The following is a 71173-nucleotide window of genomic DNA, read 5'->3' as shown; positions in this document are numbered from 1 at the left end:
TGATAATTTTTTTAATTATTTTGCCTGAATTGGCAAAAATATATTAGAGTTCCACACCTGTAGTAGATCTGATACTCTCAGGATGTCCTGTACCTGTAAGAGTTTATAAGTATAAGCTTTATGCAATAAATCTAAATATCATCTTCAGTTACACCTATGATCAAACATTCTGATGATTGCTTTGAAAAAAAAATGCTTTCTTGATAACCATAGTAATATTGATTGATGAGTACTGTACATTATCCTGTACATATAATAAATAAATTAAAAAACTGCTAAATTCATTTGTAAATTATACTGAGCAAATTACTCAATGATAATGAGGAAATATACCTGCAATGGTGAAAATCTTATCACATGTAAGGGGAGGGTCCCAGGTACCATTCCAACAAGTCGTAAACCGCATACCGTCCACAAGCTCACATTTTTCAGTACAAAAATAAGCAAGTTCAGTCATGTGTTTAAAACTGCCCTGGTCAGATGGTATGATATTTTCACTGATAATATGAGTAGGGAGATCACATGGGTACAGTTTTTCTGAAAGAAAAAAAAATAATAATAATAATTAATTGAAAAAATAATAATTTTTCATGTCATTATATACAGATGTGACCATTTTTTTTCCGCAAGATGCCGCAATTTGGTGCAGTGTGCCGTGACTTCCCGCAAGCAACATTCGGGAATTTAAATAAATGTGTTGTGCTTCACTAAATATCCACCAGATGGCACATGGAAGGACTTTATCTAAAAGCCAGACCAAGTACAACAAAGAATTGTGTATAATTAGTTAGCCTAAAACGTCTCGGGTTACTTTGCTGCATGAAAACGCTATGGGAATATCTTTTCATGTTGCCAGTTGTGAAGCATGTGTGTACCGAACACACCAAATTTTGGCTTATATAACCTCGGTCAGGTGACTAGAATAGTGTCAATTACGCTGGCTGGGAGACCAGCTTGACTTAGTGAAGGTTCCAAAGCTCGGGTCAGGGATGAAATATTGTCCCCTGCGCCTGAGACAGAAGATCCCTCCTCACTGGAAATATTCAAGGTGAGCCATCGAGGAGAGATATTAAATCCGAGAACCATACTCTGGCCGGCCAACGGGGGCGCTATCAGTAAGAGGCGCAAACCGATGCCAGAACTCCCGGGAGCAGGGGTATTGGAGGAAATGCATAAAGGCGTAAATTGGGCCACGTATGGGCCACCAGACCCAGGGGAGCTGGATGAGTCAGAGAGTAGTGGAGGGGACATTGTGCTGTCTCTTGGGAGGCAAAGAGGTCCACCTCTGCTGTAAAGAATCTTTCCCAGATTTGGCTGACTACGCCGGGGTGGAGTTTCCATTCCCCGTGTGTCACTGCTTGTCTGGACAGTAAATCTGTTCCCACATTCATGCGCCCTGGAATGTAAATCGCCCTGAGGGACAGGAACTTGTCCTGTGCCCAGAGCAGAACCTGATGTGCTAGCTCGTTCAAGCAGCGCGAGTGCAGTCAGCCTTGGCAATTTATATGGGAGAATACCGATGTGTTGTCCACCCGCACTAGAACATGGTAGCTCTCAGCATTTTGCGATGACAAGACCTAGAGTGGGACCCAAGGTAAGAAACCGGGGTCTGAACCACATAGAAAGGGTACAACGTCCTTCGCGCGTAACCCTTATTTGCCTTTGGGGATTGGCCCTTGTATGAAATCCCCTGGCTCTTAGCCACAACTGAAAAGCTCTCATGTGCAGAAGGCCCAAAGGTATCAGCTTGGATGCAGCTGCCATGAGGCCTAAACATTTTTGAAAGTGATATACAGTCACTTCCAGGGTCTAGTCTGATTTCCTTGAGCGCGCTGAGGATGGATTCGACACGAGCGGGAGAAAATTGTGCCTGCATAGTGATCAAATCCCATCTGACACCCAAGTATGTTGTCCTCTGAGCCGGAACGAGACTGCTTTTGGTAGCTTTGAGTCTCAAACCCAGCGAATGGAGATGACTTAGGACGACATCGCGATGTCGGAGCGCTAGCTGCTGAGACTGGCCCAGGATTAGCCAGTCGTCTATGTAATTGAGAATACAGATGCCCTGGAGTTGCAAGGAAGTCAGGACTGCATCCATACCTTTTTGTATATGTGCGGGGTGACAGAGCTAGACCGAATGGAAGGACCCGATACTGGTAAGCTTCTCCTCCGAAAGCGAACCTCGGGAACTTCCTGTGTTGTGGAAAAACTTTTATGTTTTATGCGTCCTTTAAATCTATCGTCACAAACCAATCTTCTGGTTGGATTTGCGAGACAATCATTTTAATGGTTAACATTTTAAATCTGTACTTTTTGAGATAGCGGTTCAACCCGCGAAGATCCAAAATCGGACGCAGCCCCCCGCATTTCTTGGGAACCAGGACCAGTGTTAGTGGTTCGGCATCCTGGAATATAGCAGGATATAACTGAGGCACCAACAGGCGCCGGCCTGACCTGCTGCTTGAAACGCTTTTCCTACCAGGGTAGAAGAAGTTCTACACGGCCTGGAGGGAAGTGTTGGTTTCTTTAATAAGGATGATATCCCAGGAGCGCTAGCTCCTGGGACATCATTATATATATATATATATATATATAAACTCATGCTAGGGTACTTTTATGCTGAAGTACCATTTACAGCTATTTATTCATTTATCTTTTATTTGCTTACTTACTTACTAACTATCGAATGCTTTAGTATAGGGCTCTAAAACAACGGCAATATGAATAACAATGGATTATTACAGAACGTACGAGTTGACGCCCATGCACCAATCACTAACCATTCAAATGTAGCATTTGAATTAAAATGCCACTTATATATATTTTCATAAACTGCATCGTGTTCACCCATGGGTTTACTGCCAGAACAAAAGGTCTAGGGAGTTTTTTTGCATTAAGTTTAATCATGCAGCACTTTTAGTGTTCATAGAAAAGCAACCCAACAGTGTGATTTAAGTACCCGAAATAACACAGAATTCTGACTCCGAATAAACAACCCAACGATATGTTTACAGAAACCCAGCATTTTTTAGTGTACTACTAATGAAAGGAGAAAGCACAGTCAAAGCCTGGGGATTCTGCATGCTGTCGGTAATAGTTTTTCTCTCTCTTGCGCTGCGGAATTGTGGGTAATCGACTTCCCTTCTGAGTCTTAGTGCTTGTCTCTTACTGGTATAATCAACATCCGTGCACATGTGTACTGTTTACTATAACACTGTGACCACGTGTGTGTGTGTGTGTAAAAAACATATTTTGTTTTGTGTCTGTATGTGTGTGTGTGTGTGTACAGCGTGTGTAAAGCAAAAGCAAGTCTCATTAAAGAGGTTAAAGATCCATTTTCTCTTTCTGCTCAAGGCTTAAACTGCTCTTTGTGTGTGCGTGCGTCATTGGACACTGTGCCACGCACACACACACACACACAGAACCCTCCTACTTATACTTCACAGACACACACACACTCCTTCTCTCTGCTCTACACAGAAACACTGCTCTGTCGCGATTCTTTTTAAAGGTAAAGTGCAGATTAACTAGTTTTATTTTTATCTTTACAGCAGTGATTCCGTTAGTGTGTTTCTCAATCAAGTGTCATAAGAGAAAATTCAAATTCAGATTTTATTTGTCACGTACACAGTCATACACAGTACTATATGTAGTGAAATGCTTACACAACTGCCAGTGACCTTAAAAAATAAAAGCTTAAGCATAAGGGATAAATATGAATAAAAGAAATACGTTAGAAGGTATAATTAACTAATAAAATATACTTTACAAGTTAAATATACTGTAATAAAGAAATATGGTGGAAAATGAAATTAACTAGTAAAATATACTGTACAAAGTGTCGCCTTAAACTTGATGACGGTGGTGGAGTTGGTGGTGGCCACGCAGTCGTGGGTGTACAAAGAGTACAACAGGGGGCTCAGAGCACAACCCTGGGGGGCTCCAGTGCTGAGAGTAAGGGAGGCTGAGACATGTCCGCCCATCCTTACTGCCTGTGGTCTGCCGGTAAGGAAGTTGGAGATCCACTGACAAAGAGATGAGCTGATTCCCAGGTGCTCCAGCTTGGTGGTGATTGTGGAGGGAATTATGGTATTAAATGCAGAGCTGTAGTCAATGAAGAGCATTTTCACATAATTCCCCCTCCGAGTGTCCAGGTGTGTGAGAGATGTATGGAGGAGATCAGAGATAGCGTCATCCGTAGAGCGGTTTGGACGGTAAGCGATCTGTAGTACGTCCAGTGTGTCTGGTAGTGAAGAAATGATGAAGTCTCTGACCAGGCGTTCAAAGCACTTCATCACTACTGAGGTGAGGGCTACAGGGCAATAGTCATTGAGAAAAGCAGGATGTGGTTTCTTTGGGACAGGAACAATGATGGACTCTTGAAGCATGTGGGGATCACCGACTGAGATAAAGAGATGTTAAATATCTCAGTGAACACAGGTGCTAGCTGGTCTGCGCAGGCTCTGAGAATACGACCTGAGATGCCGCCTGGTCCTGCTGCTTTCCTGGTGTTCACTCTCTTGAAGGCTCTCCTCACATCATGCTCGGTGATAATGAACACGCTTCTGGTGCTGGCAGTGTCTTCCTGTCTGCAGCCGTTAGCGCCGCTAGCATTAGCATCGCTAGCGTCTTTAGCTGCTGCCTCGAAGGGAGCATAGAAAGTGTTCAGCTCGTCTGCCAGAGTCACGTCCATGTTCGTCATACCGGATGTTGGTGATTTATAGTCCGTAATTGTTCTTAATCCCTGCCACAGGCTCCCAGAGTCACTCTGTTGGAGTTGTGACTCTAGTTTCCTTCCGTAGCGCTGCTTCGCCTCTTTCACCGCCTTCCGGACTTTATATGATGCAGCCTTGTACGGTTCTATGTCCCCTGACGCAAGTCCCGTGTTGTAGGCAGCGGTGCGAGATCTCAGAGTGTCACGGATGGTTTTATCCACCCACGGCTTCTGGTTGGAAAACGTTCTGATAGTCTTTTTCTCCACGGTATTATCCGCTAGTTTCCTGATGAATCCCACAACTGCTTCCGTAAACATGCTGACGTCATCGGAGGTGTTTCTGAACGTGTCCCAGTCTGCGTCATCGAGTGCGTTCTGTAACGTGGCCACTGATTGGTCCATCCAGCTCGCGACCTCCCTCTGAACCGGAACTTCCTGTTTCAGCCTTTGTTTGTATTTAGGCATGAGGAAGATGGCGGCGAGGTCGGATTTACCAAACAGCGGGCGAGATTGTGCCTTGTAGCAGTCCTTGATCGTAGTGTAACAGTGGTCCAGTGTCCTTCCACCCCTGGTGGGGCAGGTGATGTGTTGAAAAAAGTTTGGCGCTGCATGTCTGAGGTTGGCACTGTTAAAGTCCCCTGCCACAATAAGCGTGCTGTGTGAGTGCCTCATGCAGCTCGCATAAGGCAGTGTCCGTGTCTGCTTGTGGTGGAATGTAAACGGCGCTGATTATGACAGATGTGAACTCTTGAGGTAGATAAAAAGGACGACACATGATGGACAGTAGTTCCAGGTTTGGTGTGCACCTGTTCACCATTAAACACACGCCGCCCCCCCCTTGACTTTCCCGAGTCCCGTGTCCTGTCCATGCGGTGAACCGAGAAGGACTCGGCCGGCTGAATGGCCTGGTCCAGCACCGCTGGGTTCAGCCATGTCTCGATGAAGCAGAGAAGATTGCAGTCCCGAATGTCTCTCTGGAACTTTATCCTGGCCCTGAGGTCATCGAGCTAGTTCTCCAGTGACTAGACGTTGGCGAGCAGGATGCTAGGCAGAGGTGTGCGGTGTGCACGGGCTCTCGGCCTGTTCCTGACACCGGCTCGTTTCCCTCGTGGCTACCGCTTTGCGTCGCGTCCTTTGTTCTCCCTAGGATCTCACTCGGCCAGCTTAGATCCGGAATTTAAAACGTCTAATTGTGAGTACATTGTATACCAATAGAAACAAGGGTGTCTCTATCATACCTAATATACTCAATAGTGATGAATTAGCCGTTTAAAGTTACTGAAAGATAACTTAAAAGACGAAAACAAAGTAAAATAGGTCGGAGCAGTCGTGACGGCAGCCGACCTCACCGGCGCCATCTTTAGAATAGAATAGGATTTCATGTGTAGTTTTCCAATAAAACAGTGTTTCCATTGTGTGTGTGTGTGTGTGTGCACGTGTAAAAAAAGTGGAGGAAGGGTAACTGTGTAAGACAAGAAGGGGGAGAGGGGAGCTCACTTTAGATTCACACACAGGCACACACACATACACACACACACATGCGCGCACAAACAGAAACACTTATCTGTCAGGAGTTATTTATCCTTTTTTTAAAGGTAAAGTGCAGGTTAGTTTGTTTTATTTTTTATATATTGTATTGATTATTTTTATGCTTGTATTTTTTGGGGGCTGTGTAACAAAAAAATTGTGTTTGCATTATTTCTTATGAGGAAATTTGATTTTATTTACGAGTTTTGTTTTGGAATACGAGCCGCTTCCTGAACAAATTATGCTCGTAATCCAAAATTCCACTGTATTTATATATTAATCGCAGGCAAGTCACATGAGATTTCACTGCAGAACTCATACACACCAGCACATATACATGGCAAACTCTGTACACTTTGGCTACGTTTACACTGTCAGGTAAATGTGACACATATTGGATATGTTCTATGTCCGTGTAAACAGGAAAAAAATGCATGCATTCCGATATTTCGAAATCGGTTTCAGCCCTCCTTCATATGTGGAAATAAATCAGATATAAATCAGATATGTGCTAATGTGATTGTCGTGTAAACGGACAGATCGGACTTCCTGAGGCATTGCGTTCTGTACCTCATTAAAACTACGACTACTTCGCGGTTTAATGACGTAATGTTATTCTCCGGTGGAAGCATGTGTGAAATTATAACATCGCAGGTGACATGGAAAAGGAAAAGCACCCAGCCCCCCACCCTTTTTTTAATACTTATTTGGGCTAAATAACATTAAGAAATCAGTATTTGGTGAATGAAGCATATGTGCAGGCTGCAATTATGCCATTTCTTTCTCCTCCTCTGTTTTAAAACTATGGTGACGTTTCGCAAACTTTGCATATAGAGCGTCAAGCATACTTCACCTTCATCTACCTTGGCTAGTGTGTAGCGCAAGAACCTTCCTTTAAGTATGCGCAATGTTTCAGATGGTATGGCAAGTGTAAACACATGTATTGGATATGAGTCATAGTTGAAAGAACGTGTAAACAGACAGTCAAAAAAATCAGATATAGGCCATAAATCAGAATTGGGCATCGAGACCTGCAGTGTAAACGTAACCTTTTAGAACTCACTGAGCTGCACAGTTTTCACTCCGCATGTCATTGGCTCAACTCAACACACACACACACTCACACACACTCTCACACGCATTCTCGTTGCTGCTAGGAATAATAATCGACCCAAACACCTGTGCAATCGTTGTCGGAGTGCAACAGAAATGTCCAGATGTCCAGTTGTGACAATGCCTTAAACTTATGTGGTGTGCCCGGGTGACAATGGCACAGGTGCTTGGGCCCGCTCATTGTTGCTTGCAACTATATTTTTTACTTTATGTTTTCTTATAATCATTTTTATATTAATATTTTTGGGTTGTGGAACGAATCCTTGAAGTTTTCATTATTTCTTATAGGGAAATTCATTCTGGGAAAAAATTGCATTTAAGATTACCCTCGTGATTTAAAGACGAGAGACAACATTTCACTGTGAGATTTCCTTAGGCATGGTTATGGTTTTTGGCCACATGATGGGAGTGTTGAGAAAGGGGACCAATTTAGTCAAGTGGTATGCTATACAGTACATTGTATACTGTATTTGTGTCAAAGGCATATAAGATCCACTTTGTCCCTGACAGATGAACAAATCCAGGTTATGAATGTTCTCCTGGAATGAAACTTGTTCGTAAGTAGGGGACAACCTGTAATAATAATAATAATAATAATAATAATAAACATAATAATAATAATAATGTAATTACCTGTAGCAGGAGGTCTGCCACTCCCAGAACATCCTGCAACTGAAAGAGTAGAACAATTTTTTTTAAATATTCAATAAGGACATCAATAAACAAACTTTCAAATCTTTATTTTGGAAAAGAAAAGCAGCTGTCACAATTACCATCATCATCTTCTTTATCTGCAAATTTATGTGAACCTGTAATACCGGTAGAGTTTTTTCTTTATTCCATACTGGACTCAAATGAACTGCTGCATTAATTTATAAAAACATGTTATTTTTTTAAAATTCAACAATTACACAAAAATATACCTGAGATGGTGAAAAATGTATCACATGCGAGTGAAGGTGTCCAGTTACCACACATACAACCTGCATATTCTATCGCAACCTGCTGCCATGGTTTTCCACAAAAATACCAAAGCAAGGTCCTGTGCTCAAAAATGTCCTGGGTAGGTTCCCTTGATAAAACGGTTCCCTTGATAAAACGAGCAGGAGACTCGCATGTGTAAGCTTTTTCTGTCAAAAACAAGAAAAGTAATTTTAAATCAAAATCATTGGTATTTTCTAGGCTAATAAGACAGTGTAAGTTAGAAATATCAGTCAGGTTTGCATTGAGGGCATTTACTTTTACACACTGGCAGCCTCCAAGTTGCATTTATACAAAATGCAGAGTCTGTTCCGTTGAACTTGTAGCCTTTGTCACATACAAACGTGAGAACGCTTGCATTAGGATAGACTGCTTCTGGGTCATGTGCAGGTTTGGCGTTTGGCACATATGGGGTAAGACAGGATGTTGCATCTAGAATAAGGAACAAAAAGAACATTTCACAATTTTGTCAATAAATTTGTCATTATGAATTATTGTCTGAAGACTGATGAGGAAAGAAATACTTTCAGAATGCATAAAAGTAGATTTTTTGTATAAAAACACAATAAAAATGATCTGGTTGTAGTGGGTCTTAGTATTAAACAAATAAAAGCTCAGATGATTTCTTTCATTTTGGCCTCATTCTTGTTAAATAAATAAAGGCACGGTGAGAAAAGTTCCATGTTATTTGATGTTATATAATCAGATTATTTATATTATGTTTTTACACAAAATGTAAAAGAGGGGAGACTAACTTTAGTGTGTTGATCTATAAGGATTAGAGTGACTGATTAACCCAAATTTTGGTGTTTTTTATTGCTAAAATATAATGAAATCGCTCATAGCAGGAACCCATATCAAAATGAATAATGCAGAGACTTGATTAGAGACTTTTTGTGTTTCTTTGATTGTTAGTTTTGTTCTTATGTGACAGACTCTGTGTGGTCTTCTGCTGTTCAGAAAAAAGGTTTAATTCTTGAAATGACTCATGGTATAGGAAATTTATTCTAAGCAGACATTAAATCTAGCATTTAATGCAGTGTTTGGCAAAAATCCAAGTCATGGACATCAACAGATTTTTACAGGTTTTTTTCCATACAATCATTTATATTTATTAATTTTTAATAGGGAACAATATGCAAAGCGTCTAGTGTGCAAAAAGTTTATCACCCACCAAAATCACTTCAGATCCTTTCATTCAGTTTGTAATTTTATGCATAAAGTAAAAAATCTATAAAATCACACTTTTTATATTTAAATATTAATGTAATCTTGAATAAGCTTATTATGATTAAATTTATTATGCTATCTTTATATTTTTCAGCCCTAGCTCAGGGTGTTTTATACTGAGAATGCATGTTAAGGAAAAAAACAACCAAAAAAAAAAAAAAACAATATTAATAATTAAGAAATTCATTCATTTAAATGGAATACTATCTGGTACTTGTACTGTAAGGGGTGCCCAAACTGCACTTTACATATAAAGTATATATAATCATAGCCATATGTATAAAACACTGCTTACATTTTGGTTAGGTTTTTTTTTGTTTTTTTCACCAGAACATTTCACTGTCTATAATCATGAGAATCTTTCTTATAATCATTACCCAACAGAAAAACAAACATGTTATAATATTCCCGTATTGCTGAACACTAATAGTTCTTACCCCTGACCGCATGACATGACCAAATAGACAAAGCCAGGATAATAATCTTCATCTTCTCTCCTAAACCTACAGATTAACCTCAGATGCGCGTTACTCAACAACAAGTTGTTTTGTTTATAAACGGAGTTAATGATTGACCTTTGTGCTTCTCTTAACCAGAAACCATGAATCTAGTATAAGATTTCATCATCCCAGGTTTCGTAACTCTGAATGCTGATGCGACATATTAAAGAAAAGTCAAGCATGTTAAAATGTCCTGCAAGTCTTTATAAATTTCTGTACAGTCTTTATGAGTTTTGATAGAAATCCAGCCTTACCCAGAGAGCATATTGTTCGGGTGACCTTTCAAATAGCAAATTTCCAAAATAAATATACAGAACATCATTCCTTGAAAAGGTTATTATGGAAAGAAACCTTTCTTTGCGTTAGGAAATAAAATCCACCATGTGTAGTCTGTCTGTCTTTCTATACTTCAGCAGCGTGACTATCAGTGCAGTAGCTATGCTGTGTTCAGTGGTAGTTCCCAAAGTGTAGGCCACTTAAGGGTACTGCAGGTTGGCCGTCTATAACAAATCAAAGAAATTATTATTTAAATCTTCATTTTCATGTTTCACATTGGCCCACAGCTTTGGAAATGACTGAGATAAATGATAGAGAGTAAAAACGGTGGTGATTTTATTAAAGAAGGAAATAAAGCAGAAATATCATTTAATCACAAATTGTATTGTTGCTGATTTTTTATTCTTTGTTTCTGTAACAATCCATCATCTTCTTTTTGGCAGTGCCATCGTTACTGCTAGCTAGTGACTGCACCTGTTTGGCAGGTTTAGGAGAAGTGTACTTTACACTAGTGTCCTGTTTTTTTATTGTCAAGCTGGTGCTTTGATGACCTGCACTGATAAGAAATCAGAGCGGATTTAATTATACAACAGGAGCTTTAAACGTCCAAAATCTGTCTGTTAATGTACAGAAATTTATACATCTTTTTACATTTATTGATTATATTTACAAATTCATTACAGAATTCTCTTTTCTTTTCCAGGCAGTCCTACAAATTGTTGTGATTTATTCAACAGATATTTATAATGTCTTTGATATTTCACTAAAGCCTATTTGTGTAAAACATGGTGATGAAAAGCACCTCTTTCTACTGAGTATCAAGAAAAAGTTGTTGTTTTGTAAAGTGGAGGAAGCAGTCATTCAGCCTGAAATATACAGCAGCTGATTAATTTGATGTGTACAATAATTATTTTTAACTTTACAACACAATGCTTTGGTGAGTTTTCATGCATGCACAAGTTTATTTGGTGCAAAATGATCTAATGGCCATCCACAGACATTTTGAGGTTGATTTTAGAAGAAGCAAGAGTAGAATTACTTAATTTCTTTTTTAAGTGATTTCCTATAAGGAGAAAATAGTCTACTGTTTTGGTCTTTGTTTGTATTTTTGCACTTTTTAAAAATAAATATCCAGTGGAATATTAAGGGTTTTATATTCATCCACCTACATGTAGGAACCTCTGTAGTCCAAGTAGGGACCGTGGAGGCCAATGGTGACCTACAGTAACCTCATCGAAAACTCTGTGGCCAAGTTTGCTAGCAAGTTAGATAATGTAATACCAAATATTATATTGGGCTGTCTAAAATAGTCTGTGCAAATGAACCTCTTGCAGATTATTTGCACTTTAATTTCCTAAATATTCATATTATAGTTTACATTGTATAAGTAAATCAATCAAGTCACTTGATTGTATGTACAATTGAAACCAGTATGCAGTTTATACTGAAAAGAAAATGCATTATTACACACATATACACTATAATAATATAATGTATAATAAATGCAGAGATAATGCAATTTCATAAAAAATAAAAAATTAGCAAACATTTAATATCAATCTTAGAAAAGTCAGAGTCACTTTTAATAATACAGAAGTGCATTCCTGCCATGGAAGAATAATTTTTAAAAAATGTAAAAACACCTGTTTTAAGTTTGCCAGTCGCATTTAAATGGGCACGTGCCAAAACTTTTTATGTACTTTTGTAGGAAATAAAGAAAGACAGAAAGAAAGAAAGAAAACAACTTTGCTAATCCACATGCTAAACCACCCACAGGTAGAATTTGAATTATTTTTTACAATTTAAGAACAAACGTAAGCTCTGTAATTTTCAGCTAAAATATACTCCATGTTTTTTGTCCACAGATTTTGTGGTTTTAACTTTAACATTTTTTAATTCTATCATTTTTTAACATTCTGACTCCTTGTTAATTATAACTACGTAAATTTTAAACTTTCTTTTGACATTTATACAGAATGTTGTTGTTGTTGTTGTTGGTGGTGGTGGTGGTGGTGGTCTTCCGGCTGCTTGCGGCAAGGAGGCAACTTGGGACCGACACTGCATCCAGAATGTAGAGTAAGTAAAGTAAAGTAAAATAAAGTAAGTTTTCCTTTTGCAATTTTAATTTCAACAAATTCTTTAAGGTTTACACATTTGTAAAAGGTTAGCCATGTTGATCACCTACAGTAGGGACACCTGGGTGTACTGTACAGTAATATAACTGGTGGTTGGATTTTTAAAAAATAAAGCTAGATTTCAAAATAAAATATTTATCTATTACAAAACAAGTTTGTAATGGAGTTTAGTCATTACCAACCTATATATATATACATATTGTCATTCAACACTTGGTTGATGAAAAGAGAAACTTCCTTGGGTAATTTATTTTTGCAATTTTAAAGCAGAAAGTTTAAATAATTTGCACAGATGTGAAATATACCTGTGGTGAGAGTCAGCGGAGCACAAAAGTGATCTACTATACACTACTAAGAACAAATATACATGACCTTTAACACAATATTTAGATTTATTTTATTTTCCATTAATTTCACATTTCAGAGATCTAATCTACTAACCCTCCCCTCCATCTACCTGTATGTGAAGAGTAAGTTAAAGTATATAAAAAAGTACTAAACCCTCTTTACTGTAGATGGCACTGTTTGTCAGAGAACCCTAGTCCTTAAACCCCAAAGCATTTTAGCCTTTCTTTGTGTTATTATGTTTTAACAAAATATAATATATAGGAGTCAAGTTTGTGCAATATACAGTAGAGTGACATTTTTTTCAGCACAACCTAGGCAATATAATGGCAAAATGTTTAATAACACATGCAAAATCAATTTTTGCAAGGCAAAGCTGAAAAAGGAGTTCACATTCTCAAGCAACTTCTAAATAAGGCTGCTGACAGGACACCTGATCCGTACCTTGCTTTGCTCAATTGTAGAACCTCTCTGTTAGAGTGTGGCCCCGGCTGAGATGTTGATGAATCTGAAACTTCGCACTACATTGCCGTGCTAAACGGAAGAGAAATGTGAAAATGAAGCAGAAACTCAAGCAACTGAAAGATTCTGAAACTTTTCTGAAAGTTCTACTATGACAGGGCTACAAAGCGTCTACAACCATTGATGAGGAATGATGTTGTCCGATATAAAGATGATGAGAACTGGAGCAAGAAAGCCACAGTCATGCAAGATGTAGCTCCAAGGTTATATACTGTAAAAACGGGAGATGGACAAATCTTCAGACGGAACAGACGTAATCTTTTAAGGGCAGAAGATCTACAAGATACATTAAAAAGCCTAATAGATTAAATCTGTAAGAAACCGCTGAAAGAGTAATGTTTGTAGTTAATTTGTATTGACTCTTCAACAGTTTATTAATGTCAAATAAAGACATTGAGTTGAAATGTTATTCTAGGGGCAAGTCAAGGTGTTTTATAAAATAATACTAAGTTACTTGTTTATGTTTATTTGAAGAAAAGGGGATGTGATTATATCAATTGATTGTAGCAAATTTACTTTGTTAATGTTTTTTAATCACTGGAATAAAAGAGATGGAAAGTTTCCTTATTATACCATGCCTTGTAATGTTTTTAATCACTCTATACACAATTCATGATTTTTTATGGTATTTTACCAACACAATTTACAATGAAAATAGAAATTAAAATACAAACGGAATAATTTTTTTTGGTTAATTTATTGTCATTTTTTTTTAAATATAAAATTTAAATATTCTATAAAAATACCAAAGAAAATTATTGTGTATAGAGTAATAAAAAAAAAAAAAACTCGTGTTATGATAAGGAAAATCTCCATTTCTTTCATTCCAGGAATTAAAAATGGTAACAATGTCAATTTTAGAATCTAGAATCCAGAAGATTTGATATTTACACAAATTTAAGTAGAGGCCTGAAGCACTTCAGGTCTTCAGAATGGCCTTAGATCCAAGAGGGTTTTAAAGTGGGGAGGGGTGCATTTAATTCCTCTGAATGTATAGGTGAGAACAGCTGATTCACAAATAGGGAGGGTGAATTATTTGCATTTGAATGTTGTCTAAAATTGTAAAGCACACACAGTAACACTGAAACAACAACTACTTAGAATAAATATGAATAAGAGGCCCTGATTATACTGCATAAATATTATTTAGTACAACAAAATTCCTCTGCACTCTGGAATACTTTATGCATGAGGTTGAGCGCTGATTAGCCTACGTAGGAACTTAAAGAGGGGGATCATGATGCCAGCTCAACATCCTGAGGCATGCCCATCATCTGATACAGTCTAGGTTACATTTGCAATTGCGTTTCCCATATGTGGACGCACAATAATGCGTCCACATATGGTAATAAGTGAGCCATAATTCAAATGCCGTTTGCTGTTTCGCCTTCGTGAACGCACACTGACCGCCAAATTTCAAATAAAACAGAAAAGTTCATTTGCATTTGTATTTCCCATGTCTTACAAGTCATGTGCCTGTCATATTTAAATAGCAAAATCAATGACCACGTTTGCTTTTTCACTTTCTCATGCCAGTGCCATGATCTATGGATATCACTCCATAGATCATGGCCCTGGCATACTGAGAAAAGTTTCTGCATTAGTGTAGCGAGGGATTATACAGAGGAATAAATAAAGTTTTCAGTCTCATAACAGTGTTATGTTATTTCCTATAATCAATAGTCCAGATTTAAATTGAACCCCCTCATAGAAAACATATAGCAAAGGGGAACAGATGGTTATAATAAAGAAGCAACCAACAGGAGAAATCTTCCCATGATCCTTTCACCTGTTCTGTGGCTGATGATGGGTCTCTTCAGCTCTTTAAAATATCCTATGGAAACTGGGATCCTTATTTCCCATGGATGGCTGACATAAACCTTCTTTATCCACTGTTTTATTGTGGATGGCTTCCTCTAAACCCTTAATTGTTTTCCGCTGCATACTTAAATTCCACCAAAGTAGAGGGGGGACCAGTTTGTAGTGATGTCACTGAGAGAGTAACGTAACTAATGACATACGAAGTCCCGCAATTGCCGGAATTGTATGTGGGAGGGGCGGTTAAAATGAACCTTATATTTACTTCTTACATAATATATAAAGAAGGAAAATGCACACTAAATATTTTGGTTTATATAAATGACCTCAATTTATCTAGTAAATTTTTGTGTTACTGTATCTATTTTTTTTCAGCAATCTTCTTTCATCAATTTTCTTTCCCTCTTCAATCAATTTACTTTATTGTGTGTTTGAATCATTGATTTGTGTATTGAATTCTTAACAATCCCCGATCCTGTGTATTAACGTTTGTGTTTAGAATTGAAGAATAAAAGAAGGGCTTCTTTATTTGTTCCTAACTATTCCTTTTCTTTCCTTTCTTAATTTTCAGAGATTCGAAGATGACTGTCTATGTTTTGTTTTTTTACCAGTGGATTTCTAAACACACACACACACACACACACACACACACATGACTTGTCAATGATAAATGCAACATTACTTGCAGCTGCAGGTCCATATTAATTGTGCTGCTTGCAATATTACGAGTGAGTTGCTACACAAAATTTGTTCACTAAATGTCAGTACAATGGGCCTTAAAATTAAGCTTCATGAATGGAACCTTTAGGTGAAACTATTGGCTGGGAATCCTACAGTAACACCTAAATAAGGCTTCATCTCATCATCACTACCAATTTGAATATGCTTCCTAAGTTTCTTCCTCGTGCCTTTTTTTTCCTTTTTACGGTTTATACAAAGCTGCATATACTTGATACACCACATTCAACTGTAATCAGAGAAAGACTCAAAACATATGACACATGATTTAACTTGTATACTCAATGAGCCCAGAGTTTATTCTCACTTATTTTAGTCTTAAACATGCAATTCAACTTTTTTTTTACTTCTGCAAATGACAGACAAATTTACAATTCAGCGAGACATTTTTTTCTCTTTAAGCTGGATCTATTCATTAATTATTGACAATTTATAGAAAATATATTTATTATCAGTCAGTTATCCTCAATTGCTTCCCACAAATAATTACAATATCTTTTAATGTGAATGTTAAACATTGATTTAAAAAAAACGCAAAAATTCTCAAAGAATTAAAAAGTGGATTAGGCCTTGAGAAGATCCTGAACATTCTTCTGAATCAGCTCTTCATAACTTCCTAATGCTCGTGACTCTTGCCGTTACGTTGTATTGTTGGAGGTATGAGACATACTACATAAAAAAGACAGACAAAGAGAGAGAGAAATGGAGTTAATACAGATGTTGCTTTTTCTACCTTTCTAATATTTTATTTCTGCAAATAAAGAGACATTTGTTTAGTCATTATACGTTAAGCTCCAGGCACTTATTTTGTACTTTAAGTTTGTAGTATTTTACCTAGAAACATGTGTGTAGTACAGTGGAACCTCGGATTACGAGTAACACGGTTTATGAGTGTTCCACAAGACGAGCAAAGATTTTTTTATAATATTTGACTTAAAAAACGAGCGTTGTCGTGGTTTACGAGCACCGAGTATCATGTGTAATGCATGCACTTCTTGTTTTGACACAGAGCGTTGCGTCATCACAACTGAGCCAACGGTTTTTTTCTCTCTTGCGCCGCGGGAAAATCATCTCCCCTGCTGGGTCTTAGTGCTCATCTCTTACTGGTATAATCAACATCCGTGTGTGTGTGTGTTTTTCTTTCTCTTGCGCTGCAGAGTGTGTGTGTTATGTGTGTGCGCAAATCATTTAACACTGTGCCACACACAAACACAAACACACACACGCTCTCTTTCTCTCTCGCCTTTACTATGTGTCAGTGTTTGAGTGTGTGTGTTATGTGTGTACGCGCGTACTTTGACACAGTGCCGGTTCTCTCTCTCTCTCGCCTTTAATGTGTTTGTGTGTGTGTATGTGAAACAGAGAGGGGGTGCTTCACGCACACACAACCAGCACGGTGTCAAATTACGCTCGCGCACACACATAACACACACTCAGCAGCGCAGGAGAGAGAAAAACACACACACACACAGCACCTGTGCGCATAAATGGAAACACTTATCTGTCGGGATTTAAATTTTTACTTTTTAAGGTAACGTGCAGACTAATTTGTTTTATTTTTATTATTTAATAAATGTGCTTTGATTTACGAGTGTTTTGGAATACGAGCCCGCTTCCAGAACGAGTTATGCTCGTAATCCGAGGTTCCACCGTAGTTTTAACTCTTAAAAAAAAACAGTTAACTCTAAAAACGAGTTATGGCCTATGCAATTTAAATCAGTTACAGTTTAGCACTGTTTAATTGAATAAAACCTAAAATTTACAATCCTTGTTTTAGTTATTTTTAAGTGTTTTAAGTATGTTTTAAAGTTATTTCTTACTTGATTTTCAATATTCAATATTGTCAATTTCTCATCTTTACTTGTAACAAGCAACATGTAATCTCAATCAAAGATCATGTGACACCAGTGAAGTCCAGCCAAAGGCCTTATACACAATAACAGTTCATTCTAGGGGTTATTCCTGACACGATCCTACAATATTTCTACTATTACTATTTAATATCTATTTCTATTACTACAATAAAGCCTTGTAGTCCAGACATATTTGGAAATTTTAGTGACTGAGCAATTCAAAATAACTTAAGGAGTTAAGGAACAATTTAAAAGTCACCTACCTGCTGTAAAATGCTGTTGGCTAGATTCATATTCAGCTCCACTGTAGTGACAACCCTAGCTCGCAGCCCGATGACTATCGGGGACTCTGCAACAACACAGTTCACCTCTAAATTCAAAGTTGCTTCAACTCTAACTTCAAATTAATGTGCTTTTTAAAAAAAAAAATTATACATTATATAGTTTTGAAATGTATTGTCACTACGACTTTTTAACAGAAAGAAAAGCTTATAATAATTGCAAGAATTAAATGGTTTGTGAACGTATTACTGTATGTAAGTGATTGGGTAGAAGTGATGCTTGTGTTACTGTGAGTAATTTAAACTATACAAGTAAAAAGTACACATGGACTAAACTAAAGGCCAGATGAATTAAAGGATTGAACATAAAACACACGTACATTGACATCCTCTGTATAGAAATATTTAAGCAGTTTTACATTAGTGTTACATTATCAATGCAATTCTACCAAAAAGTTTGAAAAACAGAGCTGTGTCAATGTAAATGCATCCTTTAACCTGAAAACCTGAAATGGTCATTACATTTGCAAATGTCTGATCTACTGTATACACCGGATATTCACATGTGTTTTTTGGTCATTGTGGTAAATCAGGGCTCAAGTGATTTTGATAATACTTTTGATATAGCCCACTAGCATTTTATGTACAGCACCAGTCAAAAGTTTGGACAGAACGTCTAATTCCATGGTTTTCCTGATATTTCTTTCTTTCTACATTGTAATTGTCTACATTGTCTATTATGTACGTTGTCACGGCATGCGCCTGTGATGGGCATGCGCCCAAATCTACTATTGCTCCTTGCTCACTCCATAGGCACCCTAGATAGACGGCACCCCCTTCTGCAGGTATGCAAAGAGACGGAGCCGCCTATTCGTTAATAGGATCTCCACATGATAAAAGCAAGGTGCAGAGTTTAGTCGGAGTCTGGGAAGAGACGTGTGTGGAGTGTAAGACAGTAGCATTTGAGCGGGGCGATGCGCCGAAGTGGAAAAGGCCGCGAGGAGGATTGCGATAAGGCCCCTGACCCCAGTCGTGAAAGCCGCCCAGTCGAAGGACGTCAGCGAGGACTCCCGCCTAAGGCCGCGTCCACAGAGAGAGCTGGGAGGGGCCAGGCCGGCCATCGACAGCGGAAGAAGCGCTGTCATGAGTGAGCTCCATCAGCGTCAGCGTGCTCCATCTGCCACTCCGCTCACCGCCACCTATCGCCAGCTGCCTGCACTTCATTCCTTCCCTTTTTTTTCCATCCTCCCTCCTTTAACCCTTACCTTCTCATTTTTTCCTTAAATAAATTACCCTTTTTCCCCATAAGACCTCAACCAAGTGTCCGTGCTTTATGGTGCTGCCTGTGCACATAGGGTCGAACCCATTACAACATAATATGTAAAACCTTTTGACTAATACTTTACTTTCACAAGATAAAATTTCACAACTTTTGTTGTGAAATTTTATCTTGTGATGTACAGTAAATAACATGCTTGTATGTGTTGTCACACTTGTAGGGCTTGTCATACTTGTAGATGTTGTGTTTGTTGTGGTTGTAGGTGATGCCATGGTTGTAGGTGTTGTGGTTGTAGGAGTTGTGCGTGTAGGTGTGGTCATGCTTGTAGGGCTTGTCGTTGTTGTTGTTGGGCTTGTTGTGGTTGTAGGCCTTGTTGTGGTTGTATGACTTGTTGTTGTGGTTGTATGGCTTGTTGTTGTGGTTGTAGGGCTTGTTGTTGTGGTTGTAGGGCTTGTTGTTGTGGTTGAAGGGCTTGTTGTTGTGGTTGAAGGGCTTGTTGTTGTGGTTGTAGGGCTTGTTGTTCTGGTTGTAGGGCTTGTTGTTGTGGTTGAAGGGCTTGTTGTTGTGGTTGAAGGGCTTGTTGTTGTGGTTGTAGGGCTTGTTGTTGTGGTTGAAGGGCTTGTTGTTGTGGTTGAAGGGCTTGTTGTTGTGGTTGTAGGGCTTGTTGTTGTGGTTGTAGGGCTTGTTGTTGTGGTTGTAGGGCTTGTTGTTGTGGTTGTAGGGCTTGTTGTTGTGGTTGTAGGGCTTGTTGTTGTGGTTGTAGGGCTTGTTGTGGTTGTGGTTGAAGGGCTTGTTGTTGTGGTTGAAGGGCTTGTTGTTGTGGTTGTAGGGCTTGTTGTGGTTGTGGTTGAAGGGCTTGTTGTTGTGGTTGAAGGGCTTGTTGTTGTGGTTGAAGGGGTTGTTGTTGTTGTTGTAGGGCTTGTTGTGGTTGTGGTTGAAGGGCTTGTTGTTGTTGTTGTAGGGCTTGTTGTGGTTGTGGTTGTAGGGCTTGTTGTGGTTGTGGTTGTAGGGCTTGTTGTTGTGGTTGAAGGGCTTGTTGTTGTGGTTGAAGGGCTTGTTGTGGTTGTTGTTGTAGGGCTTGTTGTGGTTGTAGGGCTTGTTGTGGTTGTTGTTCTAGGGCTTGTTGTGGTTGTAGGGATTCCCGTGCTTGGAGTTGTTGTAGGGCTGGTAGGGCCTGTTGTGGTTGTAGGGATTCTCGTGCTTGGAGTTGTTGTTGGGCCTGTTGTGGTTGAAAGGATTCCTGTGCTTGGAGTCGTTGTGGTTGTTGATATTGTCGTGCTTGTAGGGCTCGAGGGCGTAGATGTCGTTTCTGTGAAATGTGCAAAACACAGGATTTAGGAACATTTACTAAATCTAACTTTGTCTTAATAAAAAAAAAATCAAATCAGAGATTCAGAGATGTAATTAGAATTTATGTAAATGGTGTAATCTTTTATTTACTAAATAGTTATTTACTCTGATTTTAGATTTATAACTCTGTAATTTACTGTTCTTAATCAGTATGTATGCAATTACATGTCATGTGACATGTATGTGTAGATTTGTACACCCTGATGTTATTTCTAATATGCATACTATCCAAGTATACTATCCATATTTTTAAATTAGTACTAGTAAATGATTATGCCTGGATGTGCTGTGAGGAACATAAATAAATATACACTTAGTTGGACGTTAGTAAGTCTGTTTTGATCTAACACACTCATACTTTAAAAGAGTACTAATTACTTTCTTCTCGCATTATTTTACTGATTTTTTTTGCATATTTGATTACATTTTCCTATGTTTAATGTGATACCAATATTAATAAACAATAATATAATAACTAATACTATTTATGTTAAATTAAAATAAATACAGTATATTTTGGGTTTAGGTTCTAAAAACTTGATTTCAAAAGTTGCATAATAAGCATGGTTTGGGAAAGGACTTTTGCCAAACCAGTTTATCCTACATGTAAAGAATTAAAGAGATAGTTGGCACATACAGGGAATGGCTGGTTCTTGTCAGATACTCATGTAACCCCTTTTATGTTGCAGTAGAAGTTTCTTCTTCTATTTTGGAGGGGCATATTTAAATTACTGTCCTTGCTTTGTGAGCTTTTTAAAAACCAAGGCCTCAGTGGATGTATGACTCCAAAAAGATGCAAAGAATGTTCTACATGAACACCTGATTAGGGCTTAATCAGAATGAATACCTTCACTAGTGACACTAGAGTATCTGGACTATATTTTTACACAAGTATAAATGTGGTGGGTTCATTCTGAGCTCATTCACATGACCCATTGTAAAAGATTTAATCTTTTATTTTCATATTCTGGTTTAAAATGATTGCATAACAAAAACACTAGAAAAATGTAATGGAAGTGTGTAGAGTGGAATTTAGATTAATACAATTTTAACTAAACTTTCAGAATATCTGAAGCATAGAACAGGCAAGAAATGTAACGGAGTTGATTCACAAATTATTAGGTAAAGTAGAAATGTAAATTATTTCAGCAGGTTTTGCTTTAGTGTAATGATACTGAATTAGTATCATAAAATATACTCTGATACCACAGATAATACTGGTATTTAAAACTTTCTAATTATTAGTAGCTCTGGAAAAGAAAGGAAAAAAGGTTACCAGGCGTTGTTGCTGTTGTAACAGGAGGAGAGGGTATAGTTGAAGTTGATTGAGCTTTGGATAGAAAAAAAAAGACAAAACATTACTTACAAAATTAAACGTAAAAAAAATGTAATTAAATGTTGAAAAAAGTTTAAAAATGTAAAAATTTATATACATATATATACATTTACAATAACCCTTTCTGTTTTTGTTTTTTTATTAAACAAACAACATATAATTTTTTTTACCATGCCATTTATTTAACAATGATGATGCCAAAAAGAAAAAAAAATCATAGTGGTAATATTCTAATATACAGTACTACAGTATACTATAATAAGGATTCAATAGCTTGTAGATCTAGCTTTAGCAGCATTAACTTGAAGTAAGCATTTACTTACATTGTTTTCCTCCATTTTTCTATATAACACTGCTCATTGGGCATTCACATAAGCACAGTTGTCTTAACCTTGTCTTAACTTTGATTTTTTCATATTTACCCATTCTGATGTACATTTACTGATGTGCTTCAGATCGTTGTCCTGTTGCATGACCAAATTTCAACCAAGCTTTAGCTATTGGACAAATAGATTTCCTCACATTTGCCTCTAGAATACTCTGGTATAAAGAGGAGTTCAAGGTCAAGTCAATGACTGCAAGGTACACAGGTCCCAAATTATCACCCTGTCACTGCTGTCACTGTGCTTAATATTGGGTATGAGGTGTTCCTGCTGAAATTCTGATTGATTCTGCTGAGGATCCAATAATCAAGGGATGATTATTTATGATTATAGTAAAAAAAAAAAAAAAAAAGATTAGAAACACCTAGCTGAAATATACCCTTTTTTGCCTCAATTCTTGCTAAAAAAAAAAATCGCATAGTAAAAAAAAAAGATATGTAAAATGGGAATATATGAAGTTGTATTTTCTTTTTGTATTTGTTTGTTTGTTTGTTTGTTTGTTTGTTTGGGTTTTTTTTATGGGGGTTAGTTCCAAAACTAGAAGAAATCTTTTGACCAGCAAGGATTTCTCCTGAACTGTAACAACCCATTTTAAAGTTACTAATGCTAAAGTTGATCTCGATCGTAACCGTTGGATTGATCAGAAGTGAAAGGAAATTAGATCTTTGTAGTTAAATACAATTTTATATGTAAAATTATATGTAGCCTTAATTTTCTAGGACGTTTCCTGAAGAGGGGGTTGCATATAGTACGCATCAGCTTGAGAGAAAGTAACTTATAAGTAATATATATATGAAGGGGTCTACAATTTTCAGCATAGGTGCATTTCCACTGTGAGAGACAGAATCTAAAAAGAAAAATCCGGAAATCACATTGTATGATTTTTTAACAATTTATTTGTGAATTAATAGGTATTTGATCACTTGCTTATCAGCCAGATTTCTGACCCTCAAAGACCTGTTATTTTGCTTTTAAATAGTCCACACGCTTCTTACGGAGCCACTCCTTGGTTTACCTGGCTGTGTGCTTTGGATCATTGTCATGTTGGAAGACCCAGCCACGACCCATCTTTAATGCTCTGACTGAGGGAAGGAGGTTTTTGCCCTATATGTCAAAATTCATGGCCCCGTTCATCCTCTCCTTAATACAGTGCAGTCGTCCTGTCCCCTGTGCTGATGCTTCCAGCCCCATGCTTCACTGTAGGTATGGTATTATTGGAATGATACTTATCATTCTTCTTCCTCCACACACGGCGTATGGAATTATGACCAAAAAGTTCTACTCTGGCCTAATCTGACCACAGGACTTTCTCCCATGACTCCTCTGGATCATCCAGATGGTCCCTAGCAAACTTCAGACAAGCCTGGACATGGGCTGACTTAAGCAGGGGAACCTTCTGTGTGATGCAAGATTTTAAACCATGGTGTCTTAGTGAATTACTGATACCCCATGTATCTACTTAAACTTTGGCTGATTGTGGGGTGCACAGGTGTCTTTATGACCGATAACGACCTCAAACAGGTGCTACTAATTTAGAATCATGAGCAGAGTGTAGCTGGACTATTTAAAAGCAAAATAACAGGTCTTTGAGGGTCAGAAATCTGGCTGATAAGCAAGTAATCAAATACTTATTTGACACAGTAATTCACAAATAAATTGTTAAATCATACAATGTGATTTCTGGATGTTTCTTTTTAGATTCTGTCTCTCACAGTAGAAATGCACCTATGCTAAAAATTGTTGAAAAATTGTTGAAAATTGCTGAAAAAACTCAGGAAGGCTCATTCATGCATATATATATATATATATATATATATATATATATATATATATATATGTGCATGAATGAGCCTTCCTGAGTGTTATGGCTTAAAAAGTCCTTCATTTGCCTTTAAGTGAACTGTTAGTATTGAAAGTGTTTTTTTTTTTGGTTGTTGTTGATCTGAACATATATTGTACATTTTACTGGAAAGTAAAGCTCATGCCTTAATCTAAACTCATCCCCAGGAGATTAAACAAATACTATAATTCCTAAATATAAGCCAATACATTTGTAAATGAAATAAAACTAGTACAACAAATTCATTGAATCTTTATTTAACTCACCAGTTATTCCATTTGTAAAAATAATTGCTCCAACAAAAACAATTAAAGGCAGCATGTTTTCTGTTGATGCTCCTGCTCAAGGTAGTGTGTGTGTGTGTGTGTGTGTGTAAGAAAGAGAGAGAGTATGAGCATGTATAGTGTTTGTTAGTCAGTTTCTGTTAAAAAAAAACTTTCAGGAAGCATTTTTATATTGGCTAATTCTCAAACGTCACATGTGCCAACACACAATGGCAGGAATTCCAGCATATCAGCTTCACAAACTCCACCCAAAATAAACCTACATTCTTAGCAATGCAGAAATGCATGGAGCATGATATGTAAATTAATAAATCAGCTTTAATTTATCAGCATGTTAAGGATTTCTTAATTACAGGACATTAATTTATAATAATATTTAGCATGTACCATAAGCCAGTACTGTTGCAGGAGTACACTCAGGATTGTAGACACACAGGATTGATATTTAACCTCTTTTAAGTGAATAATTCACATATTATAATCACATGGTATATATTTTATGTGTATTGCTGCTAGAGTAAAAGAAGGCTTAGTGCTGATTAAGGTGACTTGAGATGACTTCCCATGGTGTTCCTGGTGCTGTTGCTGCTCCTGTTGCTGTCACTGCCAGGCCCAGGAGACTGAGATGAATGTGTAGAGGTAACAGAAGGTCCAAGATTTAGCTCAATCACCTTTACCAAGGGTGACTGAACTGCTGGGCCTCTGGGGCTGCTGTGGGCTGATGGTCCTGAGGATCTGGTCAAAAAGCACAGAAAATATGACCAACCAGGACAGGGGTTCTTAAACCTCATATTCAGAGGTCCGATTCTGATTTCTAGGGGTCAAATTCTGGAATGACTGGTGATAGGCAAATCACTTTTTAAAACCTTTTTTCATATTTTATAAGCAATGTACATACCGCTGTTTGACTAGGATTCAGATGCAAAGCAACAAGTCAATCAACATCCAATACATTTCAAGTTAGTGAAAATAAATGACACTGTTTGCCTCTAAATTGTTGCTTGTGAACCAACAAAGCTCCAACTTTCAAAAATAGATTGACTGATTTTCATACCCACACAAACTAAAAACGCAAAGTGCATTTGTTTTGATGACTGAAGGAACTGATTTAAGAAGCTGGCATTAAAGGACAACACAAGACGGCACTGTAATAGCACCATGATTTTGAAGTAAAATCCCTTACAGTAGCTCTGCTACTAGGGTTCTTTTTGGACAAGCGAGAAAAACGATGTGATCGGATGCACCCAATCCTTTAAGCACGAAGAAAACATGAAAAATTTCACCAGCTGATCCAGGAGGAATGGAAGAGTGAAAGTGATTTGTTGAGGCACTCAGAAATGTTGGGATTTTTTTATCTGCATTTAAAAGCAAAATTAAGCATGCAATAGTTGCCACAGGTAAACGACCTCAGAGTCAGTCACAATACCAGCAGCCTAGTCAGCGAAATGGCACTGTCTACTGTACGTTCAATCCGTTGCATAAATCATGGCACAAGAAATGTAAGGCGTTAGACAGAGACACTGACATTTTCTTTGCACATCTGGATTGTTACATCCTCACTGTACAGAAGACATAATGCCCCATGACAGAATATCTCATGCCCATGGAACAGAACATAAAAGTTTTGTTTTAAACTTAAACTAGTTACTTTTGTTAATTTATGTTATTAATTAATGGTGTACACTTTAATACATTGTATTATTGCATTGCTAAATTGAGGAGTTGCCATGTCTGGACGTTGAGAAACCTTGGTCTAGGATGTGCAATTTTGTTGACCACCATAATGGTACATACTTTTCATTATGTACTTACTGTACATGGTGCATCCACCACATGAATTATCTGCTACAGCACATTATCACACTCTAACCGCATGAGTTGAAGCACTGGAACAAAATCAAAGTAAAGATTTCACTGGTGTATATGAAGTGCTGGTTTGTCGCAGTGGTTTTTACCTGAGAGAAACAGAGCTACGTGCCGAGCTCAGCTTTGAGCACCGGCCCGATGGGGTTGAAGAGGGAGAGGGAAGAGCAAGACCGACCTACAACAGAAAAGATACTTCAACACAATTTCCATGCATAGTTCGTTCGTCTGAGCACCATCACAGCTTTTCACCTGCAGGAAGTACATCTCTAATATCGACCGGAGGTCAGGCTGTTGCTCCATGATTTCCAGAAGCAACTTATTGACTGTCTTCTTGCATTCTTTCAGCTCTTTCAGCTTGATGTCACGTTCCTCAAAAGTCTCTTCTGTGGTGTTTTTACCAGAGCGGATCTCCTTTATCAACTTGGTGGACTGTGGTGGAGAAATAAAGGCACGTTTAACACAGTAGTGGGCTGATTAGGAAAACAAAGCTCATTGTTACTTGAGAATCAGTTTTGGAGAAGAAAGAAAAACCAGTGACGTTGTTAATACATACTCTGGGTCTATAATTTGTACAAATGTTTTTTTTTTCTTTAGAATGGTTTCACTTAATGTACTGTATGTAGAAGCAGCATTCCAAGAAAGACAAATCTCAGGTTGCTTCATCAAGATTAATCTATTTATATTCACTTTGGAGATGCAAATTCGAGCCATGAATTGTAGGAATGTGCTATAAGATGTTTGACCTGTTTGTTGGCTCTGTCCAGTTTCTCCTGCTGGGAAATGAGCTCTCTTTTCAAAGAGGCAATACGTGCTTGAAGATCTGCATTTCTGTTTGATTGAGCATCTTCCTCCTGTCTAAGGCTGTTTAATGAGTCATTCATCACCTGTTTAATAAGCGAAAGAAAAAATGTTTTTGCTTTAAAAAAGAACACATCTGATATGATTTCTTAGATTAGTTGATGTTTAAATATTGAGTCTTTTTGACTTCCATAATATTTGAACAATAAAGTGTTGGGGTTTTTTTTTTTACCTCTATCAGATTGAACAAATATTCACTCTCCTTCAACTTTTCACATGTGTACAATAGAAAATATGTCAATGTCCTATAACACTTACATGGAGCGGGGCGGGTACCTATAGACATGAATACTTTCTAAATCATTTAAATTTTAAATATGTAACATCCCAGACGTCAGTTTCTAGTCTTGGGTTATCCATAAAGGTGTGTCATTCTAAATCTGGTCTTTTCTTCTGGTTTGCTAAGCTTGTGTAAAGCCTGTTAGTTGGCATCATGTGAAACGTGCATTCTCATATGCGAAACATTATATGCAAATCAACACTGTGCAGAGCTCAACCTGCAAAGTGAAGCAGCTTCTGGTTTAAAATTGGATAAATCTCTAGACACAGCAATGGTTCACTAATACTAAATCCAAATATCTAGCAACTAGACCAGGAAGGAGCAAACCAAAGATAACCATCTTGATAGCATTACAGTACCTTTCTATCATCAGGTATCAGCAAGTCATCTAACCTGCATTCCTTACAGTCATCCTTACCTTTCCTGGTAAACTTTGGTTTACTAACGTTCCTGAGTAATGACTAATATATAATGAATAATGTGTTTCGTGGGATTAGGGTTAAGTCATTGAAGAGATACATTTAATGTGTATGAACTTTACAAAAACATCATAAATAATGCTCATGTAGAGTACAGGATTATCCATAACAGACCTCTATGTTTTCTTGCAGCTCTTTAATTTGCCGTCTTCTGAACTTGACCATCTCTTCTGCTGCCTTTTCCTGTTCCTCTAACTTCAACTTCTCTTGATACTCAGGAGCTACAAAGAGAAATATTTACTGTTAACAAGTTTAATAGGACAAACTATTCAGTAAAAATAAATTAAGCAAAGCCTTTCTGCATCTGTTTTAGTAAATTCGTAATTTCTGCAATAAATGCATTCAACAAAACCAGTAGGGCATGGACATACTGGACTCTGTGACCTTGCCAAAGGATTTGCGACAGGTGCTGTTATGAATGTTGACCAGGTGCATGGTGTTTTCCAATGCTTTGATTTCCTTCTCAGCTTTGCGGATCTTTATGTCCAAATTATCGCCCTTGCGCTGAAGCTCCTCTTTCTCTTGAGCCGCCTTTGGGGAGGGAAACACCAATTAAATATATGACATATAATTGAATATTATTTATCTATACTTTCCTTTAAAAAAGGTCTAAGCATCTCAACAGGCAGAAACATTCACTAAAACATAGGTGGCATAGTGATGTAGTGATTAGCACTGTCGCCTTGTACCTCCAGGGTACAGGTTTTAAAGATGGATTTTCTACTTGTGCTTGGTGTGTTACCACCGGGTACTCCAGTTTCCTCTCAAAGTCCAAAGACCTGCAGATTAGGTTAATTGGTGTTCCCAAATTGCCTGTAGTGTATGAATGAGTCTGTGAGGGTGTGTATGTGTGTGCCTTGCAATGGATTGGCACCCTGTCCAAGGTGTACCCCGCCTTGTCTCCTGGGAGAGGCTCCAAGCCCCCCTGAGAACAGGATACAGCAGTATAGATAATGAGTGAGTGATAATAAACGTAGTCATGAGTATACAGTACACAATAGAAAGATGCACCCAGTGCACCACAAGACTGTTGACCCGACCTCCAAAATCCCCAGATGCCAGTCTGATCAAGCACCCATGGGATGTGCCGAACAATCAGTCTGATATACAGAGACCCGGAGAGGCCAGAGTGGCCCCAGTGCCACAAGCAGAACCCACAATCTAGTAGGTTTTTAGGTTATGGTTGAGCGGTGTATATCAGTTATCGTGCCTAGCGCACAAAAGGCCTGAGAACTCAGGACACATGGCGGGGTACACACAGGAGGATTGGGTGCCAAATTTTTTATGGGGGATAAGCACACACTCTCACACACTAACGTGCCTTAAGAATAAACCAGAGTACTTGGAGGAAACCCACAAAGCACTGGGAGAGCATGCAAACTCCAAACACACACACACATATACGTATAAGGAGACAGTGCTAAAGACTAAGCAACTGTGCTGCTAAAAGAATCAAGAATATATGAGCCTGCAAGTTTTATCAAATCTGCTACAAAAATTAATACAATGAAGGTTAAAGGAGAAAAGCAACCTTTAACTCCAGCAGTAAATTTACTGATACATTTATGCAGTTCTTGCTACCTTGATAACGTAATAGACTTGTGAGTTATCTTCCTCGCCCTCTGGGGCAGCCATGGAAATGGTAACGATCTCATACTTGTTTTTCATCTTATCAACTTTGGACAGCCTTTCTTGCAACTGGATCCTGTGAAGAGACATTAAGGAGTGTATAACACAATAAAACATGTCTATCTTTGTAGACTTTAATTCATCTTAATGTACAGTTAGACTTATACATGTGTTATGAAACACACACATATATGTGTGGGTGTGTGAAAGTGCATGGCAGGTTACTGTACCAACATTAGCCTTGCTAACCACATTAGCCCTGTACCTACCTATAGGGCTGATTTTGTCCTTTGCCATATGTCCTACCTAAGTCCTTGCATTTCCTGCTCAGTGATCTTGAGCTGCTTGCTGTGCATTTCCCGATGGACAAATATCTCCTCCTGCCGCTCCTTCATGGCTGTCTGCAGTTGCAGCTTCCTCTTCTCCTGAGACAGGACGCCATCCGCCTTGTCGTAAAGCAGAGTCCTGAGACGCTTCAACTCCAGCTGTAGGATATTGGTTTCCACTATGCTGTCCTAAAAGAGGGGGAGTGTCAAAGCAGTCTGTGGTTTTTGTAGGACAGCATAACTATAATTTGTAGAGTCTCTATCTTTTCAATAATTTCTATTGATGCTGCCAGACCTTTATGTAAGATCTACCAATAATAAACAGCGTCAAACAAAAACACATGCTAGTCGGTCATTCCTGAGTCTGTATACCAGATTTTGACTAATTATGATTGTACTGAATGTGGTTGTTAATAAGAACCTGTTTCTTGAGACAAATTTTCTTTAGGTCTTTCTCCAAGATTTCATCAACGAGGTTCAATTCATCGATCTTAGTGTTCAGGTCTCTTTTTTCTGCCCCTGTCTTCTCGTTCTCTTTCCTCACACAGCGGATGTCGGTCTGAGGACACACAGGCATGAGGAGTATCTTTATATATAACTGCACATTTCTGTAAGTCAGTCTCTCTAGACATTTTGTTAGAAAACTATCCTACCTGAAGCTTCTTGAGCTGTGCTGCAAGCAAAGCAGCTGCCTTCTTCTTTTCCTTCATAGCCTCATTCAGCTCGGCAACCTGCTTCTCCAGGGCCTGTTTCTCCTCCTTGTTCATGCTGCCGCTCAGACGAGCCACCTTTGCCTCCAAAAGCTGAAGCTGGAACTCCTAGTGAAAAAGATAAAGTGTGCACAGAAACATTAGATCAGAGGATCACAAGGAGATCCAGTGCAGGACTGCTTTTTAAATAGGCGTACCACACCAACAACCATTGATAAGGATTGATATTTCTTGTGGTCCGGACGACTTGCCTGGCTGTTGATGTACTCCTGCTGCTTGAGAGCGCTTTGGTCAAGTTTCCTCAGGTGGCTGTCCAGGCTGGACAGAGCTACACGACTGCCAGAGATTTCTGCTAGGACATTCTTCTCTTCAGCTTGCAGTGTCTGGAGCTCCTGCTTTTTCTGGAAGAGGACCTTGTGTTCCCACTGGAGATGGGTGTCAATTTCCTGTATTCAAAGACAAAGTTAAGGAAAATGCAGAATAAGTCAACTTGCCTTGAACAGCAGCCTTGTCCAAAGTTCTCACTTTGAGGTGTTTCTCCTGGTCTTGATGCAGCTGCTCCATCTGAGCAGCTCTCTCCTCCACACTGAGCGTCTCCTCAGTCATGGCTTGCAACTTCTTTTCTAGCGCAACGTTGTACTGCTGAACTTCCTTTAATCTGCAAGTAATACACAGTTAGCTGTAGAGGATAAAGACAAACTTTGGATTGTGTTTATTATAAGGATTATTTACAACTATCTATACCTTTAATTAGCCATCTCATCGTCATATGAGGATAATTTAATTTGTAATCTAAGTATTATTAAATTTGCACATCATATTATAATTTTATATACTGTATGTGCTATGTGCTTTAATTGGAGACCTTTTTCTTACTGCTGTAACCTAGTTATGTACAATATTCTTGCACCTAACACTCATTTCTCTTCCTGTTTTTATCAATAAACTAAAATTTAAAGCAATTTAATGTTTAAGCAAAATTGAAGGTTAATTTACACCAGCTATTTATTAAATCAGTAATTCAACAGCTATTCTGTTCTTGTACAAAACAAACTTTTTTAAAAATATACAGCTTCTTTGTGTCACTAAAGCTTTTTAGAGCAATGAGACAGAATTACTTTGCCGTTTTCTCTTTGATGTCCTTTTTGAGGCTCGCTAAGTGGGACCTCTTAGCCTCTAGGTCTGTAGCAGTACGATCCACCCTGCCCTTTAGGCTCATCAGCTGTAAAAACAGCAAGACGTGAATATCAGAGCCTCATCATTATAAACAGGTTTGCGGTGATGTAGTCAGTGTATAGAAACATGCCTCATCTTGTAAACGAGTGCAGTTGTTCTGCTCCTCCTGAAACTGTTGTCGTAGTCTATTGGCCTGGCGGTCTAACGCAGCAATCTTCTTCTCGCAGTCCTTGTTGTTCTCTATCTCGTTAGCTAGAAAGTTCTGCTTCTCGTTTATGAGTGCTTTGTGTTCATGGATCGCCTGGTTCGTCTCAGCCAGAAGCTAAAAAAAAAATAATAAATTATAAATAATCTTCATGCACGGGTTTACTTCACTCACACTTCTCAGGGTTAGTGTAGCTGAATACCAGAGCACACTGCTGCAGATCCTGGTCTTTCTTCATCATTTGTTCAATGGAGTTCTCCCACTGGCTGATCAGCTCCTGTCTCTCCACGTAGGCCTGCTGCACCATTTCAACTGTCTTCTCGAGAGCCACCTGAGACCCAAAAACAAAACACACATACACACAGAGAGAGAGAGACAAGATAATTGATGTCTTTAGAATGTGGTGGACTTTTTGACCCTAAGAAAAAGATGCTGTGGGGTTAACAGACCTGCGCCATGATGGTCTCAGTAACCTCATTTTCTAAAGCTTTTTTCTTTTGGTTCGCCTCCAAAGACAGCTTCTCCATGCCTAGAGTTAGCTCCTGTGTGGTTTACACAAAAGTGTGTTAGTAAAAAATGGCAAAGGTAAAGTCCAAGTAAACCTTTTAAATAAATATGCATGAATAATGAATAATTTGTAAAAACTATGAATAAAAGAAATTAATGCAACCACAGTGAGGGGCCCAATCCAGTGTTTTATTTAGACCAGGTGAGAGAGTGGTGATTGGTGCAGATTTCAAACAGAGGGAACAGAACTGATGAGAATGTAATGGGAAGGCTTGGTCTTCAGGGCATGCAGTAAGACAGATGGTGGTGGACTTTGCAAAGAGGATGGGAGTGGCAGTGGTGAATACTTTCTTCCAGAAAAGGCAGGAACATTGGGTGACATATAAGAGTGGAGGCAGGCCTCCGAGTGGCGCAGTGGTAAAGTGCTTGCCCTATTATCCGGAGATCGCTGGTTCGATCCCCGGGTGATGCTGTTACCTCTCACAGCCGGAGGTCTAGAGAGAGCTGATTGGCCGAGCTCTCTCAGAGGGGAGGGATGAGAGGTACTTTGTGGTCCCACATTAATTAATCACGGCTCTACAGCCAATCAGGGGCGTCTGTGAGCTCGCGCACGCGAAAGGAGCGGCTAGTGCTGTCCTCCGAGTGTGTTACAGTTCGAAAAGATGCGGTCGGCTGGCGTCACGTGGTTCGGAGGAAACACGTGATAGTAATAGGCCCTCCCGGCTGAATGGTAGTAGTAGCCTTAATATGGGAGCCCCCTAGTGACGGGGAGGAATTGGACACGACTAAATCAGGGAGAAAATCTGGAAAAAAATAGGCAGTAGAGGGAGATGCAGTGTAAGGTGGAAAGGAGGTGAAGAGGCATGTACAGGCAGGTTGGAACAGATGGAGTCAGATGTGTTGCGTAATAAAACAGTATAAGCGAGAATGAAAGGGAAGGTGTACAAGTCAGTGGTGAGACCAGCGATACTCTACAGCTTAGAGACAGTGGCGCTGTAGAAAAAACAGAAGGCAGAGGTAGAAGAGCTGAAGATGTTGAGGTTCTCTTTGTGTGTGACAAGGATGATTAGGATCAAGAATGAGTCTATAAGAGAACCAACCCACGTTAGATGTTTTGGAAATAAAGTCAGAGAGGTCAGATTGAGGTGGTTTGGACGAGAGATTGTGAATATATCGGTAGAAGGATGCTGAGGTTGGAACTGCCAGGCAGGAGATCTAGAGGAAGACCAAAGAGGAGATTTATGGATGCAGTGAGAGAGGACATGAAGTTAGTTGGTGTGAGAGACGATGATACAGAGGATAGGGTTAGATGGAGGCAGATGATTCGCTGTGGCGACCCCTGAAAGGGAACAGCCCAAAGACAAAGAAGAAGGAAAAAGTCAGAAACCGATTGTTTTTGTTTGTTTATATGTTTCTTTTTAGCAGGAAAGGCAAATGATGAAAAAAATGCACAGCTATGAACCAATTGGCAACCTGAACTATCAATGCTTGCTGTTGACATATTTTTTATGAATTGTGTGGTTCATTGGTTTGAGTCAGGTGATCAGAAAGAGATAATCAGAAACAGCAAGGACAAGTTCCTTTTTTATAAAGAAAAAAGAAAGAATGTCCAGTGAAGTATAAAGTGTAAATAGAGACGCATATCTTAGATGTCATCGTACTGTACGTCATGCACACAGTTTAGCAGTGGCCAAGATTAAAGAGATATTAAGAGACTCACTCGGATCCTGCTCTCGTCTTGTTGAGCGTATTTGACGATGGCCATGGTGTCCTCATCTTTGCGAGACAATTTCTCCAGGCAGGCATCCAGAGTCTGCTGGTCCAAGTTCAGCTGAGCCTTAAGCTCCTCTATCTTCTGTGTGACTTTGAAAATGTAGTTCTAAGGAAATGTTTCAGAAGACATGGTTTGCAACTTGAAAAAGTGACAGTGGCCTACTTGTGTACACCATGTAGGGAGACGATTGGGATCTCAAAAGTCCAACAGACAAACCTCTAACCTCATGTGGGTTCTTCTTCTCTCGCAGTGATACCAGCTCATTCTGCACTTGGGAATTCTCCTGATGTAGCCATCCTGTCTCTCTCTCATCCAAGGCCTTGAAGTGGAGCTCAGACTCTGTCTGTTTCTCTACAGCCCTGTACAAAGCCTGCACAAAGACGTCTCACATGTCAATTAATCACAAATTTATGGTACGAAGGAAAACTTTTGAATGGTTGTAAAGTCTTCTTCACCTGTGTGTGATTCAGCTCTTGCTGGACATTTTTCAAATGTTCACTCATAGCACTGATCCTCTCCCTCTGCTGGCTCACATTGTTTTCTGCATTGGCTAGCTCAGACTGTTTTCTCTGGATCTGGCAAGGGAAAAGATTTTTAAAAATTATTATTATTATTATTATTTTTAACCTTTCTACGTGTACTTTTGTTTTGATTGTGATACTCATGAGGATTGTTCCGACTTTAACCAAAACCTTTTTACTGTACCATGCATTTGAAGGTGTTTAAGATGAAACTGTGACCTTATCAGAAAATACTTACAGTATACAAAGTTGGGTAAAAAAATATTTTAAAGCATTTTGATTTTTAGTAGGTTTGACGTCACAAAACATTGACATAGAATTATTTCAACCACTATGAACCTGATCAGGTGGTTACTAAGGGTGTCGGGAAGTACATTAAACAACATGTTCAATGCGTTATTACCTTCATGACTTGCGAGATTCATCCGTCTATATATATACAGTGGAACCTCAGATTGCGAGTAAGGGTAATGTTCCGGAAGACGAGCAAAGATTTTAAGTAAATTTTGACTTGAAAAACGAACAAGTCTTGGTTTACGAGTACTGAGTATCATGTATCACGCATGCGCTTCATGTTTTGATGCCGAGCGTCACAACTGAGCCAATGTTTTTTTCTCTACAAAAATATCATTAAAAAGTTAATTTATTTCAGTATTTTAATTTTAAAAGTGAAACTCATATATTATATAGATTTAATGTGTAGTGGCTTTTGAAGCACTGCCTCCAGCTGCAGGCCACTTCTTGTGAATCTCTCGCAAATTCTTAAAATAGCTTTGTTTCACAATCGTCTCAAGGCTGCGGTTATCCCTGTTGCTTGTGCAAAATTTTATACCACATTTTTTTCCTTTCATTCAACTTTCCATTAATGTGCTTGGATACAGCACTCTATGAACAGCCAGCTTCTTTATCAATTAACTTTTGTGTCATTTAAAGGCTCAGAAAACCTTTTCAGGTGGTTTGAGTTAATTAGCTGATTAGAGCGCGACACCATGAGTCTCCAATATTGAACTTTTTCACAATATTCAAATTTTCTGAGATACTGAATTTTTGTTTTCATTATCTGTAAGCCATAATCATCAGAATGAAAAGAAATAAACACTTAACATACTGTATATCAGTCTGTGGGTAATAAATCTATATAATACATGAGTTTCACTTTTTGAACTGAATAACTGAACTAAATAATAAATTTAATAGTTAATAAACTAACTTTTCGATGATATTCGTATTTATTGAGGTCCACCTGTATAAAGTACACATACCGCTTAAACCTTTCCACATTTTGTCAGGTTACAACCACAAAAGTAAATGTGTTTTATTAGGATTCCATGTGATAGACTAGTATAGAGTAGCACATACTTAGAAGTAGAAGGAAAATAGAATGGAAAAGGCCAGAAAGTTCAATTTTGGTCTCATCTGACCACAGCACCTTCTTGCATGTTTGCACATCGCTCTTGGTGCTTCTCTGATTATTGCTCTTCTTGCCTGGCTTGTTACATTAGATGGACCGATGGCCGTGTCTCGGTAGGTTTGCAGTTGTGCCATGCTCTGTCCATATTTGGATGATGGATTGAACAGCGCTCCTGTTTGTCTTGAGTTTTTTAAAGCCTGGGCTATTTTTTTAAACGTTAACCCTGCTTTAAACGTCTCTCCAACTTTATCCCTGACCTGTCTGGTGTGTTCCTTGGGCTTCATGATGCTGTTTGTTCACTAATGTTCTCTAACAAACCTCAAAAGTCTTCGCAGAACAGCTGTATTTATATTACTCACAGGTGTACACTCTGTTTAATTACTTGACTTCTGAAGGCAGTTCAGTTCCACTGGATTTTAATAAGGGACACCAGCATTAAGGGGGCTGAATACAAATGTACACGACAATCTTCAGATTTTTATTTGTTAATTTTTAAAATATATATTGTTTATTCACGTCTCACTTTGTGTTGGTCTGTCACATAAAATCCCAATAAAATAAATGTACATTTGTCACTGTGTGTGTATACTGTACTGTATATATACTGTATTTAGTTCAGCTTTATGGTCGCTCTCCATGGCATCCCAGTCCCAATGTACACCTCTATTATTAAACACATTATTAGATGTGAACTTTTTGGCAAACTTTCGAAACAATGAAAAATAGGCTAGTGTGCCTCCTATTCATCCTGTATCTGCATTGCATTTTTATTATTATTCGCCTGTTGTATATTTCACACTCGCAGGCACCGTGGCCTGCATATTAAACTTATGACATATGTTAAAGAATTTTAGTGTACTGTAAAAAAGAGAAACTGAGAGTTAACATTTGTGTAAAGAAACATCGCCGGTTCTTTATACCTGCATGCCGGGCCCACAACAATCAGTCATTAATGTACATGAATGTTACCATCTAATGTAATAATTAAGTTATTTTATATTATTATTATTATTATTATATATAATTTGTCTTATATATTATATTTGTCTTTCCTTACCTCATCCTCCAAAGCCTTATTCTCGAGGTTTGACACTGGACTGGCGAACTGTCCATCCCAACCCATCTCAGACAAAACCTTTGACAACATCAGGTTAGGCATTTTTCTTTTCTTTTCTTTTTTTCTTTTCTTTTTCTTTTTTTTTCTTCTTTTTTTTTAGCAGAAAGTTCTGGAAATGTTGATAATCAAATGAATTCAAGCAGCTCTAATGAATTTAGTCTTAGCTTTGTTAAACGTTCGCGCAGTCGAACCCCTTCTAGTGTGTTGTGTCCTGGGTTGCTTAGCAACGAAGTTGCTTTTATTTCTCGCACGTACCGTCTTTGGCCAGTAGATGGCGACACAATGCTGCTCACTGTCAATGAATCCCAGGCTTACAAGTGTACTGGTGAAGTCCAATTCATTTCATTAGAGGTAATACTGGTTTGCAACCACATTCTGGATCCTGTGGTTTCTCTATATTCATGTTTGTTTTTATAAACAAAAACAAAATACACATATACTTATTTTGAACTTTTGCATGTATTGATTTTATATGTATTTATATTATATTCTAATGCAAGACTGCAAATACAAAGCTGTTTGTAAATAAAAAATTAAAAGAAATACATTAAAGTACAGGTATTATTAATACATTAGAGTTTGTAGGCACTTGAACATCACAATCATACGTGTTATAGGAAGCACAGAATTGTCCACGACCGGGGTTCTCAAAATAGTTTTGTTGCACCTGTCAATCAATAAAATAAATTCCAAAAATTCCATCATGGACGTTTTCAAATAATATTTTTTCCTGCATTTTTTAAAATCCTTTCTGACTTAAGTGTTTAGATAGTTAAACATAGAAATAACTTCTTTTTTATGAATAAAAAAAGAAAAAGACAAGGAAAAAAGCAAGGAGCGAGACAAGATCAATGTGACCCGTTAATTAAGCGCCACCTTGTTACTGCCCTCTTTTTACTTTTTTTAAATTATTATAAACTGCGACAGTGCTATTTTTAACCACCAGATAGAGACAGAGAGCAGCATAGCATATGATTATTTTACGTACAGTTAAATCTTGGATTGTGAGTTTAATTCGTTGAGGAAGTGTGCTTGTATATCAAAGCATTCGTATATCAAAGTAAATTTCCCTCATAAGAAGTAATGGAAATCAAATGATTCATTCCACAACCCAAAAATATTTATATATAATAATTAATACTAAATATCAAGTATTTTTTATTAAGCGCCGCGTGTGTGAAGGTCATCCTACACAGTAGCCCCTCCCCTCCTCCCCTTCTCTCTTTTCGCATAAACACACACATACACGCGCCGGCACAGACACTGTGCATGTTTAGGAGAGTTAAGGGAGATGAGGCAGAATTTCGTACCTCAAGTCACCCTCATTTCAACGTTTTATGAGCTGAACGGGCTGGCACGCTGTCATGAATAAGGCGAACACACTTCGTTAGCATTCCACAACGCTTCACATTGGTTTTGACCTTCTAGTGTCATTATGTATGTTTTTTTAAACAAGAAAAAATGATCATGAACATACTCATTTCCAGAATCAAATATTTTGTGTTTTTCATAAGATAAAATGAATTTTATGACCATCCTGGAGGTGAAATGGCTATAACTGCGCGTAAATTGTGTTAAAAATCATTATCATTATCCACAAGGTAAAGTATAAATAGTACGATTCCATCCACCCATCTACGAACCTCCATAATCCTTCTAGGGATTGGTAGGACCTCCAGTCAACATTAAATAGTGTAATTACTTAAAATATAATAGATTGAGAATCTGTAGGAACACTATGAATAGTAATCAAATAGTAACATAAATCTACTGCACCAGACTGCAAGATTATTATAACTGTCCAACTCATCCTAAACCATCTCAATTGGATTTCGATCTGGTGATTATGGTGGTCAAGTCATATGATGCAGCACTCCATTACACCACTTCTTGGACAAATAGTTCTTACATAACCTAGAGTCATGTTTAGGGTCATTGTAAAATGCTGTGGTAGCCATGCTGGTTAAGTGTGCCCAGTTTGACTCATGACAAGGCACATCAGTGAAGTTAAAACCATTCCTGATTACTCTCTCGTAAATCGAATGATAAAATGCTACGAGTGTGCCAAAATAAATGTAGATATAATCTTAAATATAAAACATATTGTGGGTTGTTTAACAATTTAGATTGTCCAAAGTCACTACATTTAACTTTGATGACTGCTTCATATTGCGATATATATGACTATCTAAAATAAATGAACATATAATATATATGAACTTCTCAGCTGCCCAAGCAAAAACATATAAAAATCTCAGCTCTTAGGTTTCAGCTCAACCGGATTTCCTGAGCCTTTTGGGTCACTAAATAGTCTAACTTTAAATTTAGAGGCAAAATGATGGGACTATACTTAGAATAAAACTAGAATCCACACCTTTTTTTACCAATAAGGGTCATGACACAATTCTTAGACTAATGATGCAGATGAAATTCAGATCAACATAACAAACCCACAACTGCCTCTACTGTACTGAGCATGCTGGAGAAAATGTAGTTTATTTAGTTCACTCTCTGGATACAAGATAAATTGATGCAAGAGTGAATGAATGCCCTTTCATTACAGTACATGGGTGAAGTCTGGCTTAAATAAAAACTCCCTTCAAAGTTCACCCTTTAGCCCTGAAGAGATTTAGGAATTTGAGGTTAGAGATTGCAAGAAAATCTTCATCAGTTTTTGAGGCCAATTTCATGACTATCTTAAATAAAATATAGTTTTAAAAAACACTCCACATCATTTATAGGTGAAAAAAGGGCATATATGCAAGAATAAACCGCATGATGCGCTATATCCTTTATGGTAGCGATATCAGTAAATCCCTTTTTTCCCCTTTAACCATGGATGCAGTATATTAAATATGGATTACTAAATAGATAGTTTATATAGTTTATAGCCACTTCAACCAACCGCACTTCTGGACACCTCTGTATTGAGGGTCTGTAAATATTCTCTTATTTAAGGTTTTTGGCACTCTGTAAAGATTTAGTCCCAGCCTCAGCTGGGTGATGATCACTTCCTCCCAGCGTTTCCTATATTTTGCCTATACCTACACATTTCTGTCTTCTGTACATGTCTACCCGTGTCCCCTGTTTTCCAGCATTCTAGCCAGACTTTGTTTGTGCGATCCCTGATGATTTTCTTGACTTTATACCCACTTGATTTCTAGTTGCGCTTTGTTGATTTTTAATGCTTCTTTAGTCAAGTTCATCATTTCCTTCAACTTATACATTTCTGTTCTCATTCTAATATATAGTCTATTCTAGCTACAATTTCTATTGCTGATCGATATCTGGAATTTCGTTCAGGATCAGTAAAGTATCTATCTATCTATCTATCTAAAACTCTATTGATATTCCTAATAGTTGCACAGTATACTGATAGCTTGTCTGTTGTTTTTAACCACTAACTTGTGCTGCCGGACCCATTTATTTTGTTCCAGGGTCTTTAGAGCCATTTGTAAATATGATTAATTTCCTAACACCTATTGCTTTAATATGGTTTAGCACTGTAACCCATGTTAAAAGCACTACAGAACAGTTTTTTCTTCTTAAATAAAACGGCATCATAAACTACCAGTGCTACTGCAGACGTAGGGACTTTTGGGCTGATACAGTATATAGTTCATGTAGGTCCATGTTCTTTGCTTTGATTTTCCCTACCCTTTCAAAGCAACAGCGTGCCCCTTTTTGTCTCCTCAATCTATAGTGTAGTTTAAAGGGTGATCCCTACTCCCTGTGCAGGGAATGCGGTCGGTTAGGGGAACTTCCCCTGGACAATTCCACCAGACGGAACACCTTGCAACATCACCAGCATAGACGTCGCTTCTTCTCGGCATTACCCCAGTAACGCAAGCACCTCGAATACCTGTTGCTGCTACTGTGGAAATTCAACACTACGGAAAGTAAATATTGAATATGTATTGAAACAAAAACTGATATCATTGCAAAAACATATACTATTGAAACTTAATAGATAAAATAGATATCTATTGAGATAATATATAAATATAGATAATAGATAAAAAAATTCAAGATCTAGGAACAAATTATTATTGTGTGGTTTGTTGTTTTAAAAATTATTAGCCTATATAATCCAGGGTGATTCACCCGAAAGAGGCTCAGGATATTCTGTAATAACTCTCGCTAAGATGAACCTTAGTGTATGGAGCTTCAAAATGGCCAGGATTCCCCCTGAATCGGGCCGATACTGTAGGCGTCAGACAGCCTATGCCGTTTAATGCCGTTCCCTTCACTCAGTCAACTGACTTTTGATGAAGCATTGTTCACTTGTACCTGACACTGTCCACAATTCCGTTAGAACTGAGCTGTCCTGGTCAGGCCACTTCGCAGGGAACTACTTGCCGATCGGAACGCAGCTAGCGTGTCAACACCTATCTACTGCCGCGTTTCTACCAGACTTGTGATCCCATATTCACACCAGTCTACCGAAAGTTCCCCCAGTTTATTCACATCACAAAACTTTGACTGAAGGCGGAGCTTGTGACGCTGCTTTCCTGGAACTGTTGTCTGACATTTGAGAACGACCCATATAAGAATGCTTCCTAACAAGGTTTTAAGTGAAAGCGACTAAGAAACACCATACTTACTCACACACACTCACACACACACACACACACACACACCTTGGGCAGGACTAAGATCATCAACAGAAAACATGTTTCCTTTAATTCTTCTTGTTGGAGCCATTATTCTCACAGATGCATCAACTGGTGAGTTAAAAAACGATTTTATTAATTAGTTTGTAAATAGACTTAATTAAAAAAAAAATTAAAAATAGATTGTTACTTATTTAATGTGCTAACCAATGGAAATGAACTTTCCCAACATCCATGAATTTGATTCCAAGCTTGAGATTGTAGAAAATCATACAGCGATCATCTGGAAGTTTGTGAGAATCGCAGCCGGCCACTAAATCCAACGTAAATATAAAATAGCACTAAACAACTAAATGTTATGTGATACCAGATACTAAATCCATGGCTAAATCCAATCCTGTGCACTAAACTGGTAAATATTAGTGGGGTAAAAAAAAGCAAAAATGTGCCTGCATCTCTTCAGCTGGGACTTGGGTGTAGTTGGAATAATGATTAGCTCTGAATAGCAAACTATTTTGAAAGAAAACCTGTAGCCTTTGTTCGACTTCACAAAGAAATAGCTTTAGAGGGGAAAAAGCTGAATGTTTTGAAACGACCCAGTCAGAACGTAAATCTAAACAAATTAATATTTAACACTGTACTACAAGATAAAGTATTAGTTATTGGGTGTGTTTACTTATTAATAATGTGTTTTGTATGTTTAATGGATTTTTTAAGTAACATTGTTGTCTGTGTTTTTTTTTTTTTTTTGTCAGTCTTTCCAACAACAACAACAACATCAACTGGTAATCACGTTATCTTTTCTTTACCAGACCTTCCACTAATTAGATAAGAAGTACAGGTTACTAGAATTATCTGAGGTATCAGAGTATATAGTGTATTTTGAAAGTAAACGTAACTTTTAAGTAAAATTCTGGACCGTCCTCTGCTTCACTGGCTCTGAAAGTTTAGTTAAAAGATAAATAATTGAATTGTTTTTTAATGTTTTACATGTAAAATGCAAAGTTTCTAAACCAGAACAGAGCGTTTCAGATTATTTCCCATCCTTAATGTGATATAGCAACTAACAACATTTAACTTAAAACCAAACAGAAATATATCAGGGAAATAAAAAGAAAAAAAGATCAATATTTTGTTACTGCCTGTGAAATTAATTGAAGAGAGTCGAGACGAGCCCCAAAAAAATCTTAGCCATATAAGAATGTTTTCTGTCTGGATTTTAGGGAAACCGACTAAGATGCACTATTCTCGCTCACACACTCACACACATGCACCTTGGGCAGGAGTAAGATCATCAACAGACAATATTTTGCCTTTAATTATTTTTGTTGGAGCCATTATTCTTACAAATGCAACAACTAGTAATTTAAATGAAGGTTAAATTATTTTAATATTAATTTTTTTTAAAAAGTATTTAACCTTCTTAGATGAGATTATCTTAAAGGCAAAAACTTTTGTTTACAGATAATGTAGAGTCCTTTAATTTGAATGCACAGACATCAAGATAATTTAAATTAAAAAAAATACAAATCAGCCCAATTACTGACAGCTCGCACCAAGGCAAAAATATAATAAATCAAGTCTCGTCAAAGAAAGGATATTTACGCATAGATTTTTTTAAATATCCTGGGCATAAATTTATCTCAGGGTTCTAAATATTGTATGTGACTATCCATTCAGGAAACGACCTAGAAATGAAAAAAAGGGAAAAAGTAAATACAATGGTGTTAAACAAAACTAATATTATTTCACTACTGATCAGAAATAGACCCCAGCATCAGCTTTATTCATTTTAAAGGGAATGTTACTTATTTAATGTGCTAACAATTGGAAATGAACTTTCCCACATCTATGAATTTGATTCCAAGCTTGAGATTGTAGAAAATTATTTAGCGATCATCTGGAAGTTTGTGAGAATCGCAGCCGGCCACTAAATCCAACGTAAATATAAAATAGCACTAAACAACTAAATGTTAGGTGATACCAAATACTAAATCCATGGCTTAATCCAATCCTGTGCACTAAACTGGTAAATATCTAACATATTATGGGGGGGGGGGGGGTGAGTACACTATTGTATGATGGAAGCATGGTGGTGGTAGTATCGTGCTATGTGTCTGCATCTCTTCAGCTGGGACTTGGATGTAGTTGTAATAATGATTAGCTCTGAATAGCAAACTATTTTAAAAGAAAACCTGTAGCCTTTGTTCGACTTCACAAAGAAATAGCTTTAGAGGGAGAAAAAAGCTGAATGTTTTGAAACGACCCAGTCAGAACGTAAATCTAAACAAATTAATATTAAACACTGTACTACAAGATAAAGTATTAGTTATTGGGCGTGTTTACTTATTAATAATGTGTTTTGTACATTTAATGGATTTTGTAAGTAACATTGTTGTCTGTGTTTTATTTTTGTCAGTTCCAACCACTAGTACAGCAACAACAACAACAACAACAACAACATCACCTGGTAATCACATTATCTTTTCTTTACCAGACCTTCCACTAATTTGATAAGAAGTACAGGGTAGTAGAATTATCTGAGGTATACAGAATAGAAATAACAAACAGAAATATATCAGCGCAATATGTGGAATGAAATCCTCTAATCGCGAGGCTTGGTAGAGTCTTAACTAAAAATATTAATTACTGTATTACAAGCAGAAGTATTAGTTAATAGGTGTGTATACTTATTAATAATGTGTCTTGGCCATTTAATGAATTTTGTAAGTAACATTTTTGTCTGTGTTTTTTTTTTCTTTTCACCCACTACTAATGCAACAACAACTGTTAATCATTTTATATTTTCCTTTCCGGACCTTCCTCTAATTAGATAAAAAATTCAGGGTACTAGAATTATCTGAAGTATTAGAGTTTATACTGTAAATGTTTGCTAGTTTACTGTACATAGGCTACTGCAGTATCATAGCACCAGAGCTGCACCTGCTGAAATAAATAGAATTACTGTTTATTTCTCGCTTTTAGTATAGCATCAGAAGAATATCTCTGCATTTGTTTTACTTAGATACTATGCCTATTACTTTAAGTGAAAAAATCTGAATAAAGATGAAAGTAAAAGTAACTTTTAAATAAACTACTGTCCGGTCCTCTGCTTCACTGACTCTGGAAGTTTAGTTAAAAAGTGAATAATTGATTTTTGATGTTTTACATGTAAAATGCAAAGTTTCTACACCAGAATAGATAATTTCATGTTATTTTCCAGCTTTAAGATGATATAGTAACTAACAACATTTAACTTAAAACTAAACAAAAACATTTCAGAAAAATAAAAATACAATCAAACCCAAAAAAAAGATCAATATTTTGCTCCTGCCTTTACATGTCTCTGTGAAATAAAGACATGCCCAAGAAGTCCCCTCGTTATTGAAATTGGATTTAATTGATAAATCAAGAACTTGGCAGCCACTTATTTAAAAAAAAAAAAAAAAAAAGTCTGAACACAGTATTACAAACAAAAGCAATATTTTAACAGTTTGGACTTATGGTTATAGGTTATGGTTATGGTTTTTTTAAACCTTAAACCCAAATATTTCTATTTGTATTTAATGTGAATAGTATTGGTTGTTATATCACATTAAACCTTGCAAACATTTCTATTGCATCTGTTTTATCATTTATTTTTCAGAACTATTTGCAGACTTTTTGAATATACACACCATTTAGGAATATGTTGTTATTTACTATATATTACAGCACAAAATAACTAGCAGCAAATTTAATTAACATAATTTAAAAGATTTGATTTACAACATTGCCGAAAATCTCTATGTATAAATTATTGTTAGTAGTTTTAAATATATGTTCATCAGATTAATTAATTGGCAGCTTGCAATGTGAAATTTATTTATGTTTATTCGTCTGTTTGCATTGACACAGCTTTGTCATTTTAAACTGGACATTTGTTAAATCAAACTAAATTTTGCTAAAGTAAGCAGCAATTCTATATAGAGCAAGCCAATTTACATCATATGTCTTTTTTCACATTAACCCTTTAAATAAATTCTGTTATTGTGTACTTCTGTCCAAGCTACATTAGTTTGCTTGTATTTAATTTGTAAAGTTTTTTTTTTTTATTGCTACTTTTGCTCATATTCTGAAACTTGAATCAGTAAGTAATAATCTTAACTCATGCATGGAACTTTACATATGCCCCAGGATCTTCACCTTCTCCCGTGAACACAACCAGTCCCATAACACAGCCTCAGAGTATGTTTACAAACTATTTTATTTCTGCAATCATTATAAGCTTTATTTCCAGCTAGTAAGTCATAGTGACATTGCATTTCAAAACTAAAAAATGTGTGACTTTTAAAACGATATTTTATTTTACTTTAAAATTGAGCTTAAAGCTACCTATAGAATTTAAAGTGATTGCGTTTGTTGCAGGATATCCGGTTGTCATCGGGCTGCGAGCTAAGATCGTGAGTACCGTGCAGCTGGATATAAATCTAGCCAACAGCATTTTGCAGCAGGTAGGTGACTTTTATATTCCTGTAATCCTGAATTGCTCAGTCATGCAAGTTTAACTGAAATCTGGAGCTTTTAGTTTGTCATGTAACATCCTGTCATTTTGAATTGTTCAGTCACTAAAATTTATGTTGAAATGTGGAATTCGTTTTCATGACTAACGTTTCTGTTGTATTATTATTTTTTCTTTTTTTTAGAATAGAAATGTAAAAAAATTGAAATATTATATAATTCGCCTGGATAATGTGTATCAGGTAGAGGTAAAGGTAGAAGTAAAAAAAAAACATGATTCGGTTTATATGTTCAAACTGTGTCAATGTGAACCCATGACTTATTCATTTATTTAGGGATGTAAATCGAAAAGAGTGTGGCAGGAAATTTTCAAAAGTTGCCTTTAGATTATTTTTTGTAATGTTCCTCCTAAATGTTAATGTCAGTCTTAATTCTTTCTCTATCTGTTTTGTCTGTCTTTGTATGTAAAATGTAGTATGTATCATACCTCCAGCCATCCCAGGCCATAACTGCAAGAGTAACGAGCATTAAGATGTTGTGACGAGCTGCGTCCGAAAGATGTTTTTTATTTTCCTTTTTTCCTCTTCTTTTTTTTTCAGAGAATGTTTGCATTGTTGTAAATGTTTTTCCTTTTTTCAAACATTGAATTAATTAATAAAATCCTGTGTGAGGTGAAAACTGTCTTGACTTTGTTCATATCAGAAAGAAAAACTCCCTGAGCTGTGATTAGGAAGAGACTTTTTAAAGAAGCATGATAAGGGACTGATACTTTGGGTATCAGTGTTCTGTAGAACACTGGGATTTTAGTCAGCAGTAGAAGACATTAAAGTGTCTAGAGGACGCCATCTACCAAAAACCAGGGAATTAAAAAGGTATAAATCATATAAGTAACCAAGTATCCAATAATACTTGGTTATACTTCGAAAAGGGTGAAGATATTTATATTGTTGATGAGAAAATCCCCTTCTGTTTTCCTGTGCTACGGTATATATTTTCTACAAGAGGTGTTCAATACAAAATGGGACTTTCAATTGTACAGAATAACAAAACACAGTTATGAGAATAAAAACTAGTTTGTTTTATTAATATAATTCCACACTAAACCGATGCACTTATATATAAGTGGCTTGCTAGTGATTGGATACCATCAAAGTAGAAAGTTTTTTCAGTACATCAGAAGCATTTTAAAAACGCTGGCCTCCCAGGAACTCCAGTAGTGGCCCACACATGTGGAAATGGCTTGACTGGACTGGATGTGGCAATAACTCCCAGCTTAGTTCCTGTAACATGCGAGTGGTGTTGATGAATGATCGTGTGTACAGTTCACACGGACAGATGCGTCCCTTCTGGAAGCTGGCGACAAGGTATCCATTCATTTTTTTTTTAAATCAGGTGATCCACCCATTAAATCTTCACGAGAATTATTGCAGTTGAGAATGAATGTGTGTGTGTGTGTGTGTGTGTGTGTGTGTGTTATACAATCATCAAGGACATTTTCTAAACTCATCTAAATGTTGAGTCCAGCAATGACTTTTAAACTTCACTAATGTTTACTTTATAAATGAATCGTGTATACTCTATTCAACATCAGTGGTATTTGTATAACCCTTCATCTACTACATGCTCCTGTTACAGAATGGGGTTTATGACATTCATACAAACAGGTTTATGTAGTTTCTTTTGTGCTTATTTTTATTTTTCCAATTTGTCTGTTTGAATTGAACTTGAATGTTCTCGATTTCTATTTCACATTAAAAGTGTAAAACAATCTAAATAATCTGTTCTGATTTTCATCACACAAAATAAAAAAATGTAAATTTAACAGAGGTGTGTAGGGTCTAATTTAGATTATTGATTAAGATTATTATTTAACTAGACTTTAGAATCAGTAAAGTGAGTTTTCCAGAAAAAGCAATGAACACAGTCTCTAATTTTTTTGTTTATTAGTTTTTTTTATAAAATTCACAATACAAAATAAAAACACGTGTTACAAAAAAAAAGTCGCTCTTTTTCCATTTCGTCAACCAATCGCAGGGCTTGTGATCAGTGTTTCTACTGTCGATGCATATCGCCTTTTAAACAAACGCACGAACGCGCAATAATCCTAGACAACTCAATCCAGCTACACTAATCATCAACAACAGGTGTGTCAAAGAACTGAATTAGCCGGATCGTAATTAGCACGATGATCTCATCTCGGATGTGTCAAGCGACGTATGAAGAACGGACCCCTGGACACCCACAACCACCCCACCCACAACAAAGTACAACAACAAGAACACCTCACATCTCTTAGGGAAAGAAAATACAGACAATCTGAAAACTCTCATAAATCCACAAAGAATGCACCAAAATAAAACTAAAATATTGCCATACACAAATTACTGTCTAAGAGTGAAATCCATAAAAGAAGAAGGAAGTTTTGTATCATATAAATATATCTTGCTGAAGTGGTTAGCACTGTCACCCTGCACCTCCAGGGTCCGGGTTCGATCCCCGGCCAGGCTTGATTCCTGTCTCTGTGTGCATGGAGTTTGCATGTTCTCCTCATGCTTGATGGGTTTCTTCCGGGTACTCTGGTTTCCTCCCAAAGTCCAAAGACCTGCAGATTTGCCGTCCCCAAATTGCCTGTAGTGTGTGAATGAGTGTGTGAGTCTGGCATTTCCATTCCGAAATGTACCTCACAGGGTGTTCCCTACTCCCTGCTCTGTTTACAGGGAATGTCGGAGAATTTGTTTTTACAGAGATTACTAGCCTATAGAACATTAAGGATTTCTTGATTAAATTAATCATTTTCACATTATTGTGTCTTTTTAATATGATGTCGCCTTCGATCCTTCCTATCCTATCCTTTTTCGAGCTCTATTTTTTTCTCTCTTTTGAAACACATCTTGTTGTGTGTGTGTGTGTGTGTGCCCTGCAATGGATTGGCATCCTGTCCATGGTGTACCCTGTCTCGTGCCCTAAGTCTCCTTTGATAGGCTCCAGGTCCCCGCAACCCTGAATACAGGATAAAGCGGTAGAGAAGATGAGAGAGTGAATTAACCAAAAAAAATTAATTTAAAAAATAATAATAATCAAAAAAAAAAAAAAATATATATATATATATATATATATATATATATATGGTTGTAAAATGTAGACATGGGTTCAGAAATGTTATGTGGCTTTCACAATTTGATTAAGAATTTATTACTAAATTCTGACCAACAAAATTTAAGCCTGTCAGTTTTTTATTCTTATAAGTAGAGAATAGCAATAAAAAAATAAAAACAAACAGGGAGCCAGCAAGAACTAGACTCTCCACACAACCACATAAGAGTGCTTTTTATAACTTGTCTATTATTTATTCAAAAATACATCATAGCCCTAGAATTGTCTGCCCAGTAATAATGTTGTAACTCTGGTAGAGAAAACCTTTAAGCGCTGTAGGTTTTTGCAGGTGTTTTTCAGCAGGCCGATGTGTCTTGAATCCCCAGATAACAAGTCATCTGAATATAAAGATAACTACAATTCTTTACAACCAACAGTATTACCTTTTAAATTGTGGTTTAAAGATTAAAGGGGAGTGGACTTAAACAGCAGGCCTGCCTGGTGAACTGGTACAAATGATAGGGTTTTGATTTTTGTGAGTTTTAAAAGTCTGATGATAACAGAATTTGGCATTTGTACCAAAAAAACAAAAGTTTTGCCTAAAACTCAATGCATACATCGCCACTCAATCTGTTCAAACACCTTTTCGGCATCAAGAGAGATCGACACTGGAGGAGTATCTTCAATCTGTTTGGAATACATAATATTGAAAATATGACTATAACATTAGAGACAAAACCGGTTTGATCCAGATGAATTATTTCAGCCACACATCTGCTAACACCTTGGCCACAATCTTTTGATCAGGAGACTGAGAGGGCGCTATGATGAAGGATCTGTATCGTCCTTACCGTTTCTATGATGAAGCAAATAGTTTTTTCACATCATTTAAAGATTGTAAGATTGAAAAACTGCCTTTTTTAATGAAATCAAGAACCATTCTCAAAATAAATGGGGCATCCGCATCAGCATGCACCTTATAAATCTCAACACCAAAGCCATCGGAACCTGCGGCTTTAGTACTTCTGAGGACTTTAAATCCTTCCTTAATCTCTTCTCATGGAAGCACCACTTTGTCGAGAAACATTCTTAATCATAGAGTCTGATGCATTACACCAGAATGTATAAAGTTTAGTATAAAAATATTGGGGGTTATTTAACAGGTCACCAGAGCACTTTGAGCAAGTTCAAAATGATTTCAGTTTGCGGTTAATGAGTAAATTAGTAGCTCCACAAAAAAGAAAAGATGGAAATTATAGCCAGATATTGAAGTGATACGAAAGGTTGAAGTTATGTTTGGTTGTTGAGGTTTGGATGCCAGCATCTGAAAAACAGACAAAATGTTACTTACAAAATCCATTAAATGTACAAACCGCACTATTAATACAATTACAATGACACAGTTGCATAAGTATTCTCACCCGTAACCAAATGCTTTTGCTTGTAATACAGCGCAATTTTAGTCCACTCATATCGTTAAGTGGGTTTGTTAATACCTGGGCCTGTAATTTGTAACAAGAACGTTTTCCTTCAGCATAGTTTTACTTCATGTACGTAGACGCCGCATTCCCAGGCAGATATATCTGCCTAGCTCATGATCAATATGTTTCATTTGACTTTTAAGACGTGAACTCAAGCACTGAATTGCATGAATGTAAGGTGTTCAACCTGTTCGGTGGGCCTGTCCAGTTTCTCCTGCAAGTTTGTAAAGAGGCAATACTGTCTGTGCCTGAAGGTCTGCATTGCTGTTTGTTTAAGGAGCTTCCTCCTGCCTGGGGCCGTTTCATGAGCCGTTCATGACATGTGAAAAAAAGCTAAAGAAGAAACATAATATGATTTCCGAGGTTAGATGCAGTTTGAAATATTGAGTTTTCTTAGCTACCAGAATGTCTGAACAATGAGGTGCTTCATCAGGTTGAATGAATATTTACTTCCTTTAAACGTTCTCCATTGTTTAAAGTATAAATGTGATGAATTAGCCTATGGAACTGGTATTTATAGTGGAGGAGGCAAATTCATAATTACTGTACTTGGTTCTCTCCTAAATTATTAACGTTTTTAAATGATGATGTCACAGAATGATCTTCCCTCCACCACGCTTCTCTGTGGGAATCATGTTGTCTTGTTTTGGGTTTTCCCCAAGAAGACCCTTTGTCATTCTGTATGTTTGCTATGCTTGTGGAATGGCTGGCATGTAATCATCATTGGAAAAAATGTGTTCTTATATGAAAAACATCAAGAGCTACATCTCAGGTCCTAAAGGTCTCACTGAGCATGTTCAAAGTTAAAGTCCAGCACAAATAACCGAAACAAGTGCGGTTTGCTTGGTAGTGTTGGGCAATGATTCGAAGTACTGTACACCAGTTAATCTCCATCAGAATGGCTAAAAAAAGGCAAAAATCCAGAACTAAATTCAGTTGAAATGCTGTGGCAGGACCTTAACAGAGCTGTGCATAAGCCAACACCCAATGAACTGAAGCAATGTTGAAAAAAATAATGGCGCCAAATGATATTATATATATACAGTATATACAGTATAGGGAAATATTGCTTCAGGTTATTGCTGCTAAAGGTGTCCATTGAATCAGAAGGTACATTTTTTTTTCTTTTTGGCTTCATTTTTTGTTAAATAAATAATAGCACAGTGAAAAAAAAGTTGCATGTTTGTCTGACCCCCAAAAAATGACTAGATGAGTTTTATTCTATTTTTACACACAAACACATACAATTAGAAGAGGGAGCACTAACTTTTACACATGACTGTAAAGTGGCTTCTGCACCAAAATTGAATAAATGTCTAGACAGAGCAGTGATTCACTGATACTAAATTCGAGCTTTGAATGAGGCATATCTAGGAATCAGCCCAGGAAAGAACAAACCAAAGATGACCATCTATTACACTTCACATATTCCATCACACATCAGATTCCACTGTTCGGAACGACCGGCATTCCTCAGTCATCTTTACCTTCATCTGTACCTTTACTGATAAGCGCCATTTCAACGCCAACTTTCTTGAGTAATGATAATATAATGAATAATGTGTTTCATGGGACCATTATTTTCATGGACTTAAATAATGATCACGTACAGTACAGACTCTCCACGATATAACAGACCTCTGTGTTTTCCTGCAGCTCTCTAATTTGCCGTCTCTTGAACTTGACTTTCTTCGCCTGTAGATAACGTCAGCTTCTCTTAATACTCAGGAGATACAAAGTGAAATCTTATTTGTTAGTATTTTAATATACAGTTAATCTAATATTCACACACACTCTGGCCTGGGCAGACTGTTTAGTAAAAATAATTAGCTTTTGAAGTTATGTTTCAAAAGTCTCTCCAATCTCCACGAAATAAGTCAGGATCTGATTTATTTTGACCCTTAGGTTCCGAGGCTCTTTACAGTATCTCTGATTACTCAGTTCAGTTGGGTGACCAGATCAGGAAAAACCGTTAACTGTTCCAAATCTCTTCCATTTGAGAATGATGGAGGCTATCAAACTCTTGAGTGCTCCAGAAGGTTTCTTGTTTCCTTCCCCAGATCTGTGTCTTGATACAATCCTGTCTCGTGGGTCCACAGATAATTCTCTCGACCTCATGGATTTGTTTTTACCTTGACATGAACAATCTACCCTTCATAATTATGTTCGATGAAGTCAGTTAGGCACAGTTTGATTCCAGTCAAGTTGTAGAAGCATCTCAAGGAGCACTGATAGGAAGGAGTAGGATGCCCCAAAGCTCGATTGCAAGTGTCATGACAAAGGGTCTAAATACTTACCTAAATGGGATATTTCAGTATTATTTATGTTTTCATAAATGAACAAAAAAAACTATAAAAGCTTGCTTTAATATGTTATCATGGAGTATTGTATGTAGAATGGTGAGGGGGGAAAGGATTTGAACACATTTTAAGCTCAGGGTGAAACAAACGAACAAAATGTGGAAAAATAAATTAAAGGGTCTTAAAACTTTCCATCAGCACTGTACCTGTGAGGAGACAGCGCTAAGCACTAAGCCACCATGCTGCCAATAGAATAAATGATAATATGAGATTATATCACAGCTGCTGTTCTAAACAAATGATTCAACTTGAATCCAACCAATCAGATTTGAAAATTCAATAGCACTATTCAAGTTTCAAGTTTTATTATTTGTTCCCCAATGAATGCCACGAAATAAATGAATAAATAAACATATAATAAAAAACCAATAATAATAACAATAACAATAGGTATAAAAAAAGATATATTAAACATAGAATTAAAAGCAGCATAAGAAATGTGCAAATTCCGCAAGTCTATGAAAAGGTCCACAATGTGTTTGCGAAAAAAGTCAGCAGTGTGCAAACTGCAAATGATTGTTCAAGTGATTGTGCAGATGATTGTGCAAATTCCGCAACAATTGTCCTAAGATCTGTGTCAACAGTCAGATACAGTTGGTATGTGTGTTGCTGAGGGAAAAACTCCCTGAGATGGTAGTAGGAAGAAACCTTGAGAGGAACCAGACTCACCAGGGAACCCATCCTCATCTGGGTGATAACGGATAAATATTTGAATAAGTTATAAACAAAACAAAAACATTGTGTCAGTGCTACTAAAATTGAGGATGATGTAAGTAAAAAAGACAAAAGCAACCTTTAACTCCAACAGTAAAATTTACTGTTAGAAATGTTAAAATCCTCAGTTATTGTGGGCTTAGAACTTGTCTTCTTTGGACAGATGCTTTTCCAACTGGATCGAGTGAAAAGACATGAAGGAGTAATAACCACACTGGTCATGAGAAATTGAATCAGTTATGCTTATAGTTATTCATCTGAATGGAAATTGAAATTAAATTTCTAAGTTACACTCATTGTCAAGTGAATGTTTGCATTTAAAAATCTTTCTCTTTTTTGTCCTCTGCCTCATCTCCTACTTTGCTATTTCCTGCTGCTCCTTCACGGCCGTCCGCATATTCTCTACTCATGCTGCCAGACGTTTATGTAAGATCTACCACTAATAAACAGCGTGAAACAGAAACACATGCTAGTCAGTCATTTACTACTTTAACCAACGCTGAGTGTGTATACCAGATCGGGACTAATTATGATTGTATGTCCTTCGCCATGGTTTTGTCAACAAGGTCCAATTCTCTTTTCTGCCTCCATCTTCTTGTTCTCCTTCCTCACACGGCGGATATAATTCTAAGGACACACAGACATGTGACGTGCCACTCTATATTTATTTAAGTCAGTCTAGAAGTTTATCTTCCAAACTGAAGCTCCTTCTCAAAAAAATTCCCACCATATTGAATAAAAAGTATAAATTAATACATAACTTGCTAATAACAATAATAGATACAAAACAATAGTATAAATAAAAGCATAAAAGATTTGAAACATACACAGAAGAACCACATATTAATTTGCATAACACCGCCTGCGATAGACTGGAAGAACTGGAGTGCCGTAATCATCATAGTATTCATGTACATAGATTCCACTACATCTCTTTAAGTTGCTCATGTTTGATAGAAAAATCAAAAATGTTCTAAAAATGTCCCATTTTAGATCTGCCCTAACCATTAATTATGTTTCACAGCTTATTAGGAAGTTGCATGGCAGAAAAGGTGCTGTCAAAAAGCATAAAGTTCCCAATATTTTAATAACTGATGTGTGTATTGCTGGTGCAATTTCTAATCTATGCGATGCACATTGTTCATTTTTTAATTTAAAATGACATGGCAACCGAACAGTATCTTTCTGGAGTCGAATAAAAAGGAAGAAGAGAACCGCAGAGGAAGAGAAGCAAGCTCAAACTAAAGTTATGTTCTGCTATATTTGTTTCATTTATATTTTTTTTTTCACTTTTTCAAGCACAATTGTACATATATTTTCATTACAATATTTCGCAATCCTTTACTAGCAAACTTGTTTAAATCTGATTAAATGTTTTCACAACATATATTGTATGTTGAATATTTTATACATAATGCACATTTATACATACACTTAAATATTGTCATTTTATGTTTTTTCCACTAACTTGTGAAATTTCTATGACAGTTATTTACACCAGTGGGCCCAGTTTTCATGATCTCGCCTAGGGCTACACAACCCCACAGTGCCAGGGTCTTGATTCATGCCAATTGATATCAAAATTTTACATCCAGTTTGCTTTAACATTCAAAACAGACTGTAGGCACTTTGTGTTGGCAAAAGTATTCGCTTGCCAGCCTTTTACATGCATATAAGCATGAGGAACATCCGATTTTTAATTCATAAGGTTTAACATGATGTTGCCCCACCCTTATAGAACACCTTTGGGATGAATTAGAGAGGAGACTAACCTTACTGGAAGAATGGTCAAAAAATCCCATAAACATACTCCTAAACCTTGTGGAAAGCCTTCCCAGAAGAGTTGTAGCTTTTATAGTCGCTATGGGCAACATCATATCACGCTATAAATACTCAAGTTCATATGCACATGAAAGCATATAAGATGAGCGAATACTTTTGCCAATATGTATAAAAAAAACACAAAATGCATACAGTCTGTTTAGAGTATGGATGCAAACTGGATGGTAAATGCATTCAAACTGTATATATTTTAAATGCACAAAGAAAATGTTCTGAACTGCATGAACATTTGTGTGTGTGAGACGGGTTTAAAAATGAGTGCGGTAAATCTAAAGGTGCACGACATGTCCGGAAAAATAAAAGAAAGAAAGGAAACTGCACAGTCACTGCTTGCTGTTACCATACTCTCAGGAATTCTGCGGTTCACTGGTTTTGAGCCAGTTATCAGGGAGAGATAATCAGCAGTGGCATGCCCAAAGTGCTTTGTCTTAGGAGAAAAGAAGGAACGCTTTGTATAAGTATAAAGTGTAAACACAGACGCATATCTTAGATGCTATCGGCTCAGTACAGATTAAGATACCCTGCCAGCATATGCTCATGTACGCCACGTACCCAATGTAGCAGTGCTGAAGATTAAAGAGATACTAACAGACTCCCTCGGATCCTCCTCTCGGGTTGCTGGGGGGACTTGGTCATGGCCATGGCGTCCTCGTTTTTGTGGTACAATTTCTCCAAGCTCTGCTGGTCCAAATTCAGCTTCAAACTGAAAGTTTCACATTTTAATGTTTCCGATTTAAAGCAGAAGACAAGTTTCGTGACACAGCAACATTGTGTACACCATGTAGGTAGACGATTCAGAAAAACAATAAACAAGGCAGTGATACCAGCTGGAAATTCTCCCGATGCAGCCTCCCTGTCTCCCTCACATCCATCGGTCACATCGGTCTGCTTCCCTACAACCCTGCAGAGATCCCGCACAGAGACGTGTCACCTGTCAATCTATGGAACAAAATAAAAAATCTCTTGAATGGTTATAAAGTCTTTTTCACCTGCGTGTGTGTCAGCTTTGATCATCTCCTCCTTGTTTTCTACATTTGCTAACTCAGAACTGTTTTCTTTGGATCTGGCAAAGGGAAAGGAGTTTTTTATTTTTATTTTAACCATTAGACATGATATTTTTTATTGTGATTATCGTAAAGATTTTTCCTACCAACACTTTTTTCTTGCACCATGCATTTAAAAGGGTTTGTTCAGTAACTAGTTGAAACCGTGAATTTGCCAGAAGTGAGGTAGGAGGAATAAAATGTAAACAATGTTGTCAAGCGGGCTTTTGTCTTAGGATTGGAGGGCAAGGTGGACAAAACCTCACAGCATTCCGTCTGTGACAGTGCCTCAACTTCAACATCATCATTATGGTTCACAATTGGACTCCACCAGAGACGTGCTCGCTACAGCGTGTTTATAACTGCCCTTGATTTTTAGTAGGTTCGATTTTACATAATATGAACAGACAAGTAAAATAATTTCAAGTACTACGACCCTGACCATTGCATGTTTACATTCATGGTTCGCGAACTAAATACATACAGTTCATATACAGTATGATCATTTAGCGGCAGTGGCGCTTTCTCCTGGAAGCTGAGAATTTTTTTATTGTTATTTTTTTATTGTAAATTGTTATTTCAGTAAAAAATAATTGTTTAACAGTTTTACTTTGGTAATAAACTTCTCTGTGCCTTTTCTAGTAAGAAAGAGCAAAAATAAAAAATTCTCTGTGCTTTTTAGTTTTTCCACTGAGTATTTTACAATAAGTGAAACAGCGCCCCCAAAACATTATGTGGTGAAAATGTGGTGAAGCTCGGTATTGCACTTTTACTATCATGACTGAAGGCAAACCAGGCCGAGTTGGCTTCACTTTACAAAAAATCGAAAGATTGATCAAACAGAAAATGCTAGCTTTATAGCATTGTCCAACTGTGATTCATCAGAATCATGCCAAGGCAAGTCAGGATGTAGGTGCCAATGAAGTGTGACGCCAGACGCCCTTTTACATCACCGTCAGCAAACATTAGAAAGTGCAGTTATAAAGATTAGAGATTTTAAATTTTCAGCATTATAATAATAAGGATTTGTCAAGTTCATGTGATATAGCAATGTTTCCCTACCTGCATCATCTCTAGGTGCTGGGTTCGATTCCCTCCTCAGATCTGTGTGGATGGAGTTTGCATTTTCTCCCTGTGCTTGGGGGTTTTCCTCTGGGTCCTCTGGTTTCCTCCCATAATCCAGAGATCTGCAGATTAGGCTAATTGATCTTCCCAAATTGCCCGTGGTGTGTGAATGAGTGTAAATGTTGACCGGAGGACCTACCACGGTTGTACGGTTGTATTGGAAATAAATACGACGGTCACCTTTGGCCACCATGGTCCCTAGTTGGACTACAGAGGTTCCTAGATGAGCCAACAGAGGGCGCCAAAATGCTGCTCACAGTCACTGAAGCAACAGAAGCTGGAATTTAAAGTGTACTAGTAAAGTTCAGTCATAAAGACCATTTTATTAGGGTTTAATAGTTCGTAACTACATTCTGGAGACCATACTCGCTAACCTGTATATTTATTTATAAACGAGTGTTTTTATTTATTTGGCTTATGCATTTTATTTTGTAGTCGAATTACAATCTAATACAAGACTACAAATCCTAGTACTACACTACAGCAAGCTGGCTAGCTTACCCTTTTAAAAATAAAATAAATACACTACATGCATTATAAATACGCTAAAGTCTGTAGTCACGTGATCACAATTGTAACGTGTGTTACTGGAGGCACAGAGTTGTCCAGGATTCTAAAAGTTGTGTCACTGTTGTTTTTTTTTTTTTTTTTTTTTTTTTTTTGCACCTGATCCTCATGTATTTATTTACTACATAAACATTTTCAAATATTTTTTTTAATGAGTTTTTCCAAATTAGTTCTGAGCCGACTTTTAGCGTGTAGACACTCAAACATAATTATAACTTTAATATGTTAAGTTTTAAATGTTTTCAAGTTACTAACGCACAATTCTAGTGACCAATCAAACCATGTCATTTCTACAAAAAAACTGATTAATAAAAGAAATAATGAATTCTGATGCCACTTTCAATTCTGAAACACTGCTCTAAGGCTTGCTTAGTCAATAGACTTGTCGGAACGTTAACGTTAAACGGTTAACCTTGGCAAAACACATCTTATAATTTTTAATAAAATCTACTAACACTGAAGATTTTACAAACAGCAGCTTTGAACACAACCCTTTCATCCTTTCTTGCCCTAAGCAAAGTTGGAAAATGCAGACAAACCTTAACCAACATCAAGGTTGAAGCACAAACCTTATCAGATTGGTGTATAATCATGTTAAAGTAAAAACAATGTCTGCTACAATAAATTACTTTTAATTCATCAAAGTAATGTAAAACAGTCACTCCAAGAGTTTAGAATGACAGAACATACCGAATATACTTATTACGTTTAATCAAAATCAAACAAGCAAGGTGAAATCTTTTTCTTTTTTTGAAACAGCAACAGAAAATATACAATAAGTCACAATAAAAACTAACAAAACAGGGTTTCTGATCCTTGTGTTTTGTCCACTAAAAAACAATCAAAGCTCTGTATTTCCACGGGTTTATTAAAAAAAAAAGAAAAGAAAAAAAAAACAGGAACGAATGTGGAGTGTTAAAATTAAGATGTAATAACTGATGAGGTTCCCCAATGACAGCCTGGCTTAGGATGAAGATGGCGTGTCTTCTGTGATTTTGCTCCTGCCTGGTGAACTTGAAGTGGGGAGGGGTTGGGGAGAGAAGAGAAAAAAAAAAAAACGATGAGGTCCCAGATCTTGATCCGGATTTAGCTGAGACAGATGTGGCACACATTTCCAAATTGAAAGACTGGGGAAAACAACAACAACAACAAAAAAAAAAGCCCAAACCACCGCTAGATGACAAAGAGGAGACGCGTCTCTGAAATGTCTTTGCTGTACACGAGCGTCTTGATCCTGAGGGTCGGAAAAGGCAATGTAGATCTCAGTTCGGTCCTCCACAAGGTGGAGGTGTGCATGAGGTCGGGACGGCCTTTAAGTGGGAGGTCAAAGTCCCTCAGACTGCCGTGCTTTTGGTCCCGATGTACGCCCGAGCAAACTCGACGAAATCATCAATAAGGACTGGCCACGCTCCTACAAAACAAGACACAAGAGACATACAGCGTTATTTACTACGGTTACTCTAGCGGTAGTTTAGATTGAATTAGTTTAAATTTTAACTTTTTATTCAAGCATTCTCTCAAAAATATTTACAATGAAAAAATTAACAAAATCTGTGACTCCAAGGGACTGACACACACCAACACTCAGATTAAACACACTCTAATACCCACTAAGGCTTCTAGTTCATTGTTTTGAGGTCAGACTGAGAGAAAGAACGTCTTTTTTAAAAAGTTTCTTTAGTTTGTTGGAATCCTAAATTAACTTGCATCACACAGGATGCTCTGCTGCCTGTCAATGTGTGAATTGATTATAGAGCACCACCTGCAGGATCGTAAAGGAACTGCAACATTTTACCACCTCGAACGCAAATATGTAAATTAACAAATTATTTACAAAGTTAAGTTTGTTGCCAATACATCAACTCCAAGACAAAGGAATCTTGATGCATCACGAGTGTGCATGCGTGTGCTGTGATGAGCTGTTTCACTCCACTTGAGCGTATTTACACGGTGCAGCCCGATCACCCAATAAATATATTATCTAGAGTAAGCAGATGATGCTACAGACCTTCCTCGTCATAGTTGGACATGTCGTCAGTTATCATGGTGCTGAAGTCTAACAAGAGGTTCCAGGTGTCTTTGGGAATCGATCTCTTATGGTGCTCCTGTAGAAGGGAAGAAGTTTTAAACAAATGTTTAGAGGAGTAAGGACTGTGAGATTTTAATTAGTGAAGAAGGTGTGGCCTATGTGCCTGTCAGTCACATGAGAGAAGGAGGAGCCTATGTGCCAGTTTGTCTTACTCAAGGAGGCATGGTATATAAAGCTTTCACTCATATAGTAGGAGGCGTGGCCTATAATTCTGTCAGTCACATCGCAGGAGGTGTGGCCTATAAATCTATCAGTCATAGTGACGGAGGCGTGGCCTATAAATGCGTCAGTCGAATTGAAGATGTGTCCTATAATGTCAGTCCCGTTGCAGGAGGTGTGGCCTATAATCCTGTCAGTCACATTTCAGGAGGTGTGGCCTATCAGTCACATTAAAGGAGGTGTGGCCTATAAATCTATCAGGCACATTTCAGGAGGTGTGGCCTATAAATCTATCAGTTACTTTGCACATTAAAGGAGGTCTCTATAATACCATCTATAAATCTGTAAAACAAATTGGAGGCGTGGCCTATAAATCTGTCAGTCAAATTGAAGATGTGGCCTATAATCCTGTCAGGTGCATTGAAGAAGGTGTGGCCCTTTAAATCTGTCAATCAAATTTAAGAAGGCATGGCCTATAAAGCTGTCACTCACAATGAAGGAGGTGTGGCCTACAAATCTGTCAGTCACACTGATGGGGTGTGGCCTCGTTCTGGTTTTACATGGTATGGCCTCTAAATCTATCAGTCAAGTCGAAGGAGGCGTGGCCTATAAAGCATAAACGTCAGTCACATTTAAGGAGGCGTGGTCTAAAAACTCATTTACCAAACGGATACATCAGACTGGGGTGAAGAGGTGATCATTATTACAGACTTACCACTAAAAATTTGTTCCACAGGTCGAGGAATTTGAAGCGTCCTGCCAATACTAGATTCCAGTAGGCAATGGCCATTTCTAAATCTAGATTTTTAAAAAGACAGCCGTATTTATCCAGAGAGGAAAAAAAAAAAACAGCACAGCAAACCCACAGAAGAGAATAAATGAAGTGAGACGTACCCAAGCCTTTCTGTCCGGGATTCTTTGCAAAGTTGAAAGTAAACTGATAGAAGTCTTTAAATTTTCCTTGGTCTTTTAACTCCTGCTCCATTTTGGGCAGCTGTGCTTTAAGCTTCTCTATGCTGTCACACCTTTAAAAAAATAAATAAATAAAAAACACCAAGAGCATGCCACTGAGAACACTGATCACTAACACAAGATCCTTATTTCCATATTGTTTTCTACCCTGACTTTGAATTTTACATAATTCAAAACGTTTTTTGAAACAAACACACAACAGCCGAAGTTTAGAGTTTTCCGTCATAACCATGAAATTTCTCATTCAATCCAACTTACTGCTACAGAATCTAACCTTCCTCTGAGCGTACTTTATAACGATTTAATAACTTACCCTTGCTCGGTCATCCCGTCCATGAACTCTTGCTTGGAGAACTCGCATTGTGTTGCGGCGCGAAACTTCCACGCTATTAGGAGCACGCTTATGCTGGCTGGGTCGAGACCGAGATCATCACAGAACTGCTGAATGCCATCTATACCTATCTTATTATCATCGTGAGGATCTGTCACAGTAATAAAAAAAAATACAAAAATTTGAAAAGCACAGGTGAGATGACAACTTGGGCCTGATTTGGAAATGGACTCATTTTTATGACAACACGTAGATGTTAATATTTTATCATCAAAAAAAGCAATATATAAATTTATAAATTAAAATTTTTATGTGACTGACTGACAGTGTTGCCATGGCTACAAACAAACTGTTTTATTTTATTCCCAGGGTGAGTCAAAAATGATCCGCACAACGGTTATATTAAAACTTCCGTCTTATCAGCGTTAGATGCCTCACTTGTGATTTGCGTGAAAGGGGAGCAGCGTGCAGTGATTCGGTTGTTTTTTTGTGGTCTGTGGGTGTACCTGGTGCAGAAACAACTCACAAAAGAGCAGAAACAGAAGTGTTTGGATATCTGCAAATGAAATTCAAAGCAATACGAGCCTGAGAGTAAACAGCAGAGTCTGGAACATAAAACATCCTTAAACACTGACCGAGAAAGAGGTCAAAAGTCGACCATCAGCTGGAAAGTTCATCAACGCTTACAGTTTTCAGGGATTCTCATCTCAAGGGCCATAAGTATTGGAACATTTAGGGGGGAAAAGGTTCAACAATCAACAGTGCATGTTACAGTGAGACGCTTATTGAAGAGCTGAAGACTAAACCTCAGATTAAACACAGAGAACCGCAGAAACAGAGAATGTTGTGATCTCACATGACGATTCTTGTCCGCACACTTCTGCCCACACTGTCGACACTCTGAGGTGATAAAGCGTCCACCCTACAGTCCTGGGCCCGTATTCACAAAGCTTCTTAAGCCTAAAAGTTGCTCCTAGTGAAGAAATTCTAAGAAAATACTTAGAATTATGCCATTTTCTTAGATTTTCTCCTTAAATTTGGACTAAATCTTAAAAAAAATTAAAATGATTCATGAACCATCTTAGCCCTAAAAACAGCTCCTATGGTAAAAATTGTTAAGAGTAGAGAGGAGAACTTTTAAGAGTTTCTATAACAGAGGACAAAATGGAGGAAAGAAGAAATATTCTCCAAATACTGAACGTAAAGCTAAAAGTAAACACGGCTCTTCTGTCCAATCTGGTTTTCTTGTTGTTTTAATTCTTTTTGGATTGTTGGCTCCATACAACCAAAAGTGCAACTCCAATCATGTAAACTGTTAAAGGCGTCATCCAGACACATTTTTCATTAAATGTTAATATGATCTTTAGGGTCCTAATGAAAAGTTTGTAATATATTTAATTAAAAATTCTCAATGGTTGTGTAAAAAAAACACTACTTTTAACTGGTAAAAACTAGCTCTGTTCTCAGCAACCTATTTCAGTACATGTTCCTTTAAATGCTTATGATCTCTGCTGAGCCCGCCCCCCCCAGTTCTGTGGGGCGTGTCTTCACAACACACGTGGGGTATAGCCACGGAAGTGTGGTCCAGTGCGGGCAATGCTTTGGACTGCATTACCCACAAAGCATTGTTTACCCACAAAGCATGTTTACTAATGTGTTTATATGACTTCTTAATCTTTGACAGACATCGTTATAAACCATCTAACGTTACAAATAGGGCTGTAACAACTAATCGATAAAATCGATAATTATCGATAATGGAATTCGTTGTCAACGAATGCCGTTATCGATTAGTTGGGCTGCTCACGTCACTGAGGAGCGTGACCACAAGATGCACAAATACACAGCCGCTCGCGCAATGGAGGTTACAGAAGCGTCTGCAGGATAAAGCGCACGGCCCGAGTCCTCCAAAGTTTGATAGCAATTTACATTAAACGCCTCTAAGTAGACGGTAACCTGCACGCTATGCAAGACCGAGCTTTCCTGGCATGTCATTCACGAACACTTAAAGAGAAAACATGTTGTTGTTACGGATGGCGAAACGTCAGCAGGGTCAGTAAAAACAGTATCTCTATCGTGTAAAAGTTGTATAGTTTAAGTGCTTTTGTTTAAACTGTTTGCTAACTTCGGGACAGTCGCGCTAGATCTGTTCACTCGCTAGCATCACATTGCGCAATCACCTCATGAGCAATAGTGATTAGTTAAATGGCGCTAATTTAGATTAGCTTAATTTACACGGTGCGAATAACAGTAGATTATTACATTTAGTGATTGTTGTGGTTTTCAGCGAATGCAAACAACAGTACATTTGTGACTGTATATATTACATACTACATTTAATTTAAAGTTTAAAATGTCAAAATTAAAGATTATTAAACTCTATATGTGGCTTTTGCATTTTTTAAAGTTTATTTTTATACATAAATAATACCCTGATTTATGTTTTTTTTATAGTTATAAGCAAAATATCAAATGTAAGACGCAGCTAGGCTTTATCCGATTAATCGATTAATCGGAAACATAGTCGCCCAACTAATCGATTATCAAAATAACCGTTAGTTGCAGCCCTAGTTACAAAGGTAAGCATAATATAGTTTTCCGACTACGTACACGGTTTGCAACTAGACAATCACCTTAATGCATTTTTTATTATAAACGGGCATTTAGGGATTATATAGAGACGGATGTACACAGAGAAGAAGCCATAACCATGTTCTATGAGAGTGTAAGTTAACTTACACTCCGCATTCATCGTAATTATTAGAAAAGGCGATCTGCAAAGATTTATAGAAAAATAAATTACTCACTGAGCCTGGTGAAGATGAAGCAGGAACACGAAGCGTTAGTACAGATCCATTTTTTAGGAGCAGCTTCCTAGTAAAACCTGCTTTATATTGACCCGCGTTTATAAAGTAGTCTGGTGAAAAATGATTAGCGCAAACACAAACGCATTTAGGTAGATCGGCGGGGACGTTCAAAAACAAAATTGACGTCCTCAGCGGCTCAGATGTCGGTAGTGAATGACGACTGCTGTGTTCGCTATTACACCCAACAACTGTACACCACACTCGCTTAGGCGGCATTTTGCTCCAGCGGCGAAAAACAATGGCCGACAGCTTCTTCTCACTCGGGGCGGGTCTTTGCTAAAACACCAGTGTCAATCAACTATAGTAGGAGCGGCCTCTTGTGGTGTGGCGTCACATCGACAGGCATTTGCGATTGGCCTGATTTCAGAAGGGGCATGTTATTGTAATAAATGAAAAGAAAATTACTGGGTGGCTCTTTATCATCATGGAGTGGTTGTGTACACACTCTCCTAACACACAGTTCAGTCCAAACAGCTTGAAAAAGTGCATGTAGGCCTGTATGACCCCTTTAAAAGCTGAGCCATTTTGCTCCCATCAATTTAAAATGGATTACAAGTAATAAAATCAGTATGGTAAATAAATGTAGGAATTTAAATATAGTAACTACTGCATGGAAATCGGTTGCTTCAAAAGTAGACACATTTCAACATTTGGCTCGTTAACTTTTAAGATATTTAAGAATGCGTAAAGTAGAGGTTACTTTTTTCATTCAACCAATCACACTAGCAATTGCTAGCAATGGCGTCAACCACATTGTACTTTTGTAGGTTTTTGTACTTTCCTTACACAGAGTTGCTCCGAGTTGTGTTTTCGGCATATCAACAAACGAACCAAATGCTGGCGAAAAAGTTGTTCGTCAGAGGAAAGCCAAGCAAAAATAGCAAGTTTACAATACATTGTTGGGAAGTTTCCCAAATCACTTTTAGTCTAGGACTCCCAGCTAGGACTTCCAGCTAGGACTTCCAGCTAGGACTTTTTCTCTCAGAGAGCTCCTATCTAAGATAGGAGCTCTCTCAGAGAATTCTAAAAAGCTTTGTGAATACGGGACCTGATCTCACTTCAACTGACTTTGGTCACCTGAAAGCAGCCCTACGTGGATGAAGATTCACTTCTGATGAAGAAGTGAAGACAGCGGTGCATTCTTGGCTCGCAGCTCAGTCTAATACTTTTTTTTTTATTTTTTTTAATGAGGGAATATAAAAGCTTGTTGACAGACAGACAAAGTGTATTGAAAGGCAAACGGTGTATTTGTCTTTTCTAAAAGTTATAAAACAAACGCTACAGCCAGAATGTGGATCATCTTTGACGCCCCCGTCCCTGGTGAGTTCCGGACTCCTTACCTCTGTACCGATTGTAGAGCTGCTCTAGCTTTTTCCTGTCGAACAGTCCTTTCAGGTTCTGTATGTAAAGTTCAGGATTCTGAAAGAAGTTGTCTGTGGCCACGTCTAGTTTCCAGTCATTCTGAGCCAAACAATTCAGCGCTGTTTTCTCGTTCGACTGCGTGAAAATCATGAACTGGCGAACTTTATCCTTCTGCGAGGATTTCAGCTTGTTCTGTTGGAGCGAGACAAAAAGTTTGAACAGCGGGATGGAATACCTCCAAGATTTTAGTTTTTGCATCAGAATTCATGAATCCAGTTCAACAACAATTTCTTTTCCAATTCTACGCAAACTGAGCGACACAGCGGCATTTAGTCCTTCGTTTCAATTTCAACGCTAACCTTTCTACCTAAGAAACTTACTACTCGGCAGGCGAAAAAGTTGTGCACTTTATATAAAAGATCCGACAGAACGATGAACGCCATCTTTGGCGCTTTCCATACGTCGCAGGAGGAACATGTCCTTGCAGAAAAATTATCAAGAATTGATCACAAGAAAAGTCAAGCAAAGCAAGTTTACAATGATTATTGTTTTCCATTCAGAAAAGCAGGTCAACCATTGATACCAACGTTTCCTTCGTCATGCGTTTAAAAGTTTGGTTTAATATTTTACTTTAATTTTTTTTTTACGTTTCAAAAAAAAATATGCTTACATGATCGGAAACTGGTATTATTTTCATCTGGCTGGAACAGATTATGTGAATTTACATGGGAAAGTGTGTATCGCAGCAGGAACTCGCCTCCAGAACTTTGAAGGCCAGACTTTGAGTAGTTTGTTCCTCTAGTAATACTAGTAATGCTAGTTAGGACAGGTCAGTTAGCAACACTACCAAGTTCTCACAGAAATAACAAAAACACAACAGTAATCAGTGAATTATCACTAGAATGGACACCAGAAATACTTCAACCTAAACATTGTTGATGATCTTTAGTCAGACTCATGTTCTTTCACTTGAAGTTTTTATTTTAATCATCTTCATCACGTTTATATTCAGCATTTATATTCACAATAACGCAGGCCTTTTCACCTCAGCTACATGTCATGTGTAAACTTGGCGTTTAATTACATAAACGAGACAAATATAAACACTGATAATGAACCGACAAGATTGCTGTCACTCTTAACTGTTTAACTCTAGCAGACAAGCACTACGTTGATGTTAAAACAAAAGGGGGGGGGGGTGGTAAAGTAGTCCGAAATTGCGTTTGTATAATTGAAGCGACCGCGCTAACTCGATCCGAATCCCAAATCAGCGCCTGCGCACTACACACGCGCACTACGCAGGCGCCTAAATGACAGCGCGCGCGTCCTATCTTAGTGCACTGCACGCGCGTTTAGGACTCAGCCCGTGCGCGTTCGCCTGCTCGAGCCGCTTTAGCTCGCGCCGCGTCTCGTTCTGCCTAAACTCTCAGACCGTCACGCGAACCCGATTCGCAACACACGTCCAACATCGAGCAGACGCCTTGCGTGTAAGAACGAGCAAACAATCGGCGATGTACTTCTCGTTAATTCTTTCTTTTTCTTTTTCATTTACCATGTTTGTGATTTCCAGACTCCCTCTTCCGCTTTTCCCCTCTCGCCCGTCATCTACTTCCGTTCATGCGCACTACAACAACAACCGCCCCCTTTACCACACATAAACACCCCCCCCCCCCCCACACACACACACACAGGTGGAAATGCTTTAAAAAGCTATAAATAATATGTTGTTGTTTATAGATTTTATTAAACAACAATATTATGGTTATATATCATACAGGAAATACATATCTGAGCTTTTCGCCAAATTGCAAACACAAGATACGTTTACTCAATCATCGTTTATACTGATTAATCCTGTGTAAAGGGTCGCAGGGGCCTGGAGCCAATACCAGGAGACTTAGGGCACGAGACGGGGTGCACCCTGGACAGGCTACACACACACATACACACACTATAGATAATTTCAGAATGCTAATGGGCCTAATCTGCATGTGTGGGGAAAAAACTGGAGTACCCCGAGGAAACCCAATGATAACGAGGGAAACATGCAAACATTTAATCCGGATGCTGGAGGTGCAAGGCGGTAGTGTTAACCATTAAAAAATGACACTAGAAACTGAGAAAATGATATCTTTTTTATTATTATATTCAGTGTTAGGGGACGTTACTTTTTAAAGTAACTAATTACATTACAAAATGACTGTCTTTAAAAAGTAATCAGTTACATCACAGCGTTACTTTCTGATAAAAGTAACTAGTTCGAGTACTTTTCCACTGCAGAAAATGAAAACTCCTTTGTTTTAGTCGAGACCTTTATAATTATTCTACCATTATTACCCAGTGAAGTTTGGCCTATAATCTGTTAACTACTAATACCCCTATCTCACCTACGTGGTTTTGCGCGGTGGCCGTAAGTACGGTTCATCATGATTAACCGTGAGTTTTGGCGCTGTGATTAGGTTTCCATCTTTCCGCACGTACATGAGATAGGGGTATAACAGCAGGAAAAGCTTGTCGGAAGGCTTTCACACACTCACTAATGGATTGGGAATGACTCCTGTCTGGCCCACGGATTACATAAATTGTCTGAATAACGGATGACATTTTTTTTAAAATAACTTAATAACTGAGTACTTAAATGGCAGAGCTAACCTGTTAGATTAAAAAAGTAATTCAAGTACTTTAACACGTTAACTTTGTAACGTCTTACACCCAACACTGATTATATTATTATACATATAATAAAACTGTAAAGTTGCCATGTATGCATATCTTCTACATTGAAGATATTTGCAAAAAAATAATACCTGTCTGTCTTTCTAATTGTTTGTGCACGCATGACATAAAACCTAAGGAACTGAATTTTAATGGGGTTTTCACAGGCATATTTGGCTGAGCTTAAAAAAAACGCCCTTATAACATTTTAAAAAAATGTATCTTGAAAAAATTAGTAGTTCATCTCAAAATTCAACAGATGGCACTGTACATTTTTAAATACGTGCTTATGAGTGTGCAGTTGAAATCTACTTAATAAACGTGACCACACATTTACATTTCGCGCAATTGAATTCCACACAAACTAAGTTTATCCATCCATGTAGGAACCTCTGCAGTCCGATTAGGAATCACTATCACTCAATCACTATAGCTACAATTCTTTTCAAATGTAAAGTGCAGGTTAATTATATTTATTGCTACCTTATATTTTTAATTTAATAAATTTCATATGAATATTTTGGATTGTGGCATGAATCATGCGATTTTCATTATTTCTTATGGGGAAATTCACTTTGATATATACAAGTGTTTTGATATACAAACATGGTTTAAAATAAATTATGTTTGCAATCCAAGGTTTAACTGTACTGTAATAGTTTAGGCCAGTAGTCTCTCAAAACCAGTTTAAAAAGTTGATGCTTTGTTCAAGATCAGGGTTGAATTCCCTATCTTCAACCTGTAATAGCCACTGAAAACACCTTCTGTACATTAATGATTCTCACCCCTGTACATACAGACACAAACCCTCATTTACCACGTTCTTATTTACTGTAAACAGTTACTTATTCAATCCTATTTAGACACTAATTACATTTCATTGGCTTTGTACATATACTCTGCACAATGACAGTAAAGGTTAGCCTAATCTAATCCAATCCAGAGAATTAGAGTTATCAATTATATGATTAATGTTAAACAGGGCCCCAATGACAAGGCACAAGCACACACACTCTTACACCTAATCATACACTGTCGACAAGTTATAAATTCCTACAACGCATGTCTTTGGACTCTGGAGAAAGCCAAAGTGCAAAGAGGAAATCCACCAAGCACAGAAAGAACATGCATAACTTGTGTGTTATTTGAGTGTGTTAAGACCTCGAAAAAGCCATCGCCACCCGGTTGCATTGCACAACTTGCACACATCACACACTTTACAGGGCTAATGTCGGTTTGGGCCCTAAATATTTGTTGAGTGCGTTAGTGTGTGTGTGTGAGAGAGTAAGGGAGAGAGGTGTGTTTGTGACATGTGGATGTGTCAGTCTGTGTGTGATGAGTAAATGTGTTTGTGCATGTTTGTGTGTGTGGCGCGTGAGTCTGTGTGTTAACATTTGTGATGTGTGTGTTAGTATTTGTGTGATGTGTGTGTAAGACATGTGACTTGTTACTGTGTGTGAGTGTGTGAGTGTTAAAATTTGTGATATAAGTATGTTTGTGCGTGTGTGTGGGTCATGAGAGAGGTAGGTGTGTGCATGTGTGTGTGTGTGGGATGTGTTCGTGTGTGTAAGTGTTAACATTTGTGATGTCTACGTGTGTTCAATAGGCCGCAAATGCTGTAAAAAAAAGCATCACACTATGATGTTACTTAATGTGATGTCACTCAATATAATGCCACACAGAAAGGTATTGAGTTTAAGGCATTATCATGGCTGACCCGTTTGAGATTTAAAAAACCCTCCGCAATTTTACATCCTCAATGTCTTTAGATCAGTCTTTAGATTGGCCTGGTTTGTTGGCGATCATATAAATTCCCTAGGAGGAGTATATCAAAATCCATTGGGTTTTGTGAACCAGACCTCCTGTTGATTTGAGCCCATGACATGCAGTGTAAAAGTTGTTCGGCTCAATGAGCTCTAAATGTGTACCGAGTTTCATGTGCCTATGTGAAAGTGTGTAGGAGCTATCCAAAAAAA

The 71173-nt window shown here is 37.6% G+C and overlaps 5 protein-coding genes across 5 annotated transcripts in view; 1 reads left to right on the top strand and 4 right to left on the bottom strand.

Moving 5' to 3' along the window:
- LOC128528757 (complement factor H-like) overlaps positions 1–10095 on the bottom strand; it is an 11828-nt gene extending 1733 nt beyond the window's left edge. Inside the window, exons 1-7 of the mRNA XM_053501854.1 lie at positions 10003–10095; positions 8594–8767; positions 8278–8484; positions 8128–8163; positions 7988–8026; positions 334–537; positions 58–93 (exon numbers count right to left, since the gene is read on the bottom strand). Of these exons, the coding sequence (XP_053357829.1) occupies positions 58–93; positions 334–537; positions 7988–8026; positions 8128–8163; positions 8278–8484; positions 8594–8767; positions 10003–10054 (748 nt within the window). The 5' untranslated portion in view covers positions 10055–10095. The remainder of the gene's footprint in view (positions 1–57; positions 94–333; positions 538–7987; positions 8027–8127; positions 8164–8277; positions 8485–8593; positions 8768–10002) is intronic.
- A 6353-nt stretch (positions 10096–16448) lies between these two features.
- Positions 16449–22471, bottom strand: LOC128521843 (GATA zinc finger domain-containing protein 14-like). Its single transcript, XM_053495566.1, has 4 exons — positions 22421–22471; positions 19545–20425; positions 18016–18101; positions 16449–16568 (listed from the first exon to the last, which is right to left on the bottom strand). Exons 1-3 carry the CDS (start codon positions 22469–22471, stop codon positions 18071–18073), a joined length of 963 nt encoding a protein of 320 aa, XP_053351541.1. The 3' UTR covers positions 16449–16568; positions 18016–18070.
- A 2572-nt stretch (positions 22472–25043) lies between these two features.
- Positions 25044–37406, bottom strand: ccdc39 (coiled-coil domain containing 39). Its single transcript, XM_053507957.1, has 20 exons — positions 37305–37406; positions 34771–34890; positions 34539–34685; positions 34262–34420; positions 32484–32576; positions 32237–32365; positions 31960–32151; positions 31772–31875; positions 31179–31311; positions 30905–31099; positions 30597–30761; positions 30365–30502; positions 29924–30132; positions 29570–29693; positions 28360–28519; positions 28103–28209; positions 27115–27255; positions 26621–26800; positions 26461–26546; positions 25044–25240 (listed from the first exon to the last, which is right to left on the bottom strand). Exons 1-20 carry the CDS (start codon positions 37404–37406, stop codon positions 25045–25047), a joined length of 2880 nt encoding a protein of 959 aa, XP_053363932.1. The 3' UTR covers position 25044.
- Positions 37407–41936: 4530 nt separating this feature from the next.
- Positions 41937–47067, top strand: LOC128528957 (hepatitis A virus cellular receptor 1-like). Its single transcript, XM_053502178.1, has 6 exons — positions 41937–42091; positions 42733–42762; positions 44397–44447; positions 46154–46204; positions 46385–46470; positions 46953–47067. The coding sequence occupies exons 1-6, from the start codon at positions 42037–42039 to the stop codon at positions 47016–47018; spliced, it is 339 nt and encodes a 112-aa protein (XP_053358153.1). The 5' UTR covers positions 41937–42036; the 3' UTR covers positions 47019–47067.
- Positions 47068–59318: 12251 nt separating this feature from the next.
- dcun1d1 (DCN1, defective in cullin neddylation 1, domain containing 1 (S. cerevisiae)) lies at positions 59319–68096 on the bottom strand. The gene is made up of 7 exons (XM_053505751.1): positions 68035–68096; positions 66461–66674; positions 62236–62404; positions 61845–61975; positions 61666–61748; positions 60711–60807; positions 59319–60113 (listed from the first exon to the last, which is right to left on the bottom strand). The coding sequence occupies exons 1-7, from the start codon at positions 68035–68037 to the stop codon at positions 60037–60039; spliced, it is 774 nt and encodes a 257-aa protein (XP_053361726.1). The 5' UTR covers positions 68038–68096; the 3' UTR covers positions 59319–60036.
- Between the last annotated feature and the right edge of the window lie 3077 nt (positions 68097–71173).

The sequence above is a fragment of the Clarias gariepinus genome, chromosome 1 (genome assembly GCF_024256425.1).
Source record: "Clarias gariepinus isolate MV-2021 ecotype Netherlands chromosome 1, CGAR_prim_01v2, whole genome shotgun sequence".
In the NCBI taxonomy this organism is placed as follows: domain Eukaryota; kingdom Metazoa; phylum Chordata; class Actinopteri; order Siluriformes; family Clariidae; genus Clarias; species Clarias gariepinus.
Note: the sequence above shows the minus strand (reverse complement) of the source record. Positions and strands in the feature narration are given on the sequence as shown.

What these genes read in the sequence shown, in the direction of transcription:
- LOC128528957 (XM_053502178.1), top strand. Translation starts at nt 42,037, where the DNA reads ATGTTTCCTTTAATTCTTCTTGTTGGAGCCATTATTCTCACAGATGCA. An exon ending in AACAACAACAACATCACCTG is followed by an intron (nt 44,448 to 46,153) that starts GTAATCACATTA and finishes CATATGCCCCAG; the next exon opens with GATCTTCACCTTCTCCCGTG. An exon ending in CCAACAGCATTTTGCAGCAG is followed by an intron (nt 46,471 to 46,952) that starts GTAGGTGACTTT and finishes TGTAAAATGTAG; the next exon opens with TATGTATCATACCTCCAGCC.
- dcun1d1 (XM_053505751.1), bottom strand. An exon ending in GCTCTACAATCGGTACAGAG is followed by an intron (nt 62,405 to 66,460) that starts GTAAGGAGTCCG and finishes TTACTGTGACAG; the next exon opens with ATCCTCACGATGATAATAAG. An exon ending in GACGGGATGACCGAGCAAGG is followed by an intron (nt 61,976 to 62,235) that starts GTAAGTTATTAA and finishes ATTTTTTTAAAG; the next exon opens with GTGTGACAGCATAGAGAAGC.
- ccdc39 (XM_053507957.1), bottom strand. Translation starts at nt 37,406, where the DNA reads ATGCCTAACCTGATGTTGTCAAAGGTTTTGTCTGAGATGGGTTGGGAT. An exon ending in CTGAGACCATCATGGCGCAG is followed by an intron (nt 32,366 to 32,483) that starts GTCTGTTAACCC and finishes TTTGGGTCTCAG; the next exon opens with GTGGCTCTCGAGAAGACAGT. An exon ending in ACCAGGAGAAACACCTCAAA is followed by an intron (nt 31,100 to 31,178) that starts GTGAGAACTTTG and finishes CTTTGAATACAG; the next exon opens with GAAATTGACACCCATCTCCA.
- LOC128521843 (XM_053495566.1), bottom strand. Translation starts at nt 22,471, where the DNA reads ATGCAACAGGACAACGATCTGAAGCACATCAGTAAATGTACATCAGAA. An exon ending in GTAAATGTACATCAGAATGG is followed by an intron (nt 20,426 to 22,420) that starts GTAAATATGAAA and finishes AACAAGCCCTAG; the next exon opens with AACAACAACCACAACAAGCC. An exon ending in AACAAACACAACATCTACAA is followed by an intron (nt 18,102 to 19,544) that starts GTATGACAAGCC and finishes GTGTTGTTGCAG; the next exon opens with AGTCCCCGATAGTCATCGGG.